Raw genomic sequence first — 70,580 nt, forward strand, 5'->3', positions numbered from 1 at the left:
CCCTGCCTTCCACACACTGTCTGACAGTAAGTACGCAAATGACTTTAAAAGCGTTTTCGATTCACAGCTGCAAAAATAGAGCCGCCAAGGTTTGAGTGAAAGTAGTAAAGATTGCGTTTAATGGCTTCGTTAAAGTCGGGCGATACGCATGAAAGGAAACAGGAAATGAGCCGTTCTTCTCAAAGTCAAACTGGTTTTGTTTTGTTTTTAATTTCTCACTAACTAAACCTTCATTTTCCACCAGGCAAAGTTTCAATTTGCAATTTCCTGTTAATCCGGTGTCGACTATCAAAGACCATGCCTGGGTAGAGGAAGGATGCTTAGGTTGGGGGGGGGGGGGGGGGGGGGGGCAGTGAGTGACAAGCTGGGTTTGATGATACGCTGGGATGTCACATGCAATGCTTCCGGGGCGATCCGAGATGATGCAGAAATCATTTAGTGAAGGCGGAGAGCATTTTTCTTCCTTACGTTCCAGTAGCCACCGTATTGGGGAGGGCGTCCTCCTCTGATCAGAGGCGGTGCCCCCCGCCAGTAACAAAATTAGTGGCCTAAAAGAAAATGGTGTAAAGCCCCTACCATCTGCGTCAGCATGAAGCACCCCCCCCCGGGGGACGAGTGAAGGGAAGCTGCAGGGTGAGCGTCGCTGCAGCGCATCCCATGATGCGACAATGGAAGCGCATGCATTCAGCGTTCCAATTTTATCTCGCAAACTCAAGTCAATGCCGAGGCGTTCAGTGCAAAAGTGCGTCATCAATGCAGCCGCCTTTCATAACTAATTTCAATTACTGGCAACCGCTTCAGCAGCTGTCAGTGAAACCAGTCGGATGGGGGGGGGGGGACCCCAGCAGATAGACAAGAGGTTAGGGTCGCCTTTGACACCCCGATCTGCCCCTCTCGTCATGACAGGAACCCCCCCAGCCCACTCTATCTTCATGTGCCCATATCAATTGGTAGATATGCAGAGGGAATGGAATGGGGGGGGGGGCAACAGCGATTTCGTCTCGCATCACAGCCCCAAAATTAATAGAGGGGCGGCTTATTATGGAGAAAAGGGGTGGGACAAGAGGTGGTGAAGGACGGAGGGCAGGAGAGGAAGATTCTTTTATCATGAGAGAGAAGCTTGAACGCTGCCCTCTGGGTCGCTCCTCTTTCCTTGTTTCTCATTTTGCAGGACTGAATCCAAGTCGAAAGAGAAACAGGAAATGAGTTGCCCCTTAATAGCAGTCCGGCTTTACCCCCCCCTTTTATTTGCTTCGCTCCATTCCACAGGGAGCCTGGGTGTAAGAGCCAATCTCATTGAAAGGCAGATCAATAAAGAGATATATTGTCAACTCGGTGCGCCACCCTCTTCATCAATTAATCTATAATAGAATTCATTCAATGCAGCCTCTTAAAGGGCCCGTCCTGCCATTAGCAGCTCTGGGTCAGAAGAGGTGCAGACATATAGGAGGGGGGGGGGGGCTACAGGTTGGAATGCTTGGCTATAGATGTGTTGATATGGATTTAATGGCATTTCTAGAAACTACCCGTGTGTTTCCATGACGGGTGAGTCAGCCTGCAGTCGCCCTGCTCTGCTGCATCGTGAATCTGTGACATCATCAGCCCCGAGTCCGTGAGACGATTTCCTCCTCGACTTTATCAGCTCTAATTTACGCAATTACCTTGTGAATACTCCCACCAGTATCAGAACGGCCATCGCTCCGTGCTGCATGTGTGTATATCCTCAGGAAGGAAGTGTTTCTGCAAAGGATCATGTTGGTCAAGCCATTTGTGGCCAGAGCCGTTTATAATCCGAAGCGGTCTGTCTGGGAACAAGTCAATCATCCATTTCATCCACATTCTTACTCCATAAATGAGCTTTAAGGACGCTCTGCTGTGTTGGGTGAGGGTTCTTTAGCTCCTTCTATCAACCCTTCATCTTTTTATTACTCAACCAGCTTTCGCACGTCTGCTGCACCATCATCTTTATGAGGACCGTGACCATTTATATCATTTGATCAGTGAGAAGTAATACATTTATGCCGGCTGTTAACTTCTGCTGGATCACAAAAAACGTACTCTGGTTTTTTTTTTGTGTGTGAGAAAATGAATTTATTGTGGAAAAACACCATTGATTATGTTGAAGTTGGTGTAAGAGGTTGTGTTTATTTCTATCACATATAAATGAACCGATGCTTTTATCAGTATTTATGATCATTGCTTCGAAATAAGAATTCTCAAAATGATAAATGAGCCATGTTGAACACAAAAGTGCAGGAAAAGCAGGGCGGTTCTTCATGATATGTGTATTTAAAGTGTGTGTGTGTGTGTGTGTGTGTGTGAAGTTGAGATGTGATTGGCATATTTCTCTTAGTGAACTTTTAAAACGGGTGCATCGATGCACTTCAGCCTTATGTGCACTATATAAAACATTTATGTCGCCCTGCTGTACGTCAACATGCTGTGGACGGACACACAATCTGGCAGGAAGAGCATTTGTTTGCAGCACTTTAAGGGCGTGCAATTATTTACAGGGATGCACCTTAATCCTAAATGCAAACAGGAGGGGATCAAAGGAAAAGCGTCCTGAACAGCTGCTCTGCTTCCCACAAGGCGTTTCGTCACTTATTGATGCAAGTCCAACTTTCATTCTCCTTCGAATTCTCAAAGCGCATTAAAAATAAAAAGAAGGCTTCATTTCATTGCTGCTTTAATATTTAAAAAAAAAAATATGAAAAGAAACTGCACAATTAAATTATCAGCTTTGTTCAACAACAACAACATTAAATAACAATGAAACCTTTTTGCAGTCTACATGTTGAAGTGTCTTTGGCTGAGAGATCGTGACACCAATACACGGACACGTATATTTACATTGCACTTAATAGACATGATACATAAATGGATGGTTATTGCTGCTGATGGAGAGGCGGCTCCTTGCATGGTCGCCTCTGCAGCAACAGGTGATGGGAGGCACTTTGGAGAGAGGCCGGTTTGACTGGAGAGGTTCTGCGTAATGAGCATCAGATACAGTCCATTTAGCTCTCAAACACAAAAAGATCAGTGTTTCAGCAAAACTGAATCTAATTCCATGCAAAAAATAGGCGAGTTTGATTAGTTCTTCAAATTCAAGCATCTTCATCAAGCATTGATGAAGATGTGAGACAGATCCCGAGCTAAGAAAAGAAAATTAAAAAAAAATCCCTGACCACCCAAATCTTCCAGTGGATTGATCGTCATCTGTGGTTTGAGCTGCCAGGAAATGCTTTCATGCTTTTCCCCCGAACGCCTACTCTGTCAGCCTCTACAAATGCGCTCGAACGCAAGGCCAAAAAAGAAAAATCGGGTCATAACGCCGAGCCTTTGTGTGCGGGGAGCGCATAATTCCATGATCCATGGCTCAGCTGCAAGTGTGCGGAGCAGCAGCAAAGCGCCCTGATGGGCTGTCGTTGTAATTCAGCACATAATGTGGATAATTAGCCTGAATTCACGGAGCGCTTGATTCCACTGACGGCTGCGCCAAATGTTTGACGGAGGCACCAAAGTAGCAGCATCAGTCACCGGCGGGCGGAAATGCATTTAGTGAAGGGCCTCGCCATGTTTTATTCAATCACAGAGCGATGCTCAATTAATCAGTTTTTGCAATTAAATTAAACACGTATACATGCATAAAACATGAAAGGGGGGGGGGGGGGGGGGGGGGGTTTAAACACTTTGTGCTCCCTTTTCCAATCAACCCCAAAAATAGAGCGTTTCTTCTCTGCAACTGCGGCTCTCTGATTCCAGAGATGTGGAATCGTGTCAGCTGATTATTTTAGTAACCCAGTGTGACAGAATGTGTAAAATCCTCTATTAGTATGCCGCGCGTGATGCGTTCCACCATCCCATGCATTTTTATAAATGTCAAGAGCTGTGTGTTTACGTCTGCCTGACCCTTAACATTTATTTAGTTCTTAGTATGTCAAATCTCATTGGCTGGAGTTTACCATATCTCCTGGCTTGTGTAATAATGGTTTTCGCTTTCCATCAAGTGCGGGCAAAGCCTCGGCTCAGATAAACAGTGACACGTTGGTGTTTGCATGTCTTAGTGCCTGATTTGTATACATAGCACCACAGTCAGTGCGATCAAAGCTCTTTCACATGTAAGGAGAAAAAACATTGCATTTGGATTCATACCACTGCCAACGCAATTTATGCCATTGCAGTCGGATAGCAGCTTTACAGATAAAATGTTGGCATTTGCACCGCATTGAATGGTGTGAAAGCAATTAAATAAAGGTGGATTTTTAAATGTTTTTAATCCGGGTAGAATTTGTAGCATCACAGAAAGCCTCAGATAGCCTCAGATGCCCTTAATATTTCTTGCAGACTTTATTTTCAAGCAAAAAGATTGAGGTCTACATGACATTATATAACAATCATGAAAATATTGTGTAGTTTTTCATGCTTTCAACCAAAACATAATACGAAACAACGGGAAACAGCATTTAACCGAGTTCTGATTGAATCCATCGCATGTATTTGAGCTAAACTGAATTCTAACCTTCTTTCATGTTAGAAAGCAAAACATGGTCGTTAAGCGTTAATCAATTTTCGTGTCGTCCCTCAGGTCCGCGCAAAGCGGTACTGTCCCTTTAAGGGAGCATCGCTGTAATAGTTAAGTCACACAGAGTTAACTACGACTAAACAGGAAGTTAGTGAATGTTTTTCCAAAATAAGGCTCATTAGGAAAACGGATCAGACGTTCCGTAGACCGTGTAAACCCATCAACCCTCGTACAGAACACAATTACTGCCGAAAGTCAGAAGTCTGTGTCAGAAATGGCTTCCATTCGGGGGTGTATTTTTCTGCATCGTGAGTTTATTCGCTGTCGCCACCCGTCGACGGATCGCAGCTTTATTCTGAAAGTTGAACGGGATGCTGCATCTCACTCCCTGGTTTAGTTTTTTTTTTTTTTTTTTAATAGCGGTGTGTTTTGAAACGGGGGACCGTGTAATTCATTCCTCGCTCGGCAGCGGGAGGGACGCAGACCCCGGAGCTGGAGACCGGAAGACCGGAGGACCGGAAGCACGGCTCCTTCTGACTCCGCAGTGAAGCGTCTTCCTCTCGAGATGATGAAGACTTTATGAAGTTTCGGACTTTTTTTTGAATTCAATGTGACGCGCTGTGCTGCCTGCCGCTCGGAGCCGCCTCTCATCGCATCACCTGCGGCTTCTTCTTCTCTTTTTTTATTTTTATTTTTAATCATCGAACCTCAGGATTAGACAGACTTTCGGATCGAGGGGGGATAAAAAAAAGTTTCTGAATGGGATGCTTGAATTCTACCTCGGCCGGGATGCTGCCGCTGATGTTTGATGCTGTTCGCCGGGATTTCATCCCATAAGACTGGAGATAACCGGAGCCCATTGTGGATCTATAGCTGCTGCTGGACAGCCCGTCTCCCGGCCCGTCTCCCGGCCTGTCTCCCTGTCCCCCGGCCCGTGTCCCGGCCCGTCTCCCGGCCTGTCTCCCTCCCTGTCTCCCGGCCCGTGTCCCGGCCCGTCTCCCTCCCTGTCTCCCGGCCCGTGTCCCGGCCCGTCTCCCTCCCTGTCTCCCCGTCTCCCGGCCTGTCTCCCGGCCCGTCCCCCGGCCCGTCCCCCGGCCCGTCTCTCGGCCCGTCTCCCGGCCTGTCTCCCTGTCTCCCGGCACGTCTCTCGGCCCGTCTCCCTGTCTCCCGGCCTGTCTCCCTCCCTGTCTCCCGGCCCGTCCCCCGGCCCGTCTCCCGGCCCGTCCCCCGGCCCGTCTCCCGGCCCGTCCCCCGGCCCGTCCCCCGGCCCGTCTCCCGGCCCGTCTCTCGGCCCGTCTCCCGGCCCGTCTCCCTGTCTCCCGGCCCGTGTCCCGGCCCGTGAAGACAGACCAGCCTCTCCTACCTATGAGAGACCTGCCTGCATGATGGAGTCCCGACTCACCTTGCTTCCCTTGTTGCTCTTGACTGCACTTCGAGCTTTGGCATACGGTAAGTTTGAGTTGGCTGCTTTGCTGCGGCTTGCCTTTGCACAGATGGAGCTCGCACGCCGGTGACCTTCCAGGGCTCTGAAGAAGGTTCCAGGAATAAATAATCTCTGGTAATTTAACTCCAAGCAAAGTCTCTGTTCCGTGCACGTTCCCTTCTATTGATAGATATATGGATCCTGCATCAAGTCGTGTGCAGAGATGAGTACCCCCCCCCCTGGATGATGTCATTTAAAGGCCACTTAGACCCCTAAGACTTCAGGGTCGCCCATGTGCAGCTTTCGCTGCGTGCCTTGCCCAGGGGGACATTGGATTCACGCCAGCATCTGCTCCCTCCAGAAGCCTGACTTTTGCTAGGACACTAGCCGGCTCGTTTGTCTCTGTTATTGAACCCATTTAACCTGCATGGCACGCGGTGAAGCAGAGCAGCGTGGCACCAGTGGGTTCCCCCCCGCTAGCGTGACAGGCCTGCGGGTTCTGGCTTCCGTCCCGGGGATGGAAGACGCACGATTTATTTTTCACTGTGATGTGATTTGGCTGAAACCAGTCGCCACGTTAAATTTTAAAGTGATGTTCCTTTCCTGTCTGATTGCGTCCTTGGGTCGGGGGGGGGGGGGGGGGGGCTTGCCACTGATGCCAGGAAACTTTAAAAGAACTCCGTGGGCGTTCTCCCACCTCCCAAAAACATGTAATTTAGGTCAATCGATTGCCAAATGATACGTTTTTGTTGTATGGTGACACAGAAGTGTGAAACCACCTCGCCTCACTTTGGCTCTCCAGTTCTATAAGCACTCTGATTGCAACCACAAGATGAGCCTTCGGAGCTCTCGAGATCATCGTGGGTCATCCCCTTTAGGAACCACAGAAACTTGAGGCAGATGCGCTTGAAATGTTAGTCCCTTGATCCATGCGGTCCAAAGGTGCCTCCTTTTATCCTGCGGTTTTATCCACTCGCCAAAAGTATAAAGCAAACAAAAGCAGGCCTTGGAGCATTCCTGATTCGTCGAGACCTCACTCAGTCACGTATTTCAGATACCGTTTTTAAACGTGTGCTGCCAAACCAGTTATTCTTTTTTTTTTTTTTTTTTTTTGTGTACCTGATCTGTTTCAATAGAAAGCAGACACCAATGAATGGAGAAAGAAGTCAAGGCCTCGTTTCTCCACAGTCGTGCAAAAAACACTTTCTGCAACGTAAATAGAGTCGATTCCACCATGATGGACGCAGCCAGACCTCGGCCTGTAAGAACCGCTTCATTCACTTTAACTGTCGTTTCGGGGACTAAAATAACATTTTATGGAGACGAGACTTTTTGCACTGAGCAGAAAAAGTTTATGACGTCACTGTGCAATACATTCAATGTATTGGGGTATTGTGAAAAAGGAAATCCATTGTGGTTTTTTTTTTTTGCTTTGCTCACATAATGTCATCTTCATAAAATAGGAATAAACTAGAAAAGCCCTCGGAGAGCGCAGACCTCCGCCAAGCAGCTCATTCCCCTCTTAACTGGATCTACACTGTCACCATGGTGATCTGGATCATCATCAAAAGGTTCTAGATTGTTCTTGGTGTCTTTATACACCAACCATGAAAAGTAAAAGTGAATTGGAGTTTTTGTGTATTTTTAACTGACTTTTGAATCCATAAATGGAGTTTTCAATGTTAAAAATGTATGTTTTTTCCTGACCTCATTCTGGATCAGAACCAGAAGACATTTTGCATTATAGTTCATAATGCAAAACAAATAGCATCAAAAACAACCTCTTTTATGGCGGTAATTATAAATTAAAGACCAGTACTATGCTCTAGACTAGAGAATCCATAGAGCATTGCAACATTCAAGAGCATTGCAAACCCGTTCAGATGAGTCTGGATCCACAGAGCCGCCCTTTGTAACGCGCGTGTTCCTACCCCTACCAGTAGGCTACAGGCTCTTTATCCTCATGCCTTTGTCTTTGTGCTCCGCTCAGAAAGCACCCCAGACCGTGACACGCAAACGGAATGTTTCCGGGCGCGAGTGCGATGTTCTAGTTTGTGACAGCGTGGTGCCTTTTAGCCCAGACCCACTGCTGAGGCTCTCCTTTACAAGGCTGTAAACATTGGCTCGGAACCCGCACCATACGAAGTCGGCATCTGTCAAAGTGCTCCTCCAGTGGCTCCAGATGCTCCTTTGGGACTACGAAGACTGGATTAAAGCTAGTGACTCTCGCTTCAGCATAAACAGACAGCGACTTTTAAAGAAGAGTCTGTTCTGCTTTTAGCCACCAGACCTTTTGTTTTGTTTTTTGTTAGAATTTACATTTGAAAATGTGACCCACTTGGATCACAGGGAGACTAAGCTTCAGATCAGCACCAGTGCCGATAAAGTTCTTGATAAAATAAGCTTTCTGATAAGGAGAACTTGAGAACTTGAGGATCGGGCTCTCGGTGGCCTTTTTCCTTTTGATGTGTGGCGGCCTCCCTTCATGTGGAGTCAGGTGTCGGACTGTTTGACCAGTAAGGTGACACTGGAGTCATCTCTGTCACCATCAGTCAGCACAGGGGATCTGGCAGTTCTCCCCAAAGGCTGTCAAGGGGCCCCCATGTGTGTGTGTCAGGTTTTGTCAAGTGACTGTGAGCAGTGCCGGAAAGCCGGTGCCTCGCTTTCTCGTGAATGTCGGCAAACAGACCAGCAACCGGATCAAGTAGCCTCGCTTTACCCAGACTGTGGTTACAGTCCGGGATGGAAGTGAAGCGGCATAAAATGGTCAAATTATCAAGGATGACGCACCTTGATAATTTTACCGGTCCTGCCTGGGAGTTGTGTGTTTTCACATGAGGTACTAAAGACACGCTGCCATCCCGGGGATTTACAGTGGAGGAGGTTGGACGGGTTTAAACGGATTAGCGTTGCTGGGATTGAACTGACTTGGTAGACGAGCACATGACTTGATTTTATTTTATTATATTTGAAACAATCAGCAACCGTTTCTTTTTCTAGATTGCAAAGATCTCGAACTGATTGAACGGTAAAGTGAGCTTTGTTCTTTTTTTCTTTTTTTTTTACAGAGATTTTTAACCAATAAGGTGGAGATGAATGGAATTTAGTTTTGGGAATCCAGTCATGAAAATCGGCAACATAATTTCTTTTCTGGAAACAATGTCTGTATTTGTCTGGATAATGAACCGGTTCAATACTGGATTGTGGAATAATTAATATGTTATTCTCAATGTAAAAAACAAACAACAACTTCTATAATCCAGTTTGATTGATAACATGTCACACTGTTCTTGTGAATCTTAAATTATATGGGTGTGCAGTCATAATTCATCTTGAGGCTCAGAAATATTTGAATATCTTCATGGACTTTGGTGGATGGTTGGTCATGAAGACATGCTGTTGTCTTTGAGTGTCTTATTCAATTCTGTAAACTGTAAAAGTAACCGGAAATCATAGTAATCCAGAAAAGTTAGGGAACCGGTTCCACTCCGGATTACGCTGTGTGAACGAGAATGACTTCTAATAGAGGTAGCGGGCAGGAGCTCAGGTCTGTGCCGTTGCCATACGGAAGCTTTACAGGCCTTGTTGAGAACAAACGTGCATTCACACATTGAGCCGTACCTACCCCCCCCCGACCTGCCCGCCCATCTGTTCCTTCCAGATCAAATCAATAAGCCTGTCAATAACTCCGAGCTCCGGTATGATCCACTGAAAGGAGCCGTGTATCTGCGTGAAAATCAAGGAACAAGCGAGTTCTAGTTTACTCTGAGTGAATATAACACTTAAAAGGAGGCAGGCAGACGTCCTCGTCCTGTCGTCTCGGAGTCAGCAGCGTTGCTCACGCACCGGGATGAATGCTTGAAGCTCGGATGCTTGCGTCTTGTCTTCTTTTTCACGCGGGTGTAAAAATAATTTGCCACGAAACTTGGGAGCTGCAGTGCTGTGTACTTAAAAACCCAGGGCGATGGCATTTACACCCCCCGCCCCCAAATATGCAGCAGTCTGTCAGTGTCCTCCATTAGTGCAGTAATTGCGCATTTGAGTACAGTAAAAGACAAATACACTGCCCTTCACTTTCTCTTCCCAAACGTACCCTTGGGTGTTTTTTGCAGCATACAACTCCATCTGCAAACTTCCACTTGCTCTCCTAATGGTGATCTTAAGCATCTCCGCGTCTTCCCCACCACAGAGGGACACAATTAATACAGTCACAACGGGGCACCGGAGACTCTATTTAGCCACGGTGTTGACAGGACCACTCAGCTATGCCCTCTCCTGAAAGGTCTCGAGAGCGACTGCCTGAGGGGGGGCTCCCAGACACGAAACCGCCTGAGCGCCGTACCTCGGGCTGTAGACAGATGGATGGGGCGCCCCGACATTAGTTCCAGTGTTTTAGGACGGCTAACCCCCTCCATTTCGTGGAGACGTGAAGCGAGGTCAATCGCTGAAGTGTCGGTCACTCAAGCTGAGTAACGGCTAGTAATTGTAATAGTCTGGATGGGTTCTCCTGAGTTCATGCAAAGTATGGAGATTATAATCACTACGAGGAGAGACATTTTACCTGCTGTGACTGGTGAAAGATTAAAGTGATTGGGGGGGTTGTCATGCATAAGACTTTGATGGTTTGGACATGTCCAGAGGAGAGACAGGGACTATATCGGTAGAAGGATGCTGAGGATGGAACTGCCAGGGAACAGGGCTAGAGGTCGACCCAGGAGAAGATACATGGATGTAGTGAGGCAGGACATGAGAGTGGCTGGTGTTGGGGAGGATGATGCAAAGGACAGGGTGAAGTGGAGAAGGCTGGGTTGCTGTGGCGACCCCTCACGGGACAAGCTGAAAGTAGAGTAGAACCGAACCAAAGCTGATCTGAACATCAATCTGAATTGAGCTGGGAGTTTTTTAATGCAGTTGTAGCCTTTGCTATCCCTCTTTCCACAAGTATCACATCCCTAAATATCTGCATTATGACACAGGCAAAGACCATCATGCCAGGGTTCCCCGATGAAGGCGCTCGGCTGCAAAGAGTCCAACTCGGCTGTGCGGTTTTCATCAAATTCCGAGTCCCCGCTTTATGTCTACTCACTTTAATGGTCCACAGACGTTTCCAGAGTGCAGCTCGTAGCACAACAACACAGACTCAAACGGAAAGCCCGTGGGTGCAGCCGCTGGTCGTCGCCATGACTTTGTCGGAGGGCTGGATGTGTTTTGTGAGAGTGAGTGTGGGAAAGAGGCAACTGAGAATGGATCATTTTCAGCCTCGCTGTACCAAGGTGATGCTGGCAGAGGGATCTTCACCGCCAATGATTTAATGGCTGGCTCGGAACAGATGGGGACATTTGCTTTTGAAAAGTGACAGTCACTGTGTAGCTGTTACTCTGCGGTGGGAGTGTTGATGCAAAAATTCAAAAGAGAACTCCGGGATTGCAGGCAGTCAGACTGTCTCTTTGGCTGTTGGGGCTTTGTAGAAGCTCTTTTTTTTAAAGCTCTTTTTGTGTATGATTGCTTGTAGGAAGAAATAAAGAAAGGACTTCAATGATGAGGCAATTGCAAAACTCAAAAGCATGTGTCTCAAAAACATCCCAGCCGATGTTTTTCTACATCTGTCTACATGTGGAAAGATTCACTCACTCAAAGTGATGCAATCCTGCCAAGGTCGGTAAATGCTCCAATGCGACTGGTAAGAAGGTAAATTAGTTCTTTTTTGGATTCAAGAATGGGAAAACAAGCCCGCAACACTTCAAATCAGGCACCTCTCATTACCATCAGTACGAATGAACGTTAGCAACCCCCCCCCCCCCCCCCGCGGTTTATTTTTTAACAGCGTCTCTCTTAAATGATTTCTTCTGAATTACGAGCCTGGGAGTTCAGGAAGTCGCCGCCGTCTCGGCCTCTTCCTCCCTCAGAGTGTCTTGTGCGATACACGCAGCCAGACAGATTGGAGCAGATAGGGGCGAGCCTGTGTGAGTTAGCGGATGCACATCTAATACTCTGCTGTGGGACAGGAAACCAATTTGACCGCAGCCACAACCAGTGGTGTGCCCAAACCGAAGCCCCTCGAGGACTTCCCCCATCACCCCAGAGAGTACGTACAGTGCTTATTGCTGAGCCCCATTGGACTTATTCTGATTAGATATCATGGAATAACCAACGTGTGGGTACAAACAATGTTTCTTTGTGTTCTTCTCAAGCCTCATGACGGCCATTATAAACTCTTACCTGGAGTATTTTCTGCTTTATTTTCACTTTCTATCCCCAGACATCAAAATCGAGTGAGATTCCACTCGCCAGCTGCTCTCTTCCTCTTTCAAAGCCAAACAAAAGCCCTTCAGAGGACTGAGAAGAGAATATCGATGCTTGATATTGACAAGCTGGTGGAACTACAACTGACATCTGTTGGCAAGATTTGCGATGACTTGAAGGGCATTTAAGTCCACAGGAGTGCCGTTGGTGATGTCTGTTACACGTCGCATCAGTGCCCTGAATATCAATAAGAGAATATGCTAATTTGAATCATCCAATCAATCTTGATATTATTTTTTAACTGCAGCATTAACTGGAAGTCAGCAAACAGAGCTACATGGATTTTTGCCTACCCCTCGGCATTTATTCAAGTGGACAAACTAAAGGATTCATTATGAGGTCGGGTTGTCGGTGGAAAATGGAAGTTTTCTAGAGCTGCTTTGGAATATTGTGTCTTTTTATTCCCAATTTCTATCGTGGCTCTTTCTAAAAGAAGAGCAACTTCAACTCCCCCCTTCTCATGAATCTATTCCTGACCCCAAGGAGACATGATGAAAACACCCAATTTCCTTTTGCATAGTTGATCCTGCCCATTTAGATGCATAGCATCAACACTGTCTCAATTAAGGAGGTTCTCTCTTTCGGCCTGGTTCTTTGTATTCTCATGCAAGTGCCTCATTTTGTTGTCCCCAGAGGGTCAAAGACTAGGAGGCTGCAGAGAAAGCACTCCGGCATGCCTCCCTCACTGCTGCCAATTTAACTTTGAATTCACATTTACAAATCAATTCCTGTGGCTTTGGTGAAAACCAGAGAGAATGAGGAGGAGGCAACAAACTCTGTAAGAGGGAAGCCGACCTGTTAAATTGCATTGCCTTATCTCGCCCTGCACCTCTCTCCTCTTGCCCTTCTTAAAAAAAAGATGATGAAACTCATTCAATTCACCAGTGGCAGGTATAAATCGGAATTTCAGTTAGAAAATAGTGTTTTTTGAGCCATTTAAAATCTGTCTTTTGGTGAAAAGAGCGGTTATCTTTAGTGCAGTGCAAGAGTTGACTCCTCTTAACTTGAGTTTTAGCTCCGAAGCCAAAGCTCGCCGTAATCTTTTTTATTTTTTTATTTTTACCAGGACTCACCACGGAGTGATAAGAAGAGCAGGTTTTTGATGTATACCATTATTCTGATTTAGTTTCAAGTCCTTTGCAGAGAAATGAAAGGCATTTCTCACCCTGTCAGGGTGGAGGACCGGATGGAGCCGGAGTGCCAACAGTGTTTTATGTCTTCCCCCCCCCCTGCAGGGCCGCGGCGAACAAGATATTTTGGATCATATGTGTGATGACACTTTCTATGAGCTGGCTTCTATGGCTCTGGGGGTGTGTGTAGCACATTGATGAAGAGATGCAAGGTTTTTTTTTGGTGGACCTCAGGAATCGCAAATTTCTGTTAGAATGAGCGCCAATGGATTTATTTCATGTCAACCATCTGTGTTGGGGGGCGGGATGGGCGGGGGGGGGGGGGGGGGGAGCATTTTTATATGCAGTGCTCTAGAGGGCCAGAAAATGCTGTCATCTCATCCAGAAAAAGAATGTCGAAGAGCTTTTCACAGAACTACTCGGCATTCTCCGCCTACCCCGTATCTTTTCCTTTAATTGCTCTGTTTCCTTGGCTCCCCTTTTTTAAGGATTAGCTGTCGAGGCCTTTTGTCAACAGCAGCAGAACGAGCACGTCTCTGATCGCACGCTCCAAACAAGTTGACAGTCACTCGTTTGACGTGTGACTTTTCAGCACAGCGTAGTACGGCTTATTATTTCTAGGTAATTGGGCTGGACCTATTTTCATTTGGATAAAGCTGCTGTTTCATCCGATTGCTGGGCAGATGGAATGTTAATGCCCTTTTTAATCTGGCATCCAAATAGAAACAGACAAACACATTTAAAGTTCCACTATTTTTGGTGCTTTTGGATGTTTAAAAGTCGGATCACCAGATTGGAAAGTGTTAATGTGAAGTCTGAACCCCACATGCAAATACTCCGTCAGCACGTACTTGTACCGTTTCAGTACTAGATAAGAGTAGCAGTGTTGCTACTTTTGTTGTTGTGTTTTAGAGGAAGTAAATCAGCTTGTGTTTGTGGTGAAATCAGGCAGGGGTTTGGGTGGCGGGTTGGTCCACTGGCATTCTTGTTTTATATGAGCAGGACACACTGAGCCGCTTGCTCTTGAACTATATGAGGAGAAAGTTCCCCCTCAGCATTTTTGCCATCCTCCATTACAGAAAATACAACAGGAGCAGGAGTTTTTGCTTCCCTTGGCTGTTTTGTTCCAATTTGTTTTGGTCTTTTTGCCACCCCGTAAGGCTTTATTCGCTGCATACACTTTTTCTTCTTCACTTAAAAACACTTTGAAGGTAGGAAATGTATTATTTTTATTCAATTGTTGAATTTATAGCATTTACGGAGTGCACCACATGAGTCTTTCTGATTTTAAACCCGTCAGTTCGGCCACATTGGATAGATTTGGAGAGTTTGCGCTGAGAGCAATTCATTTTAAATGTTCCTTTTTGTGTGTGATGGTTTCCTTTGTTTCAACAGATATCTGTTTACAAGTCTCTGGCAGATGGGCAACGTTGCCTCACAGGCATTCTGCCTTCTTTTTGTGGACTGTTTAATTTGCTATGGATTTGGCTTTTTATTAGCGTCGTTTTTATTTTTTTCATATGCAGATATCAGTCATAGAGATTTCTAATCAGACCGTGAACAATCACCTGCACACCAAGCAGGAAGTTGCGGTCCGGATATTTGTTCATCTGCAGGCTTCAACGGAATCATTGTGCCCAGAGGCTAAATCATTTGGTGAAACATGATAGGCGGATTGCTGCTGACGCAACTAACCATATTATTACAATACAACAATTTGTATCTGAATCTTATTGGCATCACTATTTGGTTTAATATATTCTAGAACAAAGGCATTTTCCAAACGGTGGTTGTCTTAGGCTCTGAATCCTAAAACTCCAAATCCACATGAGGATCTGGCTCACCACCAAAACTAACGGGTTATTTTCTGTCTCTGCTCTACCTCTCCAAAAAGGTCGTGACTGCTGGCAGACATCAGGAAGTCTTTGGCGGAGTAAGGAAGCAACATTCCAAAGAACATAGCCATACAAGCTATTAATGACTCCATGCTTTCACAGTGATTCCACCGCGTTAGCGCAATTTCACGGCTGCATCGTATCGCCATCCTCTTCATCGCCATCAAAGAGTGACACACGAATGGAACGTACGCGCCATCTCTAACAGCAAACACCTGGCTGAGCTTTGATTTTGCATTTTCATGACAAACAGTTTGTGTCTCTAAAGGGTGGTGAAACGTTTTCTTGACAGCTGATGACTGGCACGATATATATAGCCATCATTTCCATACCCATCACACGCATACCTCTGCGTTGGTTTTGTAATTTAGACGGTAATTAATCTTTTCTCGATTCTCCATTCCTGTCAAAAACTCCCTCTAGTCTCTTTCATGAGCTCACAAATGAGATGCCATGAGAGTTACTGCCATGCCACTGTGGCACACCATGGCAGAAGCTAATAGATCTGGGGGGGGGTCGCCAAAATGTCTAGCCTTCACTGTCCCTCTTATTGTCTCATTTCTAATCCTGTCCAACCTGGTCACTCCCAAGGAGAATCTCAGCGCTTCATCTCCGCCACTTCTAGCTCCACCTCCTGTCATTTCCTCACAGCCACTGTCTCTAAGCCGTCCATCATGGCTGTCTTGTAGACCTTTCCCTTCATCCTCGCCGACACTCTCCTATCACAGAACACACCTGATACTTTCCTCCACCCGTTCCAGCCCGCCTGCGATTCTTCACTTCCTTTCCACATTCTCCCAATCAGCTCTCTCTAATCTTTGTGACATCCCATAGTACCAGGCAGAGCATTTCTACAGCAGCTCCCGTTTCATCCGGTCTGACTGTCCTGCGATGATATCACGCTGAAGAGTCTGTGTTCAATGGTTTCCACTTGGACGTTCTCTTCACGATACCCAGCTCAGTCACACACGGTGGTCTCTTCCATTTACAAACCCTGCGCTTTACATTTCCACACGACTTGTTCCAACAAGCTTGGACTGTAAAGATTTATGAGTCAGCTCTTAAAGGCTCAGCGCTGCTGAGTTCTCACCACGGACAGTGGCCCCCTCCCAAAAACCCTGACCAGCCAGACTCGGCACAGCCGGGATTCAAATTCTACCTTAAAGCTACTAGAAGGACCGTCTCATCCACTGCTAAGAGGCTTTGAGAGAGGAGAGGCATGTTTGGAAATGGATATCTGTGTTGGAAGCCCATCTGTGGACAGGTGCTGCAAATTAGCTTCAGCTATAAGCGCTATAATGCAGGCATCAGATACTTGTGCTACATGTGTCTATGTTTTGTCTTTGTCCATATTCAAATAAACCAGAAATAAATAAATAAATATTCATGTTTTCTGTATCTTTTTACAGAATATTTCAAACAATTACTCGTCACTGGTTTTATTTTGATTGACTTTATGTGGTACCGCCTCTTTGGTATCAGAAACATTTCTGGGTTTTTTCTTTTTTTTCCATTCGGTGATAGCACCCCCTCAATCTTACTGGTTGTCATGGTGATGCAACAAAAAAAGTGCTGATATCTCTGTTAACACACAAAGTGTGCATGTATGTTCCAAGATGCCATAAAACAACAACTTGTTTTTTTTTATCAAAGCTGTGTGACTTTAAAGTTCATGAAATATCTTTTCACAGCTTTTAAGTTGCCTTTGGATATTGCTGTTACTGTTTTTAGTGACTATGAGTCTTAGGTTCTGTCCAAGGTTTCCGCCTGCTAAAGGGAGGTTTTTCCTGGCCGCCGTCGCCAAAGATGGGTTTTGTCTTTCCCTGCTACATCTGGAAAGTGCCTTGAGATATATTTCTGTTTTGTGAGGTGGTGCTATATAAATGAATTGAACAGTGGGAGGCTGATCATCAGGATGGTGTTCCAGTTTTGAACCGGCTTTTTGATACAGGACATCGGAGGAAGAACACAGGAACCAAGTTCTCTTTATCGCCACCTGAGAGAGCATATAGTGTTACCCTAGTCTTTCCATCAAGCCTTCCATACATCCAGATGTGACGAGGAATATTCTGTCCACTTTGTCTGGGGCCTAAATGTCTGTCCATTTCTGCAATTAGCTTATTTTTATGCACATCGGAATTTCACTGACTTTCATTTCATTCTGCTATCCTGTCAGATAAATTAAATTATGCTGAATCTAAAACTCTCATCAAGACTAAAAGTCAGTCGCATCAAGTTATGTTTAATTCCTATTGAATTATAACTCATTAGAAATGATCTGAGCGCAGCATCGTGGGAGTGGATCTTAAGAAAAACAATATTTTGTGACGCAGGAGCTATAAATCTCTAAAGCTCAGCAAATTGTCAAACCCAGTCCGACCAAGAGTCCTGCTTTGGATGCTCTAAAAACAGTGCATTTATATGCTGCTGTATACCGTGGCTAAATCTCGCAATGGTGAAATTGGTTTTAGATTAAGAACAGCGTAGCTCAAGGTGTCGAGTAAGAAATACGTTTAAGTCGGTTAGCCTGACAAACACTGGGAAGACGCGCCTCCTGTTGTCGCTCTTTCACGCGCTCTCCAGAGGGAAATTTGCCCTCATACCTCGTGGTGCTTGAGTTTGTGTTATTGCGTCTCATGCATAATTATCCTGCCAACATGCTCTCATTCAAATTGAAGGAGGAAGAGGAAAGATGGAGGGGAGAAAAAGCAATTTCAAAGCTGGAAAAAAAAAACCAACAACCTGTGGGAATTACCTTGCCTCAATCTCAGGGCGCTCCTGTCCCTGTTTTCATTTCTTTCTTTCAATCACACTTTAAAAAGGAAGGCATAAACACCGCCTGTGAACAGTACATTTCTATTAACAAGAAATTTGCAGCAACTCGCACCATGCTGAGTGATATAAATAATTCTGTCAGGTGGAAAACGCAAGTTTAAATGTCTTGACATTCCCATATTTATATGGGAAAGTTCGTTGGGGAGAATTCCGAAGTGAATATTTCATTAGTTCAGCCAGAACTCTGAGCGTCCGCCTTCGATAATCTAAATGTTTACTCTCTCTTCCTTGCATTGTCTTTTTTCTGCAGGATCCAGACCCAGGTTAGAGGACGCCCCTCCACGGGTCATAGAACACCCCTCTGATCTGATCGTGTCCAAAGGCGAGCCGGCCACCCTCAACTGTAAGGCGGAAGGGCGACCGACTCCGATGGTGGAATGGTACAAAGACGGGGAGCGTGTGGAGACGGATCGAGAGGATCCTCGATCCCACCGGATGCTCTTACCCAGCGGCTCCCTTTTCTTTCTGCGGATCGTGCACGGGAGGCGAAGTAAACCGGATGAAGGCGTGTATGTGTGTGTGGCGCGGAACTACCTGGGTGAGGCGGTCAGTCGCAACGCATCGCTGGAGGTGGCAAGTGAGTGTTCAATGTTATTGAGGCCAGTTTGTGTTGAACTAAAACGATTGCAGAGGCAGCCATGAGGCTCTTTGGTTTCTTATCCCGTCGCATGGCTGAGTTAACTTCGGACGCCACCTCTGACCCCGGTGCGAGATCTCCTGGCAGCTCGCGGCCAAAGAACCCCTTTAACGCTCCATCCCAGCTCTCATCACTTCCTATCTCCTCGTGGTCCAGAGGGCCCGGCCTCTGTCGCGGTACGACCAGCTCTGGACGCCCCGGCCCTGATGATGTAGACGGTTGACAGCTTGCTCCTGCAAAGAGATAATCGTCGTCACCACTGAACAGCAAAAGCTAAAAAACCGGGCTTTGCAGGGAGGAGAGGAAAGGCTCCCGTTCGCCGGCAGCTTCTCATTAGCAGATGTTACAGCTCCTTAAAATACAACAAACTCCTGTCAGACAAGTTCCTCACAGGCGCTTCGTCTTTTTTCTCTCCACAGCAGGACCGCTTAGGATCCGTCGCACTCTAATGAAACGCAGATAATTAAATCTCTGCTGTTAAATTGAGCAATTAACGCCATTAATGTACAACTTTGCTTTGACAGGCAAAGTAGGCGGCGTAGAAATTAGCCGGCGGTCGATGTTGACTGTGAGAATGGAGCTGAGGGCAGATTGTTCTGTTGCTGCTTCCAGGTTGTTGTGTGTTCTCGCATCATTGCACAGTGCCGTGATGGGTTTTGCCTGTCGATTCTTAAAAACACTGCATTTTAGATTTATTTTATTAAGTGGAAGTTTATTCACAGGTCCCAGAATTCGGATTCTATCTTTGTAGTGCAGGTTCTCTGTATTACACCCATGTATCACCCTCCGATTCAGCAGCATGGGTGCGATGCGAGGCGTGAAAACCAGTAGAACGTCGGAACTCCTCATAGGCTTTATGCTTTTTTAGATTTTTGCTGTTGGCACTGTACTATAGCGCTTCCCTTTTGCTTGTCTTAATTTCTAGCATTAGAATTTGCTTCTTTACAAACTGAGAACATGTTGGTGATATTTCTTGCAGTTTTAGGTAATATATGCATATATTAGTACATGATATATAATACTGGAAAAGCTCGCGGAGACGGCAAACCTATTTGGATTTACATCGTCCACATGGTGATCTGGATCATCATCAAAAGGTTCTAGATTGTTCTTGGTGTCTTTATTCACCAACCATGAAAAGGAAAATTGTTGATTTTTTTAACTGATTTTTGAATCCATAAATGGTTTTAATGTTAAAATGTAATAGTTTTTCATGACGTCATTCTGGATCAGATCCAGAAGATATTTTCCATGATAGTTCATATCGGACCCCTTAGTGACTGTGAATTCAATGCATTTTTTACAAGATGTGGACTTATGATGATCATTCCAGAGCTCGGGTGGGGGGGAGCCGCTGACAGCTCCTTTAGTTTGTAGGCTGGCTGACCTAAGAAGCCATTCAGTGGTTTAAGGCGTCAGCAGCTCAGACATGTAGGCAGAAGTTGAGCCGTGAAGTGGCTTATAAGTGATTAAAAGAATCTTAAATCCATTCTGAACTCGACAGGCAGCCAAAGCTGCGAGGCTAAAACGGGAGTGACGTGAGGCCTCGGACCGTTCCTCGTTAAAAGTCTAGCTGCTGCATTTTTAACAAGCTGAAGTCGTGCCAGGGGGAGTTTAACCGAGACCAGTTTAAAAAATAACATAAAATAAAATAGAACTACAGAGGTGGGGATGGGAAGAAAACAACGTATTCTCAGAACAGTGGTGCTGAAAGGGGTCACATTTTTGCTTCTCAGCTGAAAGGAACGGAGACCCGGCCTGACGGTTGGAAGAGGTGGTTTTTTGCAGTGTCTCATGTCGTATTTATCTGTTTTTGCCCGAGCCCTTCTTTTTAAATGTGCCCCTCGGTTTTGGACTTGCCCCTCAAAGCAGATTTCAGATGGGCAGTGGTTGAAATCTATTTCCAGATTGTGACTATGAATACTTTGAACATATCGTGCCTTGGCTTTGAAATAATGTATCGTAAACGCTCAGAACATTTTTCACTCTTTTCTTCCAAAGATATCCAATAATTGATGCTCATCGTTTCTCATATAGACAAACATTTATACTGAAAATTAGACATCTAATAGCCCATTAGGGCAGGTTCTGCCTAGTTACCTCTGTAACAGATCCCATTTATTATTGATGACATGTTTGATGAATAAATGTGATGCATGAGCTCTGAGAATGTTCAGAGGGAGATCTTAAAATAACGAGCGAGATAGTCTCCTCTATATTACAGAAGCCGTATGCCGATGACCTCATATTATTTATTAGACTTATAGAATATTTAATTCATATTAACTTGGCAAATTTGTTACAAAAAAGTCACTTTTCGTAGAAATATGACAGTTTCACATCCCACTGGCCCCTAATGTGGGCGTCCATCTGCCTCCATGCTAGCAGATGGACATGGGCTACATTAACAACTAAAAATAAACATTATTGTCTTTCTATATAAAGGTTTCTGGTGTCTGTCTTTATTATCTAATCTGGTTCATGTTCAAGGAAGTATTTTATTTTTATATTTTGCTCCGATAAGTTTACTTTTAATCCGCTCCTGTGATAGGTTCAGCCTGACTGCGTTGTGCTGGATGCTGAATGATCCATATGGCTTCAACGGTATTAGACGCTGTGACATATTTTAGCTTTGTTTGTTTTTGTTTTAACAGATTTGGAAAAGGAGGAAATTCTTAATTTTGGGAAGAATTAGAAGCAGAATCTAGACTGTTCTGTATCAATGCCAGTTATATCCAAACTGTATGTTCCACTGTCTTGCATTACAGGAACACTGCTGACCACCGAACTGATTATTTCCTTCCAGAATACGTATTTTTACACCTCAATCCTCTCAGATTTCACGCATTTAAAGTGATTCTTTGATCCTAAAAATGGGGTCTACAAAGCCGAGCACAGGCCGATTCATGTCAGACGCATAAAAGTCAGTGAATCACAATAGATCTAATGGGCCAGACCCCCCCTGGGTGGGGATTTGACATTCAGAGTGACTTGCCTCAGTTCCTAGCGGCGCTTCCTTTGAGTGTTTTATGCTGCCGCCGTTTTTTATTAGGGCTGCTTGGTCTCTGCTGCCTGGCTTTATGGCTCATCAATATTCACACAAAGAGAGGAGGGAAGATGCTGGGGTGGAGTCGTAGGAATGTCAAATAAAACTGAGTGGGCTAACGTGAGAGCCCCCCCCCACACACACACACACACACCAACCATCCTTATCTTAAAGGTTGTTTGAAGGTCGGACCCTCGAGCTGCAGCTGCTTTGGTGGAATTTGGGAATGAACAGGTGAAGATGTGCTGAAACGTATGTCTTCCTCTGCCTTTGTGCACGTTTGCTGTAGCGTATGTGTGTGTGTGTGTGTGTGTGCGCAGCCCAAGTCTTTGTAACGGAAGTGCGGGCCAGATTTCTCACTTGTCGTAATCCTAGACCCCAAGAGAGCGAGAGACAGCTGAAAATCACTGTCACCGCTTGAATCCTCCTTTCTCTTTCTGTGTCACACACACACACACGCGCACACACACACACTTGTCAGACTGAACACCAAGGTCCTGATCACCAAGACCCCCGTGAAGAAGAAGAGTGTATGGATTTGGAAGTTGTAACAATTTGAGTGGTTAGGAAAGAGTGGCAATCGAAAAGGTGGTTTAGGCTGGATGGCTCTGATAAAAGAGCTCGAGGTGACTCGAGGTGAGGTGATTTTTTTATTCAAGAATTGTACATAAACGTAATGCATTTCAAATGAGTTATCCTGTCTCCTAGAATAAATCACGTTCAACTCCTTTAATTTACAAAATAACAGCATGACTCTCCTTGATCTGATCAAATCGGATGGAAACTTAAAATGGAATTCAAAACATTCATTTGAATGTTTAAGACGTAATACATTTATGGTATGGATTATGGGTTGGAGGTCTCTCGACCTGTTCAGATGCGTGAGTTGATTATAGATTATAGATGCGTCCTTTCTATGGATGCAAACGATCAAATATAATCTTGACACAAAACAACCTCAGGATCAATGATTAATAAAAGAATGTTCACCCTCTCTTGACCCCGCGGGAGCGTGACGGCGGTATCCACCATCCTCATCCTCGCCTCCTTCCTGCGTCTCCACTGATCGGTCTGAAGGTAACGAGCCCCCCCCCCCCCCGGGCTTGTGTCTGTGGCAGCCTTGAGGTGTGTTTCATGCCTCACTAATGAGACTGCAGAGAAATGAGCCAGTGGCCATTCTGGTCTGAAAAGAGGAGGATCAGATGGTCAGAGTGAGGCCACGGGCCCCGGTCTGGCTTAACCCCTTCTGCCGGTCAATGAGCCAGACCCACCAGTCAACCCCCCCTCCCCCCTCCCCTCAGGAGGATAGCAATGAATTAATTAGACCGTGCTAAAGGCGAGTGCGACCAGCGATGAGCGTGTGTGTCTGTGTGTGTGTCATTAGGGGTTAGTGGGACAAAAGCAGGATAAGGGGATTGGGCTGGGGGGGGGGGGGGCGTTAACAACAGGTGGTGTGAAGAAGAGCTGTACCCCCCCCCCCCCCTCCCTAACGACAGCGGTGCACGGGGTCCATGCGGGCTGCGGGGGACAATAAAGCCCCCACGCTCCAACTGTTGTGTCCAATCATGTCCCATTGTCCGCCAGAGCTGCTGATCACAGGCGCTGTCCTGCCCCACGCAACCGTCCTCCTGTCGTCAGTGGCCCTTCTCTGGACCTTCATTGTGCATGTACCACACACGTGTGCACGCAATGTGCACACACTGAGAACAGCAACAACAAATGCAATTCAATAGAAAGCCTCCAAATGAGAGGAAGACATCATCGATTCAACTCGGTGGTTTCCATGAGCAGCTTTTAGGTGTTCCTCTCTACACTAATGTGGAAGGGATGAAGGCACATTCAGTCTAGTTGAAGCCATTGCATCGGATTTTTGTTGTTTAGAATTTGCTGCAAATAAATGTGTTTTATTGAGATACCGGTAAATGAGAAGCACTTTTAATGAGCCTTTTTTCAAATTTTAATATTAAAACAGGATGCCAGCTACCTTCTGTTTTGGCTCATTGAGGCCAACAATAGCCATCTGGCAAAACTACACCAGGGTCTGTCTCGTGTGTGTGTGTGTGTGTGTGTGTGTGTGTGTGTGTTGCTTCAGTGTGCAGATTAAAATCCAGAAAAGCCGGCTTCATTACACACAAAGACTCTGCACAGTAGTTTAAACTCTCTGAGGGAAGAAATGAAATTGGCCCCTTTGTCTCAGGCCCCGGTCACACGGCAACAGTTGGGCAGAAAATGGAAAATATTTAGCTTTTTTAAAAATGGCATGCCCTAGGAGGGGTGCTAATAACGTGCAGCACAAGCAAGATCACATGCTGCACGATAGCCGTTGATGGCCGTCAGGCTGCAAACTACACGCCCGTCGTTGCAGTGTGTAGCGGTCCTGCTTTGCCAGTTTACACTGCAGGTTTAAAGCTCAGTTTTATTTGTTTTAGTTAGCTGACTAGCCGCCGCAGTGTGATCTTTGCATTGTAGCGACGCAGGCACAGACCCAGACCCTCGCTGCACCACCCACGGCAGCAGCGTCATCCAATGCGGCAAGGAGCCTGCTACTGCCGTTGATAGGACAGAGTCCAAAGGAAGAGGCGGTTGGGAATGAGGAGGAGTACGCATCGCAGAGGGAATAGCGCAAAGCAAGCCAATCGATTCATCTCAAACGGCAGGAGCGGGATACATCTGGGGGGGGGTTGGGGCATCACTAATGACACGGCGAGCACGGGGGGGCAGCGCAATCAATATGCAGTTCAAATAAATCAATCAAGCACAATCGGGGCATCATTACGGGGCGGTTAAAAAGGGAAGACATGAAAGAATGGAGGCGGAGTCTTCTTTTCTAAGATGACATTTTAGGCAACATTTGCCGCACTAACTGTGCAGCAACTTCAAAGCACTCGGTGAGTAATTAATATTTGAATGACAGAAGATTTTGTTGGCGAAGGTTTAATAAGCGTTATGTCCGTGGCCTGCTTCCCTTCCTGCGTGTGAACACGGGGTTACGCTCTCACCTTGTTTATTGAGGAGCGTCATTAAAGGCGTCCTCCGGCATCAGATCGCTCGGTGTTTGATGGAGCTCATTTCCTGTTCCCTTTCTGCTCGGTCCAATCATACCTGTCCAGTTCCCTGACTGATAATGGCACAGGGACTGTTTCAAAAGCAGTTTCCTCTCTTAAATGTAATCTTCGGAACTTTTTCATCGACAGAAACATTCGCTCTTTAGGACTTGGAAATACTACCGGTGCACGTATTGTATATTCGACCTGTCGGAAACTAGTAAATGCGGCGGGGGGGGAGGGGGGCTAGAATAGCTGTGGAAAATGCCTATTGATTTCTACTCGTGTGTAGATTCATTTTCTCATTTCAAGATTCTCAACATGCTCCCACCTCGAGTTGGGAAAAGGTCAATGAACGGCGGCTTAAGTCAGCCAAGTGGCGCTAAATGGATTTCAGATCCAGATCCATCTGTTTTTGGAGTTCGTTGACAAGGTGGAAAATTGGAACTGTTGCTCTTCCCTCCCTTCGGTTGCCCCTCCGCCACCTCAGTGAAGGGGCACGCTAACAAGGTGAGAGTGTGCCGGGCATGAGGCAGGGTACAATGCATGGGCATCTGCTGGCTTGACAGGAAGGACTCATTTGGTCTTTTGCTTGAAGGGGGGGGGGGGGGTGTCATCTGATGAGGATAGACCACCAAGAAGGCGCTGATATCAGGGGAAAAGATTCTCCCCCTCGTCACCAGACAGTGTCAGAGTCAGTGACCTAACAGTGGAGCCTCACGACAACAAGGTGCCCCCCCCCCCCCCCCCCCCCGCTGAGGGAAATGACAGGACTGGGAAGACGTTCACAGACTTACAAGCAGCTGTCAGGATCCTCCTTCTCTGTGTTTAGCTTTTAGCTCTCCCAGCAGACGGGGGCTTGGTTTGGGTTGGTTGTGACAGAATTCCATGTCAAGCTGCCTCATGATAAACGGCTGTTCTCAACAACACTGGTGGAAGAAGCCTGTCATGGGGGGGGGGGCTATCTCGGATACATGCTGCTGTTTCACCAACACGATTATTATTGATTTATAGAAATACGCCGTGTTTTCCCAGCACTGTGAAGCCAGGTCAGGCTATCGGACTAGACTTTACGTTGGATTGCAGCTACTGCTCGACTGTCGTCGTCTCGCTGAGCTGAACGCAGACGCGCTGCTTTATGACGTATTCGATGAGAGTGCGGTCATGTTTGATGGGGGGGGTCCCCATTGTCTTTCAGCATCTCGGGTCACCCCGCTTCCCTTGAGGTCAAGCTAAAGACTGTTTCTAGTTTTCCGGACGGTTGAACGACAGTAGCCACGGGGTCAGCTTGGGGCAGGGGTGGGTGGGGGCGGTGGTGCCGTGAAGGGTTTCGGCTGCTTTACAATGACCCTTTTACCCCTCCGCTACAGGCCGCGCGACGTCGGCCATTACCAGATTAAAGTAATCCTCTTTTCATTAGCTGCCCGCACACATCGGGCTCCGACCACCTCTGTAATGTTGCATTGTTGTTGGAGCCCCTCAAGGATCCGGGGGCTTGTTACGGGTTTGGCTTGGATGGGTTGAAGACTGGTAAATCCACACACACTGCAGTCCTTGCCATAGTTTTCCAAATTTGCCTGCCAAGTAGTATAAAATACTAACGCCCCCCCCCCCATCTTAAAAAATGGTTATTTCATTTAAATGTGCTCAGCATGCCTCAGGCTTGTTCTGCTCTGTTTGAGACTGTGCACATGCATCTGTTAATGAAAGAGTGATGGAGGAATGAGAGGAGAGTAAACGTCTAGTGGGAGGGACGGAGGGACGGAGGGCCGGCCCAGAGCCTTTAGCACCCCGCTACACTCACACACAGTCGCGTCGGGGGCTCGCACGGGTGCAAAGACCAGTACATTTCTTCTACTGGGGGGGTCATGTCAGCGCTTTAGGTACCCGATGTTGATTTGGTGATGTTACGGGCCATGTGCCTCATTAACACACACACACACACACACACTTTCCCCCCTGCGCCGTGTGGGGCCCTCGGTGACATTGGCTGCAGCCTGCATCACAACTATTAGACCCCATTATTTATTTGGACGTTATCGGCGCCCACCGGCTTTGGATTCTTAATGTGTAAATTCCTAACTAGTCAAGTAAAGCTCAGCTCGTCCCCCCCCCCCCCCCCCCTCCTAATTGGAGGAAACGCTGGAGTCAAATGTTTGACAGAGCTGCCCAGAGATCATTTTTCATGCTCTTCCCATCGTGGCCAGTGGGACCAGCTGCTTTATAACCATCAGCGCTGGGCTGGTTGGCAGCACTTGCAGGAGGGTTCTGTCTGGAGGGGGGGGGTGTTGCTGCTAAATGGGCTCAGCTGACCTTAATGGCTACGTGATCTGATGCGCTAGGGGACAAAAGAAAATGGAAGGAGTAAATTTGAGGGTGAAAAGCACGCCCCTGACTTTGATGAACAGGTTGTGTGTGTGTGTGTGTGTGTGTGTGCTGGAGACGAAGGGCACGCGTTAAGGAGAAGGTGACCTTACCGGACCCGTGGAGGCAGTAATTGAAATGCCCATTCATTTAGCTTCAGCACCGGCTCAGCTCTGCTGTGGCTCCCGATGAGGACGAATCCGTCTTAAGTCATTTAGACGAGGACATAAAAGACTTTTAGTCCCAGTGACCCAAAGGACCACGGGAAAAATGAACCGCATTGTTTATTTGAAGGGGGGGGGGGAGTTTAACGTCAGCTGTCAGAACATATTGATGATAAGTAAATGGTAAGAGGTGTGTGTGTGTGTGTGTGTGCGTGTGTGTGTGTGCGTGTGTGTGTGTGTGTTTTACACCACAGGGGAGTTCAAATCTTGGACTGAGCCGGTCATATTGGATGCAGAGGGTGTTTCTCTGCTACAGCTGCCGTGCAGAGAATCTGTGTTTGTATTGGGTGGGGAGGGGGGGGGGGGGATCATGCGCTTAAAAGCAGTACAGACATCTGTCTCCAAATGTGACAACCCCCCCCCTCCCCATCTAACCTCCCGTCCATCCTCCCCAACCACCCCCTCATATCCACCAAAAACACACGCCAATATCCTGTATGGGCCATTTCATCATGTGTAATGGTTGATAGGGATCGGGGAGGGGAGGCGGGGTCCACTCTGGATAATGAGAGTGACTGATGGAAGATGGGTCCTCGTGGGGGCCCCTTTTAGGCCCAAGGACCTCCACTGATATTGCCTGAGGGAACAAGGGGAAGAGAGAAAATGCTGCTCGTGAAAGAGCCGATGTGTTACTGCGTGTTCTCGCCACAGCAGATTGCTTCATGTCAGGATGACAGGGGGATGAGTGATGGACCAATGGCCGGCTCAGTCCCCCCCCCCCCAGTCCCCCCCCCCAACACAGCCTAGACCTGAGGATGCCTTTCATGTTCCCACCCACCTCCCTCCATTTCTGACTCTTCTCTGATGGCTAAGGAACTATCTATCATTCTGTCTCTGGCATCTGAATATTTATTTGATGGGGGGGGGGGGGGGCATTAATGAGAGCAATGAAGCCATTTAATTAAAAGTCAGCTTGAGCTCAAGGTATTTTTCATGTCCAATTAAGTGGACAGTTGATGCCCTGATACACAGCAGGGTCCTGATATCTCAGTCAGTGACGAGCATCACTGTCCAGACGTGGTCGGGGGGGGGGCACAGAATGTTTTCCACCGCTTGTAGTGAATTTCCAATTCAGTGTACGCGCTAAACTGCAATGCTCCATGCAGATGGATGTCATTTGTTTTGTGTGATTGATGTGCTCGTCTTTGTGTAAAACGACGGCGGCCGATGGTCGGGCTGGGCTCGCTGCCATTTAGCGGGACAAAGCGTGCTTTAATTCTCCAGCAGACACTCAGGTTAAAAATCTAAATTAGGCCTGATGTTAATATCAGCTTGATAGTGATTATGCTTATTTTAAAAAAAAGAAATTTACTCAATTTAAATGTTTCACAATAAAAAAGAACTCAATTTGAAATACCAGAGGGCTTTTAATTTGAAACAAATGCAGTACAGGAAATGGTGCATTTGCGTTCGAAGCATATTAAGTGAACTAGCGCTGGATAAATAAAATTAAAGTGTTGCTGTGTTTGACAGCGTAGCCTAAAACTGTTTGGACAAATCTCACCTCTGCACAACAGCAAAATTCAAGGAGGCACTGCCCTGTTGCAATGAGTTGGCTGGTTATCCAGGGGCTCATGCTAATTATCCACATGCAGCTAGTTTCGTTCCTCAAATTAAAAATGCTCCAAGCAAATACAGCAGACGTGAAAGTACCAAACTCTAACAGTTGAACCGAAAGCCTCGGAGATCCGTCTCATGCACCGTTTATCTGTTAGGAAATTGGATTTGACTGCCTGACAAATCAAACAGCTCCACTGAACTGACTCCCAAACATGTTTACCCTCATGGCCACACCACAGCTCCTTAATAACAGCAAGATGTCTCAAATCTACACGGCGATGTTGTCTAGTCGCACACCGGACATGTTTATGATGCGCTGCTAGTTTGTAAGGGTTTCCTGGGTTTCATTTCCGATCAGACGTCGCTGTCTCGCATGCACTTATGAGCCTTATCTCGTCCCCTGTGTGTTTCTGCATGTCGGTGCGCTGATTGGAGCGCACTGCCTTATACCCACTGGTGGAGATTACTCTGGCTTTGGTGAAGGGCTTTAAAGAAAGGGTCAAAGTGCACCTACTTAAATTGGGTCCTAAAGGGCCTCGTGGGTAATTGCCAGTGCCTAATATACTTGTAGACACCCTGTTTCTGCTCACATCTGGAGATATGGAAAGGAACCAGCAGGTCTCCTTGAACGGTCTCCACGTCTCCCCCCACAATGAATGGTGGAGACGTGTGTTATCGCGGCAAAGCAAGCGTGTTCTCCGTTAGCTAATGATGAAATGAAAAATCTCCCTTCTCCTTAAACACTCTCTCCCGTGACCTTGATTCGAGGCACAACAGGCTGATTTATCTGCTCCAGCCACGCTCGCCCTCACCCAGAGAGCACGCCACGCTATCTTGACAACAAGAAATATGGGCTTTCGTCACACGCAATTTGACATTGAGCGTTTTCTATCGATGGCCAAGCATTTCAAATGCGTGTAAACGGGTTCGTGCGGATGGTTCGGTGGGTGGAAGAAGGCAGATTCATTGAAGGCAGAAGGCAGAAGGCAGTACTGTGTCCAGGTTCTGCAGCACCACGGACAGAAGGGCCTGCAGACTGAGAGACAAGACTCCAAGAAACTCACTGGACATTCAAAGTACTTCAATTGTTTCCCTAGAGCCGACATCCTCACAAGGTGAGTGACCGGTCAAGAATAAGCCTGGTGAAGGAGGGCACCTATGACCACTTTGAAATGGATAAAAGCTTCTGTCGCTCAGATGGGAGAGACTTCACGGAACTGTTGCTGGAGTTCTTCACCGGTCGAAACTGTATGGTAGAATGTTGTTTGTCCGAAGACGTGGGGGACACCAGCACCATTGTCTGGGGAGACCTCCCAGCAGCAGGCCTGAAAGGCTTGTCACGGTATCGGGTCAAATGTCTGCAGAAACCGATTGCCAAATCTTGGAGGACAATCTGATTCAGAACTGCGACTTTATTTTTCCAGCAAGACGATGACCCCAAGCATGCAATTCTTCAAAAGCTGCACAGCAATGGATCAAAGACAAAAAAGATGAATGTTCTGGAGCAGCCAAGTCAAATCCCAGATCTCAATACAATTGAGAATTTGTGGATGGATGAAGCTACAGATTGTTGTTTTCTTTCAACAATATTCTGGCTCTTTTCTGAATATCCTATCCACAGCTTTGGTCATACATCATCTCTTAGAGTGCTTTCTTAGTGGTGCACAATGATTCACTGGCTCAGAACAATACAGGTTCGTAGAAATGTTACTCAATCACCTTAAATTGTTCTGATAAGGTAACGCCCACTCCTGGCCTCGACAGAATAAATGCCACTATTATTAACACATTACAATCTGCACACATCAATTAATCACACACCAAGTTGTTGCCATCCAGGATTTCTCTATGGAACATATAAGGGTAGAAATGTAACCCCCCCCCCCCTGCTGCAATTTGAATAGAGCTGCTGTTTGGAACATTCTTAATAAATGCAGAGGAGCGGTCGTGGTGTTAAAATGATTTTGTGAGCATCTCGTTTTCAGACCACTAGGGTGGTTTTGTATCGTTGCTGGGGGTTCAGCCACACCGGGTCGCCGCTGTAACCATCGTATTGGTTTATTCTCTTTGTGGTCTGTGTGGCTGAGGCCAGACTCCTAGCCTGCAGGCCTGCATGGCTTTGGCCTCTCACTGACTGACTAGAATTATCATTCTAGACGGCAAAACCGTCCTTCAAAGTGTAATCGGAGAGGTCACGGAGCTCTAGAGACTGAAATGAGAAAGGAAAAAGTGAAAGCCTCAGGTAACAGGAACAAGAGGTTGAATAGGTAAGGGAGACGGCGACTCAAAGACGTGTCTATAATGTTTTATGAATAGACATGATGGCAAACAAAGGGTTAGCTTCTCCACATTCAGTAAAGTAGCCTCCGCAGAATACAAAAAAACCTCCCAACTTGGTTTATACATTGACATTTAACTGTTTTGTGCATCCTTCTTGTTTCAGTTTTGCTTGCTACGCTACACTATGCTACCGATAGCTTTGTGCGTCAAACTAGCACTGGTTGCATTGGATTCTTTTTGTTAAGCATGATGAGTCACAAAATCAAAATGGGGTGATAAATCCAAAAGCATAATAAATATACTGAGGGGGGGGGGCTTTATTCTATATTTTCTTGATGGTTAGCCCTTCAGAATCGACATTTTCACTGGAATGAAAAACCATTTCTCTTCAGCTTGCTTCCCACAAAGGAAAGCACACACCTGTGTTATTAACAGAGTAGTCTGGCAGCGAACCAACGGCATCAAAGATTATTATAGTTATATAACCACAATAACAAAAAAAAAAATCAATTTCTGTTAAGTCTTCAGACCAGCGTGGAGGATTTCTGTGTTCTTCAACTGCACAGTCAAATATTTCTCCTGGACTAACCCCGTTCACCTTTTCCAGCAGCTGGGAAACAACACAGGAGAAGCTGCGTACTTTATTTACTTTATTTATGTATTTACAGATTTATTGTACCGGTAATTCACTGACACTGCTGCCCCCTTTCTCTCACCACACATTACCTGCATTCTGTTCATGATTTAATGACTATTTAAGGCTTATTTCTTCAGGTGTTTTTTGTTCTAAGACTGTGAATGTTTCTATACAATCCTATCCTGTCTACTAAAGCAGGGTTCCTGCCCTAACCCGCCCTCTCTTCCCAAAATTGGTGATGAAGCCTTAAATTCGATACATTATGCTGTTACACGGCATGTAGTCAACCCGTCTAGGCGCGTTGTGCGTTTTCTGTGTGTGTTTGTGTTTGTGTTCGGGTGGGCAGTGGGCCACGCTGAATAATTCATCTGCTGCGTGTGTGTCGTTGCTAGCTCCAAGAGCCTACATTATTAATGCTCTGTGACACTTGACATGAGTGAATGAAGACCTTCAGGGAGAGTTGTTCAGCTGAGAATGATCCAAGATTCAATCTGCACATTGCTTTCTTTTTTTGGCCAGATGTCAAACAGAGCAGCGTGTGTCAAAGGGAAAATATCACCAACAGGCTAATGCTGACGGAAGTGCTCGTGTACTCATATAAAACGCAGCGTCATCAGCAAACTGTGCACGTACTATAAACATGACTTCTTCCTTTTCTCCAGTTCTGAGGGATGACTTCCGTCAAACGCCCAGTGATGTGGTGGTAGCAGCAGGTGAGCCGGCGGTCATGGAGTGCATACCCCCCCGGGGACACCCGGAACCCACCATCTCCTGGAAGAGAAACAACATCCGGGTGAACGACCGAGACGAGAGGATCACTGTGAGTTCCTGCTTCTTACGCCGGGAATATTTATTTGAACTAAGGTTCCACTAAATTAATTATAGGCCTACTTATTAAATTACCATAACCTCCATGATTTGTGCGTTTTAGTGTTTGATTAATTAAACAAAGTTTATATGGTCAAACATTTTGTCCTTTGTCGATATACACCTGCTATTTGGCAATCTGCATGCGTGTGAATGCCGTATACCACGATCAATCATTGCAGATACTTATTGCAAACTGAGCAGTGGAAGATGTCTCTGCGACGACTGGAGCGAGACCCGTTGTCAAACGGCGTCGGAAGAAGCAGCAGAGCCATCCGTCATGACACGCACTGAAAATGGCAGGATGGCTTTCCTCTTGACTAACATGCTTCAATATCCTGTTCCCAACCTCTTCCCATTTGTCTTCTTTCATTCCTCCTCCATCCTCTCCTTCCCTTCCTCTTCTTGTCATCCCCGTTTTCCCATATTTTTCAGATCCGGGGAGGCAAGTTGATGATTTCCAATACTAGGAAAAGTGACGCCGGCATGTATGTGTGTGTCGGAACCAACATGGTGGGAGAGAAGGACAGCGATCCGGCTGAACTGGTGGTGTTCGGTGAGTAGACTGCATCTCCCAGAATGCTAATGAACTGATAACGCTGCATGTGCACCATGTGACCGATGGTGCAGGCGGAGATGAATTTCTCCCAGTTGCTCTCCTGGCCTCCAGCTTTTTCACTTCTGTCTGATTCCCTGCTTTCATCTTCGCTGCAGAGCAGAAGCTTTAGCATTCCCAACGTGTGTATTGACCCCGGAAAACAGATTAAATATTGATATTTTCTTTTTAGTCATACCAAGCCCCCCCCCCCCCCTCCTGCTGACCACCACCTGCTGCTCCTTCTGTGCATTTGTGGTGAAAAAGTAAATCTGAACTCAGTAACACCCAATTTGCGGTTCCTAAAAATACACAACCTGTCCAGTTCAGCCATCTGGGAAACTTGATCATATTAGATAATATTGGAAAGAAAGGGATTTCTTTAAAAGTTTGTGATCTCCTCTCCGTCCTGTGTCTGATCCCAGAGAGGCCGGCGTTCACCAAACAGCCGGTGAACCAGGTGGTTCTGGCGGACGACACGGTGGACTTCTTCTGCGAGGTACACGGAGATCCAGCTCCGACTGTCCGCTGGCGGAGAGACGACGGGGAACTGCCTCGGGGCAGGTATGACAGAACAACACCCACTGTACTCTTTAATTGGACCAGCGCAACGAAGCGGAGCTATGTTGGTATCACAGAAGCCAACTGGGTGCAGGGCGTAACTTGGCAACGTGATATATATCCACTAACAAGTGGTGTTAGGATAACTAATTAGAGAACAAACGTCTGCGCGGATTCGCCTCGCTGAGGCTTTGTGCTTCACGGAGTGCGACTGAGTGGATTCTGAGTGCGTGATAATAATCACAGCACTATTACAGCGCACAACTGCTTCACTTCTCCTCTCACACGCCTTCGTTAATCTTTAACAAATGTGTTGAGAGATCCCTTCAAGATCTACAATGGTTTTTTTTTTATTACGTTGCTTAAAGCCGTATGAGATGCAAGTTCAAAACTTACTGCCTTAATTTCATCTATTCACACGTAGCAATATCCTGAGACGCCAAATCAAAATCTCATGTTGTCAACAGTCTTTGCGAAGACTAAGGAAGCAGATCACTTTGTATTAAGCATTTAAACGTGAATGTCTCTCTCCGCTGGGGCCTTCTCCTAGGAGCCCCGTTGATCCGGTGCTAAATATTGCACGTCCATGTCTTTGCAGGTTTGAGATCCGCAGTGACAACAGCCTGCGTCTGACGCAGGTGCGAGGCGAAGACGAGGGCACTTACACCTGCGTGTCAGAGAACAGCGTGGGCAAAGCGGAGGCATCGGGGACCCTGCAAGTACACGGTAAAGACACGGACACGCCCCTCCGAGACAAGCAGGCGACGCCTGCATCAGAGCTATCTTATACTTCAAGGGACTCGACTCTGGTTTATGACGCCGACTGGCTTCACAGTAAACATGTTGGTGTTTGGAATAAATTGAGGAGAATTGTCATGTCACAATGTATACATCTTGAATTTAATGCAGCATGGATTTTGTGAAAAAGTGCCTTTGCCTACATTCACACTGCAGGCAAAATCGGTTAAATCAGATTGATGGATTCATCTCATTTTTATTGTATTTTTTTACTCCGTCGTGGAGGATCATAGCAGAAAGCTGCAAATTACCTGACACAAAGGGAAGTTTCATTCGCAGACCTTTTTTTTTTTTGCGCTTTCTTGCCCTCTGCCTGAAACGCTGACAGGCTGTCATCGCGCTGCTGATTCCATGAAGCGAGTGCGTTATGAAACTCAACGGTCGTACCAGTGACATCTCCTGCACAGTGAGAACATGAAAAGAGCATCTCAATAAGAGAACTAAGAATAACTGGCTTAGTTCCAGCTGATCTGTGAATCTGATTTATTTCCAGTACGTTGGTTAAAATCATCAAATAAAGTACTTTTAATAATAGAAAGGTAGAAATCCGTCTCCATCCACTCTATTTCAGCAAATCTAGTTCAATGAGTAAAACCTGGCATGAAATTGGACCCCAGCACTGAATAAATGAGTAAATGACTTGCACAGATGGACAGTTTTACTATTCATTAAAAAAAAGATCTCACCCAGCACCGGTTTATTCCTCTTTGTTCAGACACACTCTTAGTTTTTAAGGGAAAGGTACCAGAAAGTCTGTTTCAGCTCTAACAAATGTTGAACGTTAGCGTCGGTGTCCAAATACGAGAATATTACTGCCAATGAGAAGTCAGCAAACGTGACAGACATCGAGGATCGTGGCTTAAACTCCGTATAATATGCACACTGTTAACTATGAGAGAGAAAATGTGAAAGCAATGGAATGTAAGTTCTTTTCGAGGTTCGATTCATCGACTGTCTGGGGAGGGGAGATAAAAAAAAAAAAAAAACAATCATTGGATTGCGTTCGGATGAAGTCAGTTCCTGGAAGGGAGGCGCTCGGATGAGACGTCTGTCATTTAGGATGATAAAAGAGAATGTAGAGTTTTACTCTCTGTCTCTGTCATCCATCAGCACGCTCATCTTCATGCGCTAAACACACACACACACACACACACACACGGATAAACACTCTTAATTGATTCTCAGAAGCAGATTTCAGCCAAATAGTGATTGATTTTTGTTTGGTGTAGCTGCATTATTCGGGATAATAGGGACTGACACGTATCCGAACGCACGCGCACACACACACACAGACATACTGCTCATCAATCAGAACCCAACCTCCAGTCACTCCCATCATCTTTTCCGTCCTTCCTTCATCAGCTCGCTCCATTTTCAGTTCAGTCCATTTACTTTCAGCGGATCCACGTGAATATTGATTGTGAACTGGCGTGTTTAGCGGCCCTTCAGAGCTTCACTGTCGGGTTCAAACGTTTTATGTCATCATTCATCACGAGCCCATGACATCATCTAATTCAAGGTTCTTTTCATCTTTTCTTTTTCACCCCCTTTCTCCATCCCTCCGTTGCAGTCGGCCCATCCAGTGAGTATTCCATTTCATCCCATATTTGTGTGTGTGTGTTTGTGTGTGTGTGTGTGTGAGAGAGAGAGCGTGCGTAACACACCGTCTGCCTCAGCGTGCGTTAGAGACAGCTGTCTGTCACATCAAGGTACCTCAGGAGCGCCTGCTGGGAGCGTGTGTGTGTGTGTGTGTGTGTGTGTTTGTTTCCTCCTGCAGTGCGTTGCTGCAGATCACACGTCGGCGTGCGAATGTGGGAAGCCGTGGCTGTCGGCTGTCTTCATTGACCAACACGCTGACTTCATTCATACACACAGCAGCCGGAGGATTCTTCCACGTCGGTGTGAGACGCTGAGCAAGCAGAAGCGTTCGGCTGCTCTGATTCTGAGCGCCGTGAGCGTCCGTCGGTGACGCGGCTCTGATTCTGAGCCGTCACATAGGAAGGAAGAGGCGGAGGAAAGGCGCACCGTTTCGACTTTAAACCGTTTTTTTATTTTCCTTTTTGAGCTGCTGCCCTAAAATATTTTATTTTGGATAGAACAAACGAATCCTTCGTGATCATTTTTATGTCGGGTTTTGGAATTATGATGCAATGGGGTTGAGCGAGAGACTAAATCTGAAGAATTAGCCATCATTACATCATCACTCGGGCGTAGCTCTCATCCGCTCTGGTGCTTCCCACCCGTTCCAGACGTTCCGCCTTCGGTCATCAGAACAGCCGTGGGAATTGAACTTGTGGCTCTTGTCTATTTTTGCCTCCCTCTTGGCACGTCAGCCCGGTCGGTCGTGTGCTCTCCTGCTCTTGTGGGTGTCCATCGTGTGAAAGACGACTCAAGTGGCTTAATCTTAATTTAGGCCCATTTCACTCTCGCGCCGCCTTCTGTGCTTATCTGCCATCATCTTTGCAGACTCGATTATAGTTTTCAAGTGTAAAATTAAAGTTCCATGCGTTTGATGAGCAGCTACCATTTCTGTCTTTTTTAAAGGCCACTTAAAACTACAGAAAGCTGTTAGACGTCGCATCGCGGAATACTAAATGACTGAACAGGGGACGTGCTGTGCAGAGCGCTCCCCTGACACTATTTGCTGGTTTTACCATGTGTATTTCGGCTCCCCTATTTAAATCTATCTCTCGATTTCCATCCCACGTGAGGATGCTAATGTTCGTCCCTGCCCTAAATCCAAAGCGCAGAGTCTCACCGAGTACCCCCATTATCGCTAATTATTTATTGCAGCCGCGGGGAATGTGCAAACTTGCCTCCTCAAATCAAACATTGTTATTCTGCACACAGAGCTGTGCAGCGTACCAAAGCCAGCTTTCTAAAACGCCGAACTTTTCCTAGCTGTCGGTGTAATTTGGGTCAGACTTACAGCGTTTTGTCAAATGTTCTAGTGTTGACAAGTTCAGGTTCGTTGTTGTTGTCGATTTGCCTCCTATCACCCTTTTCTGATGCGGGGTGTTCATCACATCAGCCTGGACTGGCATGACATGAGAATCGGGTATTACATTGCGTTTCTTTAATATTTCAGGCCTTGCATCAGTCTTAACAGAAAAGCCTCTCCTTGAGGTATAACAGGGAAGTGAACGCCTGGTTCGTCCCACTTTGGGCTCCGACTGCTGCTGGTTGTTGGCCGTGAATGATGTGACATGACATGACATGACATGACATTGCACACATTAGCAACTGTATTTAGGCCAAATCAACACGGCGGCGGTTGGTTTACGATTGCGTGTCAGGTTCGGAAGCATATGATCCCTCGATCCACAAGATTGGGGGTTTCCATGGCGGCACAATGACGTTTGAGACACTGAGCGACGTAGAAAGTTCCTTTCACTCTAATATGAAACATAAAACAACCAGCATTTCCATTGCCAGCTTTCTGTTGGCTATTCAGCATCATTTTTTCAGGCAGTCTCTAAAGCTGGGATGAACTTTTTGGCTTTTCTACAGCGTCCTGAATGCACCGGCCTCACTCGGCTGCATTCGAGTTGGCATCTCTGAAACATTGCTGCCCTCCTGCTGTGTGAAGTAGCCTGCCGTGCTAACGGTCTTTAGGATAGCAAAGACCTGGGTGATTCCCATGATGGGGGGGGGGTGGAGGGGGGGATGAATATGCAGCCCATGAAGTCAAGCTGTCGCATTCGTCTTTGTTGAGCGATTACACAGGGCAAGTAAAGCGCAAGAAGGGAGTCTAGAAATGTTCCAGGCAGTTCGTCCCGATCAGACCTTTTTACCGACGTTTTAACTCTGAGAAAATGTCTGTTCTGCCTTCGACCCTCCGACTCTTCTGCTTATCGTTCTTCCTTAGCTGTTTTCTCATTATTTAGGCACTCGGTTGAACTTTAACCCTCCCAACAAACGGAAAAAGAAATTGTCCCTCATTGATGTCAGGATGTCTATTCTAAAGTTTAATTGCTTTGCGATGACAAATGGAAGTAATTTCAAGTTGTTGTTAAAACGTGCAGCAGAACCAGAGCAGTGCGACAGACACGGTTTCTCGTTTCTTTTTTTCCGTCTCTCTGTCTCTGCGAGTTGATCTCGCTGTTTGTCTTTCTGTTCTCATAGAAGGCCCCTCCCTCAGTGCCCCCTTCTCTCTCTTCCCTTCGGGTTTCTCCCGATGCTAATTACACGTAGAATGAAAGAGAAGCTGGAGATCAGGTGGGAACATGAGAAATCCATTAGGACTGGTGGAGGGCATCATTATGCATTCACACCTCCCTCTGTGCAGAAAGACCTGCCACTTGCTACAGAATCAATAGGTGTGTGTGTGTGTGTGTGTGCTGTCCTCCATTTCTGTTCAAAGACATCTGACGCCTGCTGCCCTGGATCAGCAAGGTGACCCACAAACCTGGATTTCTCGGCGCTCCGACCTTTGTCCAAGCGTCGGATTGACTCTCACGGCCCGTAGCTTAATCGATGATCGTCTATAGCGGTTTACATCCCTCAAAGATAAACTAATCAAGGCTGGACCACTGGAAAATACAGCCTCTTCTTTGGCTTGCATCTGATTGGTGGTTCAGCAAAACACATGATTGCATTCTCTCCGCTGCAGTGCCACCTCAGATCGTGGTTCGCCCGCGGGACCAGATCACGGCTCCGGGCCGCACCGTGACCTTCCTCTGTGGCACCAAAGGAAACCCTCCGCCAGCCGTCTTTTGGCAAAAAGAAGGCAGCCAGGTAAGAAAGGTTCAGAGTCATATTTGTTAGAATTGGCCACGGAGCTCGTTCCGTTTCAAAGAGGGTGACGCAGCTTCTCCCCTCTGAGGCGTCCATCAGGGCTTCACGGGCAATTTGTGTCTCACAGCAGGTGGTTTGGACAAAAGGGTTTGAGCCGCTGGTTAACAAGACCTCAGCTGGCGACGAGGGTTTGTGGACTGTAATGTAAATACAAGTTGGAATCGTGAAGCCCTGATTTGGATCTACTTTACAGCTTTTAAATGTGCTTCTGAGTTTCCCAGAGAACAACTAAAGGAAAAACCTTATAGCATTGTGTGCAACAAAAAAAGAAATAAGCAGCTACAAATAGCATATATTCACGTACCTTTGTAAATGGCTGAATCTCCCATTGTGTGTTTCCTGTGTTGTGAAAATAGGCTGGAAAACCTGTCGAGTGATTTTACAAACATCTCAGAAAACGCAGCCCAGTTTTTTAACAATATATATTTTTTTGCTTTGCTTTGCTTTGCTTTATTTAATCGATATATATAGGTTCTCACACACACCTGCCTATGTGACGGATGAAGAGGGGAATCGACCTTGAAGTGTCAAAGCTGCAGCAACATTTGTTCTTAGTGTGGCACAATCTGGCATCCACCATTAGTCGAGGAACTGCTGTCATCTTGTTGTTCATCACATTTGACTCTCAAGATACATTTAGAAGTGCTCTCTCTTAAAATATGCTCACAATGCCACACATTTCAAAGATGAATTAGGGAGCGACAATGTAAAACAGGGAGGTATTTAAAAAAAAAAAAAGGATTGACCTAGCGGTTGATGCATTCACTGTCGTTTGAAGTCAGTAAAGTTAAATGAAACAAAGGCAAACGAATCTAAACTGGCCTCAGCCTCAAATGTAATAAAAGTAGATCAAATACGACCTTTTTTCCTCTTTTGGATAAATAAAAGCGTGAAGCTCGCCTCATGGTGGGAGCTCTTTACAGAGCCTCACATTCACACACACATTCACACACTTGTGGCCCGTGTGCCACGCCCACTGGGAGTGGTTTAGTTTTCAGTGTCTTCCCAAAGAACCCTTTGACACGTGGACAGTCAGAGAGCGAGACTCGAACCGCCGACCTTCTCGATTTCAGGCTGCATCTCTTCACACAGTCATATCTTTGGCTGCTTATTCCACGCCAGGGTGACACACACACACACATTCTGAAATGAGTGGGGGTTTGTCCGTGAATAAGTATGTGTGTTAGAAAGGGGCGCATATGATAAGTGATACAGCCGGCTGGAATGCGCTGAAAGGCCTGATGGGAGTGCGTGGGAGCCTGCAGCGCGGCTCCCAGGTACAGATTAAAAGGGTGTGAGTGAGATTGGAGGAGGTCTAGAGAATGTGCGTGGGAGAGGGAGAACAGGAGAGAGCATGAAGGCAGGGGAGGACGGGAGGAAGTGTGTGGGACGCGTGTTTTGTGCAGTGGTAACTTTTCCGGCCGATGCACAGGAAATCGAGTTCTTGTACACGGATAAATGAAAATGGAAAGTAGATTAGATTAGTGTGGAAAGCGTGTCACAGCTTGGTGTTGCATTGGAGATCGATGTACAACTGAATGAGCGTTTTCAAGGTCAGTGAGGTCGAGTTTAGAGAAGGTTCAAGTCCACCAGTGTGACCCTGAACGAAGCCTGAAAAGCGTCTCTCCCTCCGGATGGCATTCTGTGATGAGTCAATAAAAATGATCAGAATCAACCATAAAGTTAAAGTGCTGTTTTCCTCCTTCAGATGTTGCTGTTCCCCATCCAGGAGCCTTCACAGTCCGGCCGCTTCTCCGTGTCTCTGAGCGGCGAGCTGACCATAACGGACGCCCAGGTGGAAGACTCTGGCTTCTACATCTGTCAGGCCATCAGCGTGGCCGGCAGCATCCTCACCAAATCCCTGCTGGAGGTGGAGAGCGGTGCGCGTGAACACACACACACACACACACACACACACACACGCAGGCAGGCAGCGTGTGCATTGCACTGATGGCGAGCGTTTAAATCTCGAAGAAGACGTTTGACTAGCCGTCGCCGCTCACGCCGCAGTGCTTACAGATGCGCAGTAATGGCGTGCGACCATATATGTCCATGCGCTTGTTGGCGAGCTGAACGAGCTGCCAGCGAGGCTGAGGGCGCATGGGGGTCGAGGGTCGGACATTTATTTAGTGAATATATCTGACGCTTGGCGGCTGAATCTCGCAGGGTAATGCACGCCTAAGTAAAGCGGTTGCAGCTGATGTAAACACACCGTCCAACATCTGTTCCTCTATTTTTACCTTCCCTGTCAAAACATTGTGTCTCACTGCAGACAGTTGTTTAGCGAAGTCGAGTCCCAAATTCACGCTGTGCATTTTGGAAGTGCCTGCTGTCATTTGTCTTGGCTGCGGCGTTACCACACTGCAAACCCGTTTAAAACGAATGGATACAGCGTGTCAAAACCATGAGGATGATTAATAGTCGGGATCGACCGATAGGCGGCCGATTATATCGGCATTTTGACGCATATCGCAGCAGACTCTTAAAATAGTTTTTTATCTCTAAAATGGTTCTAAACATCCCAGTCCTGTACGTCTCACAACTATCATTAGCGTTAGCGCGCTAGCTCAGTGGAAAAGCCCAATAATGTTCTTGTGCTGTCCCTCCAGATGTGTCTGTAAATCACTTAAGACAAGATTGCTGATATTATTGATCGGGAAATAGTCGGTGATAATAGTAAAAAGTGTGCGTGAGTCAAATTCAGTTAGCTTTGTTGCAGGCTAGCACGTAGCACAAGGGGAAGGCTAGAGAGCAGAAGCTAACATCCAGCGTCCCTCGTCCTGCAGCACCTTCAGACCGCGTCCCACCCATCATCCGCCAGGGTCCAGCCAATCACACGTTAGTGCCCGGTTCCACGGCTCAGTTTCACTGCCACATCATGGGCAACCCCATCCCCAGCATCCAGTGGGAAAGAGACGGCCAAAGAATCCTGGGCAACGATGGTCGAACCAGCTTGATGGAAAACGGCACGCTCCAGATCACCAACCTGCAGGTTTGTTCCATTGTTTGTTTGTTTGAAGTAGGGCAGTGCGTATGAGTCAATGTGTCAGCGTACAGCTTCAACGTAAATACGCCGGCGTTAGCGCAAGAGCTACATTTGGTCTGTTGTCCGAAGGCAGGTAAACCATGAAGTTACACGCTTCCGGACTAATTCAACTTGAACACAGTTTTCTTCCACGTTTTTTTCTCTTCGTTGCACATTCATCAGCCTCCCCTTCCTTCACGCCGCACCTTCCAGTGAACTCGTTTAAACAGATTCATTGCGTTTATCACTATTTGCACATCAAACACGATGCAGTTGAAGCAACAAAAGCAGACGTGACTTGAGAAAACGCTGTTTTTAATTACGGGGAAAGTAGGAAGGCGCAGGGTGGATGTTTTCACAGCAGACTCGAATGCCGCGTTTATGAGACGGATGAAAGGTGGCGAATGGAGCAAAGCCGCATTTGTGAGGCGTGATCGCCATGGTAATTATCACGCCAGGCCATTAGCAGTCATTAGCGCCGCCTTACTCCGCGGTAATGAAATCCTTTCTGCACAGAATTCCCTCCTGGGTGCGACGCGGCACCTGAGGTCACGGCAGCTCCTGTAAGGCTCGGGGAGGCTCGCGCATTAATTGATTGTGGGTTTTCAGTGATTGACGATCACTGAGACTCGAAATTAAATCCTCGATACATCACTGCTAGTGAGGGCTCTCTCTTTCCTAGAGGGGAGGGCGAGGGTGCGAAAGATGGAGGGAGCCGTAAAGCTGACTTAGAGGTGAGTGTAGGACGAAAAATTTACACTGCATTCATGTCGAGCGGGAATAAAAGAGAGGAACTCGACAGCTGAGAGCACCCACTTGGAAGCGCTTGTTTTGGAGCCCACTTTAAGCCGTCAGTCACCGTGTGGAGGTTCTCCGCAGACGGCGGTTCTTTTTTGTGATCAGATTCCAAAGAGTATTTGATTTTATTGGTTTGCATTGGTTTGGTTTTCAGATATTATTTTTCTGTAACATTCTTTGTTTCTGGAACAAGCACTTTGTGAATTTTATTTCTAGAAAAGTGCTATAGAAATAAAGCATATTATTATTATTATTATTAACCAGAATTTCCCAAAGTTACATAAATAAAAATGTTTTGTTTCACTCGCATCCTTCTTATGGGAGCTCCGCTGTGGAATGCAGTGGGAAGGCCATTAAAGACCAAACACTTTTGCATCATAGTTAAAAAGTGAAACGCATTTAACCCAGAAATAATCCTTATAGATAAGTCGATTTCATCGGAGCCCCCGTTGGGAGGCAGATGGTGTGTTTGTTTCGTGTACCTTGGCATGGAGGGGATGCCATTACCCTCGGATCTCTGCCAGACACAAACACTATCCTTGTCCAAAACCGGTGCCGAGACGTCCCGGACAGACGGGAAGTGTGTGTCGGGGGGGGTTAAAGAGGTTTTCTGCTCAGCAGTCGATGACGACGAGGGGTTGGGCGGGGTCTGCGGGGTATGACAAGGTCGCCCAAGGATGGGAGGACAGCAGTTTGGAAACAGAGGAACCCAAATAAAGCCTGAGGTCAACATGAACTAAAGATAATCAGTTCAAAGCAGGAAACTTTGACTCCTGGTTTACACACGTTGTGGTCGGTTATCACGTTTCAAGGCTCTGATGTCATCATCATCATCATCATCATCATCAGCCTTCTGTGCCCCAGACTCACTCTGTCGGATGATTTCTGATCCCAAACGTCAAAAGGACGTCATCAAAATAAATGAATGTTCTCCGATTCCTTCTTTAGCGTTGGAGCTCCTCTCTTCCCCCCCCACACCCTCATCACATTTTTCAGCAATCTGTTTCTCATGCCGCCCAGAGCTTGCCTTGATTAATAGTCAGGTGTCTCGCCTGTTCACCCCCCCACCCGCCCTCCGTGCCAATTCCCCATCCACAGATCAAGCGCCACCATCTGGGGACCTGCTTTTTTTTGTACCCCCCCCCTCAGACAGACGCACCATCAGCTGGACCCCCGAAGGTCAGCTCAAGGTCAGGGCCTATAGAAAGAGAGGGAGCCACCGCCGCCGCGGCTGCCTCGCAGGCCGGAGAGTCACCTGCCCCCCCCCCCCCCCTCCCCCCCGGTTCCGCAGGGTGCCCTGACAGGCCACTTAGGCTTGAGTAATTTCTCCGTCGGTGTTACTGATGAGTTGGCCCGAACGCAGGAGAGGACTGTGTGCCCGACATTCGACGAGGCATTACTCACGACGGCCGCTGCCCTGCACATCCTCTGCATAATGTATCAGGTTTTCAATGAAAGTAACGCGGGCTGTGTTTGCAGAGTAAGCGACGAAAGGGAAGGCTGATTGTGTTTGCGGTGGATCGGGTCTGCAAGCAAATTGATGAACTGCAGAAGATTAAAGGTCTTGTAGCAAAACAGATAAAACTAAAAACTAAAACTAGAAACACAATTAAAGTTCTCCACACACACACACACACTCCCACACACACACACACACCTGTAGCACGGCATCCACGGACACACAGGACGCACAGATGCAGCTCGCATTAAAAGGAATGCAGGCCGACTGTAAATGCAGCTACAGTAGAATAATTGATCTGGTTTTAGCAGATAGTCCAGATTGATTTGTTACACAACCCGTTGCGGTATCTGTATAAGATCTTAACCGAACATTGAACACGTCTGCTTTGTATTGTCTGTTTTCTTCTGCTGCATTGCTAAATATCATTAAGGTCAAGTCCCAGTTCCGCTTTTTAACGCTACCTGGGGGGGACTCGGGTGGGGGGGGGGGTGGGATTGGACATGGGGTAAATCTGCACAGTAACCACCCAGTCCCGATTGGTGCCTCGTTGACTTTGTGGCGCGACAGGAAGCTGCACCAGGCAACACCCATTTCCTTTTAAGTCACGGCGCTCATCATCAAATTAAAAAAGGCTTGGTTTTGTCATTTAGGTCTGAACTCTAAAACTAGAAATGAGGCGCGGGGGGGGGGGGGACAGAAATAAAGAGAGACGAAAGAATGACTGGGATAAAAAAAAAGTTGTTGCTGCTTCGCTGTCACTACTTTGAGAGATTCACCAGAGCAGCAACTCCCAAAATCTCCCCCTGTTGTAAGCAATTTCACAGCCCATCTAGCTCCTGGCTCGCCTCCCCAAAAATTAAAATGTGCACACCCACACACACACAGGTGCATTTATCACACACCTCTTAATTGCGTATCCTCATAGCCCGTCCACAATGCTAAGTAGCTGTCAGGTAGAAAGACGGGCTCCTCGGACGCTTCTCGAGCTCGAGCTGCTCATTAAGATTCCGTCCTTTGATCCTCCTTTTTACTCTCGTCCTCCGCCGCGTAGCAATCAGACGAGGAACATAAAAGTCACCGTCTTGTCTTTAGCTTCCACTTCAAATGGCTCCGCTGGGAATGAGCCGTTTCTGAAGAACACTGTAATAACCACATGTGACATTTCTAAAGGGGTGGGGGGGGGGGGGGGGGGGCAGGTCATTAAAAGGTGTGCTATATTAATTATGCTTACTGAGAACTAACCCTAAACACAATCATCTCCAAACTTTGAAAGGAGCCTGATTAGATGACATTTAGATTTCTCCATCCGTTTTCTTCCGGAGGAACCTGGAGAACCCACGCAGACAGCGGTAGAACGTACAGACTCTGCACAGATCACGCCGAGCCGAGGGAGAATGAATTGTTTTAAGCACATCGGCGCCGTGGGGGCCACGAGACGCTTTACGCCGCTACTAAAAGGCCGATTGTACTTTAATGTAAAAATGGAAAGAGTTGTTCGGCCGGCTTTGTTGGAACAGCAGCTTCCTGTTCTGGCAGCTTCCTGTTCTGGCAGCACCTCCCCCCCCCCGCTCAGCATGCCAGGGACAAACATTCTGGGTTGAGAGATATGACATTTAGTCTCAATCGCCGCTAATGGGTGCATCAACGCGGCGCCGCCGACTCGCTAAACTGATGATGCACATTTCTCTGTTGCCAGGAAACGGACTCGGGGGTGTACACCTGCCTGGCCTCCAGCTCCAGCGGAGAGACGAGTTGGAGTGGAGTACTCACAGTCAAAGGTAGACTTAAATACATGCAAATGAACAGCCCGATGAAGCGGCAGCAAAACAGAGACGCGTACGCCGATCTGTCCAGCAGAAAGTCGAGACTATTTCTCCCCCCGTTTTATTCGTTGGAGAGTGTTAAACTTTTACTGTTTCAATTAACGGTATAAATGACCCGTTAGCGATTAAAGAGTGAGTGCAGGTAAGGAAATGTGCGCACTGAGAGGTAATTCTTCACGTTGGATCTACTGCCAAATAACAAGATAGCAGATTTTAATTAAGACTTTATGAAAAGTCCTTCATTAAGTCCCGCCTCCAAGTTAAACCATTTTGACGTGGGGGGAGGTAAGGAGGTGATTTCCTGACTGAATCCAGGCGATGTTTTCTCCTCTGCTGGTTCTGAGGCGGCGACCGACCAGATTGTCGGTCGGCCCGCGAAGTTGAGTTCGACAGACGCTTTTCTTTCGACGCGTAAACATTAAACAACGTTACCTCATTTTGGTTCTCCTGCGGCTCAGACCTTTTTATTTTCTCCGCATCCCATCAGGCTTTAGTGCGTGAGATGTCTGAAGCCGTAGAGACTTCATTAGTGGCTTAAATGGAAGAACGAGAAGTTAACAAGCTGCTCTGATGACATCGAAGTGTCTTATTTGGCTATTAGCTTCGGAATGGATCGTTAAGATCTTGCAGCTACGGCGGTGAAGAAACGGCGTTGAACCTCTACCAGTCTGTCTCAGTGTCCCTCTTCCTCCTCCTCCTCCTCTTCCTCCTCTCCATCCAGAGAGTGCAGACCCATCGGTAGCTCAAGCCACAGAACCCTTCCAGCTGCCGGGTCCGCCGCACAAACCCATCGTCACCGACGTATCCAAGAACAGCGTCTCTCTGACCTGGCAACCCAACGCCCACGAGGGAGGAGCTGCCGTCACCTCCTACATCATCGAGGCCTTCAGGTGAGGGGTTTTTGGGGGAGGGGGGGGACCCAGCTGGGTTGACTCTCATTGGTCAAGACGGTTTTTCCCAGTTGTTTTCCCTCCGTCCCGTCCGCAGCCAATCGGCAGGCAGCACGTGGCAGACTGTTGCCGACGCGGTCAGGGTGGAGACGCACACGATCGCAGGCCTTCACCCGAACACCATCTACCTCTTCATCGTGCGCGCCGTCAACACCTACGGCCTGAGCGACCCGAGCCCCATCTCCGAGCCCGTCAGAACTCAAGGTCGGTACCCGCTGTGAAGCCAAACGTGGCTGCTGGCGGCCCCCGGCGGCCCCCAGCCCCCATGCCGCTCTAAGGACGGGTGCGTTCCTTTCAGACGTGAGTCCTACCGGTCAGGGCGTGGACCACAGGCAGGTGCAGAGGGAGCTGGGGGAGGTGGCGGTCCAGCTGCAGGATCCAGTCACGCTAGCAGCGGCTTCTATTCGAGTGTCCTGGACCGTAAGTGGCTCCTTGAGGGGCCCGGTTCTATTAGGGAGAACCGTATTCTCGTATCTCTTCTCTAAATCCGCCCTCCTGGTTTCAAGGTCGACCGTCAGTCCCAGTTCGTCCAGGGCTACCGTCTCTTCTTCCGGCCCACGGGGGGGGCGTGGCACCTCCAGGACATCAACTCGCCCTCCGAACGCAGCACCGTGCTCTCCGGCCTTCTCAAAGGGGCGGACTACGAGATAAAGATCCGGCCTTATTTTGACGAATTCCAGGGCAAGGACAGCCGGACGTTGCTGGTTCGAACGCCGGAGGAAGGTATTCAATCCGGTGACTCGGAAAAAAAAAAAGGAGAGAGTCCGATTATTCTATTCCTGATGACGTCACAAGGCCTTGGAAATGGCTCGTCATTAGCGTGAATCAAAGTAACGTTATCTCCTCTTTGGCTTCATTTTATATCCATTAAAATTCCGGTTCATTAACTCCGGCCCCCCCCCATGCTAGGTTCGTAGCCCACGGACCACGACAGCTTGATAATGGTTGCCGGTAGATTCAAACTTTCCTCGCCACCGGCCCTCGAAGAGATCGGCCTGTCTGAGTTGCCTAATTGTGCACAGAGAGAGACGTCGTTAACTTTTAAAACGTGACCCCCCCCCCCCCCCCCTTCAGCTGTTTGTGTCTCTTGGTTGACCTTTTCTGGATGTCCTCCCTCCGCCTTCAGCTAATCTGTCTTAAATTGTGTTCCTCGCTTAGTTAGTAATTATTCAATTCATTGTGTTCAATAAAAGAGCGGCGGTGAAATGAACTGTCTGCCGTCCCCCCCCCCCCCCCCCCCCCCCTCCCTGTTGCAGTTCCCAGCGCCCCCCCCAGGTCTGTCGCAGTCGCGACCGTGAAGCTGGGCAACAGCTCCGGCGTCAGCGTCTCCTGGGAGCCGCCGCCCAGCCGCATGCACAACGGCGTCATCCAGGAGTACAGGGTAAGTACAGGGTACATGGGCGGGGCTGTCGGGGGGGGGGGGGGGGGGCAGACAGAAACACGCCGTCTAACAACCTCCGTGTGTCACGACAAGGTTTGGTGCGTTGGCGGCAGCGACAACCAGACGCGCTCCTACATCAACAGGACGGTGGACGGGAACACGCTGGCCGCCGTGTTGAAAGGCTTGATGCCCGGCGTGCTCTACCAGGTGGAGGTGGCGGCGGTGACGAGCGCCGGCGTAGGCTCGCGCAGCCGGCCGGTGGCGGTCCTCCTCGGTGAGTTTCCTGCAGTCGCCACGGACGCCCAGACGTTTACGTGTTTTAACCATCCCTGCGTTTGTTCCTCCGACATTTGTTCCTCCGACGTTTATTCCTCCGATGTTTATTCCTCCGACTTTTGTTCCTCCGACGTTTGTTCCTCCGACGTTTATTCCTCCGACGTTTATTCCTCCGACGTTTATTCCTCCGACGTTTGTTCCTCCGTCGTTTATTCCTCCGACGTTTATTCCTCCGACGTTTGTTCCTCCGACGTTTATTCCTCCGACGTTTGTTCCTCCAGAGTGGCCAGCCGAGCAGCCTGCCGTGACGGGCAGCAGCGGCGGCGGCGGCGGCGGCGAGGAGAGCAACGTGAGCCTGGCGGAGCAGATCACCGACGTGGTCAAGCAGCCGGCCTTCATCGCAGGCATCGGCGGGGCATGCTGGGTCATCCTCATGGGCTTCAGCGTCTGGATCTACTCCCGGCGCAAGAAGAGGAAGGAGCTGAGCCACTACGCCGCCTCCTTCGCGTACACGCCAGCAGGTTGGGGCCGTTTGTGTTTCACACAATATGAGCAAGACCTCCATCCAGTTTGCTCCTCGTCACTTCCTGTTTCCCTCCTCAGTTGGGTTCCCACGTGGCGAGGGATCGGGCCTCAACGGGAGGTAAGTCTCCGTACTCGCTGCTGTCCCGTCCTTCCGTCTGGACCGTCACATTCACGTCAGAACACCCCTGCAGGCCCGGCGTGCTGGGGGGGAACGTGGGAAACTACCCGTGGCTGGCAGACTCTTGGCCCGCCTCCCACTTGGTGCACGGCGGTAAAGAGGCGGTGAACTGCTGCACCGGCGGCCACGACACGGCCGAGAGATACTACAACGGTGGGACGCCGGCCGGCCTGATGATGTCATCGGCGTGCGTTTCTGTCTCCGGCATTAACCGGCTGTTTCATCGAACCCCGCCCAGACGCTGGAATCTCCAACTACCTGAATCAGACGGAGAAGTACGGCATGGGCGGCTCCACCGAGGGGCCCATCTACAGCACCATCGACGCCGCCGGCGAGGACCTCCGCGGCTTCGCCTACGCGCAGCACGCCTCCGCCGCGCCGTACGCCTCCGCCTCCATCACGCCTTTCACCACCCAGACGCAGGCGCCGGCCCACGCCGCCGGTGAGCAGCAGGACGACGGCCACTGGATCGCCCAGGCGGGGCCGTCTGGCGCTCAGTACGCCCAGCCGGAGCGCTGCAATGGTGAGGAGGAGGAGGAGGAGCCCCGGCCGCTGCTCCGTCCTCCCGTTAGAGCCCCCCCCCCGTGCTGCCGATCGATGATCAATGAGCCTGATTATCCCGTTTCCCAGGTAAACCCAAGCAGAAGGTGATGGGCAAGGCTGTCAAAACGCCGTCTCTGACCTGGATGGAGGCGTTGCCCCCGCCTCCCGCTGACGGAGAGCTGGAGCAGCGTGAGCAGCCCCCGGAGCACGAGGACCTGGACGCAGGGTGGGTGGAACGCCCTTCCTCGCCATTACCCGGCTGCTGTCACCGCTAACGCGGGCATTCGGCATGGAACCCAGCACGCCGCCCCCGCCTCGAGCCTGAACGAACGCCATCGATCCTCAAACAGCCTCGCGGCTCGCCGGACCTGAAGCCGCCTGCGAGATCACGCCGCTGCTTTTTAAGAACGCCTGAAAACGAATCTCATTTTTTCTGTTCCTTGCAGCTCCGACGAGGAGTGGTGCCCCCCCCTCCCGGAGCGGACCTATCTGATGGAAGGTTGTGAGGACGGGCCCTCGACCCCGCTGAGGAACCACGCCTCCTCTCCAGCCACCTCCTACAGCCACCAGTCCACCGCCACTCTCACGCCATCGCCTCACGAGGACCCCCGCCTCAACCAGCTGGACAGCCAGCAGCTGTCACGGTGTGTAAAATGGCGTCCTCCACACCAGAACGGCGGGCGGATGGATCAATAGGCGTCTCCTATTGATCAGCACCGATGGGAAGTGTTCTAATCTATCAGCATCACGACCTCCACCAATCAACGTCTCAGCAGCAATTAGCGACTCTGACAGAAAGCTCCCAATCGAATTCACTTCCATCTCGATCACCATGGAAACGGATCCGTCGTTGTTTTTGACCGTTAACTGCGAAGCGTCTACTTTTTTTTGCCGCTGCGCCGCTTTCTGAAAGACGGAACGAGAACGTCCCGACACAAATGAAGAATGGAATTCACCTAGCCGAAACCGATACCCTCTGATTGATTGATTGATTGATTGATCTGTGTTTTAAGACGAGAGTTAGCAAACTTTAAATAGCGGCTCTCCTCAATGACGCATCGTCCACTATTGATCTCTTTACTCAGGAAAGGCTCCATCATTGAGTGTCACTTATCGCTTTGACGGCGTGCATTGATCCGTAAGGCTAATCCCGTGGGCAGACGACGGATTATCCAGATTGAAACAACCTTGACCGTTTCTGCGTCGACTTTTTTGCGATCCAAGCGCTTCCTTTGCTCCGGTAACATCTCGCCTCTGCTTCCCGTAGCAGAAGGTTACCCTGCGGTCCGGTGCCAGTTCCCCAGGCGCCGAGCCCGCCGCCCGCCCGGTCCAACCCCAACCTCTCCGGCCAACAGCATCACAGCTCAGCAGAGGTTGGCCCGCTGCAGTGCCAGAGTCCCGCCCACCGCTGCCTGCACGCCCAGGCGCCCGCTCTCAGTGGCGACGACGCTAGCGCGACCGCGCACGGTAAAATGACGAGCGCTGCGTGTAACGATTCTCTGCCATGAAACGCTCCAGGTGAGCTCCAGAAAATGCTTCACGCTTCTCTCCCTCCATGCAGCGCCCGGTCGCTCGTCCCCGGCGGATTCAAACACCCCCCCCAGCCAAAAGCTACGAGTGAAAAAGAAGGTGTCCAAGAGTTCAGCGTACCGAAGAGACGTGCAGGGAGGTGAGCGGAGGACGTCGATACGCGGTGGCATGAAGGCTGTCAGACAAAAGCAGCCGAGTGCGGAACTGCTCTTTGTCAGCGAGGGAATAAATGCACCCCCCCCCCCCCCCCCCATGCTAATCCAGCCAGATGTTCACCGTCTCTCCGACTGAACGACCAGTGAAAACACGACCAGAAAGAAAGAACTTAAAACAGGAAACCAGCAAAAATACTCCAAATAGTCTTCATGCGGTTGTTGTTGTTGTTGTTTCTTCGTCCACTTCACTTCTCTCTAGACCTGCCTCCCCCTCCGGAGCCACCCCCAGAGGAGAGCAGGCCGCAGGGGCTCCAGGCAAGCGCGGAGGCCACCGACGTGACCTCCGGTGCGCCGTCCTCCCTGGAGAGGAGAGAACACAGTCATCAGCGGAAAGGCTCCGGACGAAGACACCCCGACAGTAAGGCGGCAGGAATGTTTCACTTCCTGTAGAAAAAGGGACGATGAGACATTTGTGAATTGATCATTCCTGATCAATGAGCGAGCTGCTTGGCAGAGGTCACCTTCTTCAAGAGTCGAAGATGATGCTGCAGTGCTGTTTTTAGAAACGTGCGATCGGTCCAGCAGCTGTTTCATCGGACTCTGACTCCGCCCTCCTTTTCCCTCCTCAGACGAGGAGGTCCTGGTCTGCAGCAGCAAAGCCAGTCACCTGTCCAGGAGTCAGGTGTCCAGTAGCTGCTCCACAACAGGAAGCTCCTCGTCCAGAGGCTCCACCAGAAAGCACAGCGAGGTAGGACTTTAGAATCCGTGTGAATGAACGTATGAAAGAAGAAACAACAAACGTTTTCACCTCAAATGGTTTTAAATTGATGCTTTTAGATATTTATGAGCGAGGAAAGAGCGTTCCCCTGTTGGAGAGGTTCAAACGCTTTGGTTTTATCTATATATCATTACTTATGTGCCATAAAACACACACAGGCTTGTATGAAGAGACATTCCCTCGCTGCCTTACACACACACACACACACACACACACTCTCTCTCAGATCCACCATTACCATTTATCAGCATAGCTGTGCAGTAGAATCGATGCTCGGCGCCGCGCTCCTTTTAAACGCACCCCGAAGACGGGGCGGCCCTGCGGGGATTTCCGTGTGAGCGCGCCGCTGCTCTCGTTGTTCGGTAAAGGTCTGTAGCGGCTCAGCGTTGGCGTCCAGCGCCCGAGTTGTCCCCTAAAGACGCCGTCGGGGGTCCACCTGACTGAGTCCGGGAACGCATCGCTGCTGTTCAGTCGCCACCAAAGGGGGGGGGGAACCGGGGGCGTGAGAAACCCAGCATGAGAGCGATTTTGAGAGCCGTCCGGGCGGGTGTCTGGATACAAAAAAAAAAAAAACCTGGATTTTCCCATTTACTTGTAAAATCTGCATTCAATTCATTCAGCAAAAATCACAGTCATGAAGGGGTCCGATATGAAGTACCATGAAAAGTGTCTTCTGGATCTGATCCAGAATGAGGTCAGGAGAACATATTAAATGTATCATCGTGTATTTATAATTTATGATTCACTGTAACTTTTCATGGTTGGTGTATAAAGACACCGAGTAGCGATCTAGAACCCTTTGATGTTGATCCCGATTCATTTGTCCAACAATCCCGGCAGACACGACGTTCCGAGTCAGAAAGGAATCTTTGGCTATTTACGCTCCTGGATAAACGTCCAAACCTGAATCTGCGTGAACAAATAGAGAACTTCTGAAACTCCTCGATGCAGACGGCGTACGAGTCTGAATGCGAGTACTGCCGTTGAGTAAATGAAGTACTGCCGTTGTGTACATGTACTTGCTTTTTACTGCAGTGCGAGCGCAGCAGGCGAGGAGTTGATGCGTTCTCCTTTACTCCAGGGAGGAGCGCATTTATTAGCGCCGGACCGGGCAGCGGCTTCGACGACTTCTTTTAGTGCCGAAGTTGTTAAGTTCAATTACAAAACCCGACGCGTCGCCATAAAGCGATGGAGACGGGACGGCCCCCCCACGGGGTCGCCCCCCCACGGGGTCGCTCCCCGCCGACCCAACACACATCTGGCATGAGAATGTAGCAAAGGAGCTTGTAAAAGTGACACACGCACACACTCGTTTTACTCTCTGTCGACGCACACACACACACACTCACACACGTTTTACTCTCTGTCGACGCACACACGCACACTCACACACGTTTTACTCTCTGCCGACGCACACACACGCACACACACACACTTGGCTCCCACCCCTGGCTGACCCACACCGGCCTTTTCACGCCTTTCTGCGGACATGAAAGGACGACCTCTTAGTCCGTAATAAAGTCCGGGGTGTTTCCACAGGAAGCCCGGGTTGGGTTACCCCGTCCTCCTGGGGTGCAGCTGGCTGCTATCTGTGCCCTTTCACCTCCAGGGGTCACTGTGTAATTTAAAGGGCGGTAGATTAGAGGCTGTCGGGACGTAGCCCACATCGGCACACATTCTGAGGAACAGCATTAAATACTTTAAATTTGAGCAGCACGCTGCATCCAATCGGATCAGGAAGAAAAGAAAACAGTTTTTTTTTAAACTATTACTTACCAATGTTCAAAATTCTGTAATCTCTCCCACCCTCTGCGTCTTCTCCGAGGCGATGGTTTCTTCCGGTTCGGGTCAGGCAGCAGGATCGTGCAGAATGAATCTGAGCTCAAACCGGCTTTGATTTATCGATATCAAGGCTTCGTGTTGGCGTTTTGGTAACGCTGACGTGTTTCCTCCTTTCCCAGGAAACGAGATAAGACTCCAGCTGATACCGTCAGCGCACCTTCGATGCCTCCGTCACCCGACAGCTTGGACACGACGTTGTTGGACGATAGCAAAACGTTTCAGGACCACAGACTCTGTCATTGAAAGAACATTTGGTATTACTCTGATTATTTATGAGCTGTAAAGTTCGCTGCTCCCCCTCCCCCCCCACACACACACACATGATTTGTAAATACCTGTCAGTACTGTTCTTCTGTGGGCTCTGGATACAGGCAAAGAGACGTATATTGTATTTATCAGGATTGAAGAAGAAAACCAATGTAAAAAAAAAACAGTCTGTTATTATAAAACATGTCTTCTTGAATGTGCCAGCATTTCAACAAAATGTATACTTTTATTTTGTATTTTTTTTGGAAGAGCATTTGTTGCACGCTCTTGTTGTGACGGGAAAGCAACAGAAATACGAAGCACAAAGTGTGTTAGCTGGTCTGAAAAGCCAAAACGCTCCCGGGGGGGCGGGGGGGGGGACACTTCTCTGCTGGGACCCCTGCTGCCGTGACGTCCGCTAAGAATGTCGTACTTTGTTTTTTTTATGCTCCTTTTTGGTTTCTCTGCAGTGAATGTGGCAGCAGACGGAAAGTTTGTTTGTAACCCCTATAGCTCCCCCCCCCCCCCCCCTTGTTTGTCTGAGGGACTGCAGTTGTGAGATAAACATTTGCATACACTCCTTCCAAAACGGGGGAGAAGAAAACATCTGTCTGTGGGCTGAATTTTGTACTCTTGTCGTTTTGTAAATGTACAATAAAATCCATTTGCTGATCCGAGCTTTTCCTTGTTTCCTTGGAACAGCTTTCAGGAAGTAAACCTGGCTGTAGACGCGAGACGTTACCGTAGCGATGCATCGGGACAACAAGAGTTACTACTGCCCCCTGCTTATAACGAGAGTTACTACTGCCCCCTGCTTATAACAAGAGTTACTACTGCTCCCTGCTAATAACAAGAGTTAGTACTGCCCCCTGCTTATTACAAGAGTTACTACTGCCCCCTGCTAATAACAAGAGTCACTACTGCCCCCTGCTAATAACAAGAGTTACTACTGCCCCCTGCTTATTACAAGAGTTACTACTGCCCCCTGCTAATAACAAGAGTTACTACTGCCCCCTGTTAATAACAAGAGTCACTACTGCCCCCTGCTTATTACAAGAGTCACTACTGCCCCCTGCTAATAACAAGAGTCACTACTGCCCCCTGCTAATAACAAGAGTTACTACTGCCCCCTGTTAATAACAAGAGTTACTACTGCTCCCTGCTTATAACAAGAGTTACTACTGCCCCCTGCTAATAACAAGAGTTACTACTGCCCCCTGTTAATAACAAGAGTTACTACTGCTCCCTGCTTATAACAAGAGTTACTACTGCCCCCTGCTAATTACAAGAGTTACTACTGCCCCCTGCTAATAACAAGAGTTACTACTGCCCCCTGTTAATAACAAGAGTCACTACTGCCCCCTGCTTATTACAAGAGTCACTACTGCCCCCTGCTGATAACAAGAGTCACTACTGCCCCCTGTTAATAACAAGAGTCACTACTGCCCCCTGCTTATTACAAGAGTCACTACTGCCCCCTGCTAATAACAAGAGTCACTACTGCCCCCTGCTAATAACAAGAGTTACTACTGCCCCCTGTTAATAACAAGAGTCACTACTGCCCCCTGCTAATAACAAGAGTTACTACTGCCCCCTGCTAATAACAAGAGTCACTACTGCCCCCTGCTTATTACAAGAGTTACTACTGCCCCCTGCTAATAACAAGAGTTACTACTGCCCCCTGCTAATAACAAGAGTCACTACTGCCCCCTGCTTATTACAAGAGTTACGACTGCCTAAACTTCTTTAACTTTCAGCTTCCTGACAACACGTCCGCTTCGGTTGAAATTAAATAAAGAAAACTTCTGAAGTTCTTTTCGTTTCTTGATCCCTTAATGCCTCTTTCTTCCCTCAGCGTCACCTGGGCGAGCGCCGTTCGCACTGACGAGCGTGAAATTGCAGGCGGTTTCATCTCGGGGTGCAACACACACTTCCCTCCTGCTGTTCACCTGAGACGATACGCCAGCGCTCGACAGATACGCCGCCATGTTGTGCTACACAAGTACATAAACAGCCGAGGGTGTGTTTCGTGCCTCAGCGCTCTCTGATCAGCCGAAAAGACGACAAGATGCTGCGGCGTCGGCCACGAAGGGAGACGACCCCGGTGGCTGCAGAGTGAAAACACGAAGACCACGGTTGGGGTTGGTCTGCAAGACCTTTCTTTTTTTTTTAATGCTCAGTATGCTAATGCTACACATGGGCTTTGTGGGGCACAGGATGCAGGTTGAATTTTAGAGCGGTAGTATCAGGTTGCATAATTGATAAGTCACAATTCAATGCCACTTTGTGACGGGAGGGCTCGCAGCCCATAATAATCAATAGCGCATAACTTGCATCACGATTGATATTAGTGTTTGATTTGGGCTATGGCCCCGCAGTATTGGGAAGGAAGTCACATGACCTTACATCATCATGATGGGAGACGTTTCTGGCACCAGATTTACGTCGCTGACCTTCTGCAGCGTGACCCCGCATCTTTTCCATGCCCTCTCAACTTCTCGCCATCCCTCCCTCCCCCCCTCGGATATAAATCATCTCGCGCATTCATCAGGCCGGGGTCAGGGCTGACACGCCCACCGTGTCAGGAGGAAGCGGACGGACGGCTGAAAGGAAGGGGAACGAGTCATTTAAAGCCTTGTTCCCTCGTTCCAAAATGCAAAACACCAATTTCCATGTTAATTTGTCCCGTGACAGCAGAGATGGATGTCTGTGACTCTTTTTGGCTAATGTGATGCAGATATAGAGAAGCTGAAATGAAGCCATTATGTAGGCAAGGCGGGGTCAACCGATGGCGGTCAGGGACTGTCACGAAGACAAGTTGCCGTTTGTGAGAAACACGCTTTTTAAGATGACGTCACGTTATCCACTGAGAAGAATGACCCTTTTAGAAGTTTCACGACGGAAACAGAATGAAATCCGTGATCCAGATGGAACTGGCTCTGGACCCCCCCGACCCTAAAACAAACCTACCGTAGTGAAAAGTCGTCTCTCTCTGCTTCGCCCATGCACACGCAGCGAACGGACCGAGCAACCGCGGGGGTGTCGGAGCAGCCAACTGTCCGTGTGACTGACAAGGTAATATTGAAACAGATCAGCCATGTGGGCTCCATTGATTTCCAGTTAATTGAATGATTACCAGTTTAGCATGCAGCACCACGGCTAACTGTGCAGCCGGCGGTGAACACGAAGCCAATCTGAAGCAGACAAGGACTCACAGTCAGGTCTAGTGGATCGGTGCTATGAGATCAAATCCCAGGCCCAGTCCCATTCTGCCCCAACCCAGTCCCATTCTGCCCCAGCCCAGTCCCATTCTGCCCCGGCCCAGTCCCATTCTGCCCCGGCCCAGTCCCATTCTGCCCCGGCCCAGTCCCATTCTGCCCCAACCCAGTCCCGTTCTGCCCCAACCGAGTCCCGTTCTGCCCCAACCGAGTCCCGTTCTGCCCCAACCCAGTCCCATTCTGCCCCAGCCCAGTCCCATTCTGCCCCAACCCAGTCCCATTCTGCCCCAACCCAGTCCCATTCTGCCCCAGCCCAGTCCCATTCTGCCCCGGCCCAGTCCCATTCTGCCCCAGCCCAGTCCCATTCTGCCCCGGCCCAGTCCCATTCTGCCCCAACCCAGTCCCATTCTGCCCCAACCCAGTCCCATTCTGCCCCAACCCAGTCCCATTCTGCCCCAACCCAGTCCCATCCTGCCCCGGCCCAGTCCCATTCTGCCCCAACCCAGTCCCATCCTGCCCCGGCCCAGTCCCATTCTGCCCCGGCCCAGTCCCATTCTGCCCCAACCCAGTCCCATTCTGCCCCAACCCAGTCCCATCCTGCCCCGGCCCAGTCCCATTCTGCCCCGGCCCAGTCCCATCCTGCCCCGGCCCAGTCCCATTCTGCCCCGGCCCAGTCCCATCCTGCCCCGGCCCAGTCCCATTCTGCCCCGGCCCAGTCCCATTCTGCCCCAACCCAGTCCCATTCTGCCCCAACCCAGTCCCATCCTGCCCCGACCCAGTCCCATCCTGCCCCGGCCCAGTCCCATCCTGCCACAACCCAGTCCCATTCTGCCCCAACCCAGTCCCATTCTGCCCCAACCCAGTCCCATTCTGCCCAGACTACTACTAATGATAATAATACAACAATAACTACGACTAATAATAATAACACAACAATAACTACGACTAATGATAATAACACAACAATAACTACTACTACAACTCAGATCGAGACATGATCTGTAACAGGATGAGGAAACCTTTTATTTTGTCTCGTGTTTGATTCTCAGTTCGACATTTCTTTTAAATTAACAAACCTCAAAGACGAAGCGTCCGCTGTCCTGACAGACATTTACTTGCTAGTACTCAGTGTCTTCTTACATCATGTTCTTTCTGTGCCGATCGAGTGGATGGATTAAGTATGTGTCTGAAGGAGGAAATGACGAACACCTCAGAATTAGATGATCGAACGCAGGAGGTCTTGGGTTTGTGACGACAGTTGTAGCTGTAGCTGTTGGAGTCGCTCCAGTAATCAACTAGTAATCAGCCCTTAACTAAAATGAACGATTTCAGAATCAGACATGCAGTAAATCTACAGTGTGTGTGTGCGTGTGTGTGTGCTGTATTATATTCTATATAAAGATTGTGTTTGGCATCAACCGAATTGTGTGATCATATGTGTTTCTCTGCATTTGGACTAAAAAGAGAAGAAAGCATGCACAAGTGTGTGTGTGTGTGTCTGTTTGTCTACCAAAGGGATTATCCTTCATCTGTCTCCTTCACTAAAGGCCATATGTTTCTACATGAAGCCTCCAGCTCCACTGAGCAGCACACACACACGCATTGAGTTAGATTTGTGTGCCAGTAATCCTTAATTATTTGACTTTATTCTTTTATCTGACAAACAGCCACAAATCCAACCAGCGGTTTAATCTGCAAAATCAAATTAACAAGCGAAAAGACATGGATTTTTTTTTGTCTTCTGACGCCTGCTCGAAGTAGGAAACTGAAAAATATATTAAATGTGTACCTCACATCTCTGCTTGTAGAACTTACGTACTTTTTATCGAATTAGATTTAGAGTGAGAACATCTACAGGGCCTCTCAGTTTACACAAATAATGTGCTTTGAGCAGGAGACAACATTTTAAATCGACTCTTGGGTGTTTCCTGGTGAATAAACATTTGTTACACACAGTTAAATATTACATTATTCATTTTTCTATATAAACGTAGGTTTCATTATTCTCTCCAGAGGTTTGTAATTAGAAGTCATGACCAGGTGAAGCAGCTTCAGTTAATCAAGTCGAAGAGACGAGTTCTAAACGGGTCTAAACCGGCTATTGAGAGCCCGCCAACAGGCCCCACGGGGTCACTGTGGAAAGATCCACGTCCACGGACAGTCCAGCGGCAAAGCCACTAACTCCGCTACAGTTTGAGAAAACCCTCAGGGAAAAATAGAAATTGTGTGCTGCTTGCTTCTGAATAAAACAACAAGAAAAACTCTCATGAAGCGCACGTGTGAAGTGGTTTTTATTCAAAGAGAATAAAATGTAAAATGTAGCGCGGCAGGAACATTCAAAAGTGTAAAATAAAAAAAAGTAGCAAATTTTCCTACTAAAATTAGTGAGTCAAAAACAATTATCAGCCATGAAAATTTGTTGAATAAAAAAAAAAAAGAAGTTATTTAAAGGTAAAAAAAAAAAAAAAAAAAAATCAAGTTAATTTAAATAAATGTAACTTTTTTTTTTTTTTATAAAGAAAAGCACTTTGCTATTATTGCTCTATTATATTTTGTATTAAAAAAAAATGGCGAAATCTTAAAATATAAGAATTCCCAGAATGAAAAAGAAAAAACACAGAAAAAGCCCTGGAATATGTAAAATACTTTTTACGTATATATATATATATATATGAGCTTAATATTTCTGCTGCCTGCAGTAATGATGACTGCTTCTCGCCGTCTCGCATCCTGTGTTTGTCCCTCTGGATTTTTCGACGCACGCTGGGCGAGTCCACCCCGAGGGAAGTATCTCATTATCGTTTCCTTTAATGAGCGGAGCGGAAGAGGAAAACAAACTTTAGAAACACAATGCATGCGAAGTTGCAGGACCGCCCTGAGGAAAGCTAAGAAAACTACAATCGATTCTACCAGCAGAGGTTTGTCTCAAACATCAAGGCGTTTGCTCCCATTACTGTAAAAGCTCAGGTGACGACATGTCGAAGCCTGAATTATTCACAACGCACGACTGTTTCTAGTAAAACATACATTTATTTATCTGTTCATAAATCAGTCGGTGCCGCTAAACGCCGCAGGAACTCGGCTTCCTGCCGGGATGGTGCGGTCTGTACTTTGCCTCCATTTCTTCCACCCAGGCCGCGTTCCAGTCCCACGCAGGAGCGCGTTCCAACTCCCCGAATGAGTCGCCTTCTGCGTGGTACGATGCGCTGAGCGGGGAGGCCGGCGGGGACAAGTCTGCACACAGCGGAAGACAGCATGTTGACACACATTTCAGTATTGGAGTATTGCAGTATTGCGGTACACGGCTTGAGGAAAAGCTTTCTGGAGAAGCTGTCTGCCACTGAAAGGAAAACACAAACTCCACATATGGGACTCGAACCCGGTGCCTCCTTGTTGTGAGGCGACAGCGCTACCCACTACGCCACCGTGCCTGATTCCTTTTTATTTATTTATTCTCTTCCAGCAGCTTTTCCATAATCCTGTTTAAAAACAGACAAACACAACTTAAATCTGATGTTGGGCTCCGGATTAAATGACTGAGCATCGTCCACTGCAGACGAAACGCTTTTCTAGGAGTGTTGAGAGGTGCAGAGTGAGCAGAGTGGGCAGAGTGAGCAGAGTGAGCAGAGTGAGCAGAGTGAGCAGAGTGTCTGATGATTGATGAGGCCACGGGAGGAAAGATGACTCATCGAAAGGGGGGGGGGGGGGGTCAGACGCTCACTATTCATATGTTTCTGCTTTTTTTCCTTCCATGGATGCTTGTCGCCCTCTAGTGGAAGAAAGTAGCAAACACAACCGCCGCTCCGTTTTTTCCACAGTTCTCTTTATTCAAGATTCAAGATTCTTTATTGTCATTATGCTAAAATAAGAAAAGTGTGTGAAGGCCCACGGAGGAACTTTAAACGAAAAACAAAATGTTTTAAAACAACGAGATATATACACATCAATGGAATCAAAGTGAGCTAGAAGATACTTAGATAATTCTACCCTGCAGTAATTACACCGACGCAGAGCCAGGATGTGTCTAAAACCGTTCCTGGAAGTGTTGCGTTTAGTGAATAACGTCTAAACTAATGAACTTCCTCTCACCTGATGAAGACGCTCCACTCGCGGTTTCTGCCGCCACCAATCGGGCCAAGTTGGCGCCGTCCACCGAGCTGATGAGGCTGGTGCGTGTGCTGGACATGGCGGAGCTCCAGGTGTTCCACAGGGAGCCGTCCCATTCGCTGAAGCAGGAGGACGGCGTGCTCGGGAGGCGGGCGTGTCGCAGGCCGAGCGGCGGGGCCTCGGGCTCGCCGGCGGTGGAGTCGGATCGGATTGACCCGGAGATGTAGCCCAGGGCGGAGGAGAGGGGCTGCAGCAGGGAGGCACGCTGCTCGGGCAGGGCGCTGCTGACAGCGAGGGAGGACCCCATCAGTAAGCCACACCCCTTTGTGGCGTGCAGGCGGATCTCCGTGTTTTACCTGCATCTCTCGGGTTGAGGGCGGAGCTCTAGATATTGCGCGGCTTCTTCTGCTGTCAGGGTGCCATCGTGTTCGTCATCCAGCGACATGTAATGAGGCCCGTTAAAGGCGTGGCGGTCATCGGCCGGCTCCGGCGCCCCCCACTGGTCTGATGCGGCGTTCACCGACTGGAGGGAGCCCAGGTCCAGCGTTAGCTTCGTAGAGCGACTGGAGCTGAGCACAGAGAGCGACATTAGCGACACGGAGAACGGCTGCGGGGGGGGGTCCAGAGGGGGTTCATGTAATACTAACAGTAACAAATATCACATCAAAGGAATTCGTCACTCTCGGGGAAAAAAAATCAAAATCATTTAAAAGAAATGTAAATAGATGGCTCGACGGGACTGCAAAGTGAAATCCGTCTGAGTCGGGATTTTGACATCTCTGGAAATGTTTCAAACTCCTCCAAACAATAAAGTTGTTGTTCCTCCCCTCACATTCCTGCCGCTCTGCTATTTCCTGTGATGTTTTTATAGCATCAGATGAGCCTGAAGGTTTCTCTGTAGCATCAGAGCTGAACTGTGAGACGCCGGCGGCGGCGGCTGCTGCTCTTACCCTTCATCAGAGGAGACGCCGACGTCCTCTACGGCCGCTGGTGGGGGGCGGGGCAGCACGTCCACCAGGTGCAGCGACGCAGAGTAATGAAGCAGGCGGGGGCAGCCAGGAACTTCACTGCAGTCCGGATGTCCGGCTGGATAAAACACACAATGATTACCACATTTATATATTTATATTTCAAAAATATGTGCTCAAATTCTAACCCAACTATTCTAACTCATCAGGCTTGTTTAGACAGCGCCACCCCGGGGGGGGGGCTGTCAGAACGATGACTCGGTCCTACCGCGCTGATGTCGTCTCTGTGTTGTTGGACACGTCTTCCTGGTTGACACGACGGGGACGCTGTTCGCCGCACGCAGCTCTGATGGGAAACGCAGCGCCGCGTGAGAAGCAGGAACGCCGGGTCCAGCGGCGGCGGCGGCGGCGTCGCACTCACCCGCTTTGCCGTGGTTCTTCTCCCAGGACTCCCTCAGCACCCCCATCTTGGGCTGGGGCCGTATGACCCGTTTCCACGGCAGCGCCGCCTCCTGGCCGCCGGGGGCCGATGCCTTTCCGAGGGGCCGAGTGAAAATCTGGATGGTCTCCGTTCCTCGCTGGTGACGCAGACCACGAGGCATTCTGGGACACGGCCCAGGACTGTTGAACGTCTTGAGGCCGCTGCCTGTGAGGTCCACGTAAAAAGTGCCGTAGACGCCACAGCCGTCGGTCTCAACGGGGACGGACGAGTCCAAACGGCTGGACTCGTTAGAGGTCGAGACCGGAAGACCTGGAGAAACACAGACCGACGTGCAAAGACGCTAAAAAAGCATGTGAACGGCTAATAATGATGTTAGATATGCATTTAATCCACTCGCTAGTTGGTGTATAAAGACACCAAGAACAACCTAGAACCTTTTGGTGCTAATCCAGATCACCGTGTGGACGGTGTGGATCCAGTTGGAAGGGGAACGAGCTGCTTGGCGGAGGTCTGTGTTTCCCGAGTGTTTTCTATCTTATAGACTTGTGTCTGGACACAAGTCTAAACAGGACTCGAGTCTGTGCCGGCGTCTGGCGCCGGACTCACCGGCGCTTCTCACTCCGGGACGATTCTGACCTTGGACCCACAGATCCTGATACTTTTGGTGGAGGGCGGGTCTCCAGCCTCCATGGATCCAAGGCGAGTCTGGAGCAGCCATCCTGCAGACGACGTGATTTTTTTTGTTCCACTGTGGAATAGCATCCGGCTCACATTGCTACAAGTTCATTTCAGAACACGAGGCGCCGGTTCTGACGGCGTTCTCCGCCGGTACCTGTGTTTTATGATGAGATCCTCACTGGCTAGTCCGCGCAACCCTGAGAGAAAGACAGAAGCCAGTGGAAGACCGTTACGCGGCGGATTCCTTCACTCGTCGTTTGGGTTTCTGCAGATGCGGGCGTGGTTCTGCTTGAATCTTTAAACTGGCGCTGATTAACCCTGAATTTGTCTGGAGGGAGGGGGGGGGGGGCACCTTTGCTCCTGCCATGTCGCGGCATCAGGTGGCCGGCGCTCCTGCGGCGTCTGATGAGGCAGACAGCTGCGACCATCAAAGCGCACCACAGGAGGGCGCCAAAGCTCCCGATCAGCACCGGGTCCCGCAGCAGGACCAGAACCCGAGACAGATCCGATCGGCCAGGCTCCGGTTTACCACCGATTTCAGGGTCTGAAAAGGGAAATATAAATATGAGGTCAGACGAAAAGCGACATTTTTGTCCGTGAACTGTCTTGATTCAGAAAATGGCGCTCACCGATGACAAACCCGCGGGGGTCACTCAGCATCCCGACCCCAGCGCCGTTGACAGCCGCTACGGCGATCCAATATCGCTTTCCTGGTTTGACGGGAGAGATGTCAAGGTTGTGCTGGCCGCTATTCACGGTCCAGTTTTGGTACTGCTGCTCCTCCGACTCCACACACCACACCTGGGAAAAGAGCGCATCCCTGAGCCGCCGGCGTTAGCATCCGGTGGAACGCGGGGTAACCGGCGCCGGCGTTAGTATCCGGTGGAACGCGGGGTAACCGGCGCCGGCGTTAGCATCCGGTGGAACGCAGGGTAACCGCCGGCGTTAGCATCCGGTGGAACGCAGGGTAACCGCCGGCGTTAGCATCCGGTGGAACGCAGGGTAACCGCCGCCGGCGTTAGCATCCGGTGGAACGCGGGGTAACCGCCGGCGTTAGCATCCGGTGGAACGCAGGGTAACCGCCGGCGTTAGCATCCGGTGATTACCTGGTAGCCCTGTATGATGCCGTTGTGGGTGTCATGAGGTGGCGGCGCCCAGCTCAACAGGAGGGTGTCATTCTGCTCGAGGCTCGCCGTTATGGACACGGTCATTGGGGGGGCGCCGGGCACTGAACACAGAGGGTTAACATCATCACCATGATCTCAACATGACGGTAGAATACATCCGACTCCGAGGACATCATCCTTGCTCACCCGTCTCAGGGACTCTGAGGCGGCGGGTGTTGCTCTCCCTCCCGTACAGGTTGTTGCCATAGGGACGAACTTTGAACTCGTACTTGTAGCCTCTCTTTAAGGGGCCCACCTGGGTCTGGAAGCCAGGCGGCGTCACCTTCTCCGCTGCCCAGTCCGAGCTGGCAGGCAGCAGAGAGCGGTACAGAACCTCGAACCCGTCCAGGAAATGGGGCTGGGCCGGGGGGGACTGGAGCTGGAACGCCGGGAGACGAGGGTGACCCGGCTGAAAGGCAAGACTTCAATGCGGCGCCGTCTGAAATGTCTTTTATCATACCTTCCACTCTACGCGGGATGTGTTCGAGCCCGGGGTCATGATGGTGACGTTCTCCAGAACGACTCGCAGCGCTGAGAGTTCTTTGTGGAGGTCTTTCTGCCTGTCGCTGGCGGCTTCTGGAAACACAAGCGTTTTATTCTTCTACGTCTGCGTTCCTTAGAGAGTTTTATTCTACGTCTGCGTTCCTTAGAGCGTTTTATTCTTCTACGTCTGCGTTCCTGGGAGCGTTTTATTCTTCTACGTCTGCGTTCCTTAGAGCGTTTTATTCTTCTACGTCTGCGTTCCTTAGAGCGTTTTATTCTACGTCTGCGTTCCTTAGAGCGTTTTATTCTTCTACGTCTGCGTTCCTTAGAGCGTTTTATTCTACGTCTGCGTTCCTTAGAGCGTTTTATTCTTCTACGTCTGCGTTCCTTAGAGCGTTTTATTCTTCTACGTCTGCGTTCCTTGGAGCGTTTTATTCTTCTACGTCTGCGTTCCTTAGAGCGTTTTATTCTTCTACGTCTGCGTTACTTAGGGCGTTTTATTCTACGTCTGCGTTCCTTAGAGCGTTTTATTCTTCTACGTCTGCGTTCCTTAGAGCGTTTTATTCTTCTACGTCTGTGTTCCTTGGAGCGTTTATTCTACGTCTGCGTTCCTTAGAGCGTTTTATTCTACGTCTGCGTTCCTGGGAGCGTTTTTATTCTACGTCTGCGTTCCTTGGAGCGTTTTATTCTTCTACGTCTTGATGCTTTGCGTTTTCATCTCGATCGACGGACACCCAGACCACGGATCAAAAGTTACCAAAACCGATTGACTTAAAATAAAGTACAAAAATAATCCTCTGAAAGTTTAATAGTTCAATAGTTATAACAATTTATGAACTAAAAGGAAGTTAGTATGAATCGCGTTTATACAACCTTGACTTAAGATGCTCAAACATATGGACACAACCAGTAACGGTCCTGGACCAATAGGAATCCTCTCACCTTCAACCAGTAGCTGCGCGCTGGCAGTGGCCACGCCCACATCGTTGACAGCCGTGCAGGTGTATTTCCCAGCGTCTCGGCGTCACATAATGGATCTGGAGCGTCTGGTCCGGTTTTACGAGATACCTGCACGCACACGCAGAGCAGCCGTTTCTCATTGGTTCTCGGCTGGCCCTCAATCAGAAGCGTCGACCAATCAGACTCTGCCATTTGGACAGATTATGCTGTTTACACTATTTACAGTTTGACCGCTTCCTCTTCTTTCGCAGCAACATCTGCCAAACTCTGCACTGCCTTCCTCTCTGAATCCTTGTGGCGTGCTTGCCTGTGAATTTTCAGTGAAATGCTACGACCGTTCTCATTGGTCGAAATGATTTCATAGTCATCCATCGACAAACCAGCTAAAAGGTTCATCCGTTTTCCTGATGTTCGCGGGAAACGCCCCGCGAACGCCCCCCTCCCAAAAAAAAGGTTTTGTTAGAACAGCTTCCACCTCAAACGAACCAGAAACATCTCAAGATAAAGGTTTAGCAACGCTAATCTAAATATGCAAATGAGCCGGGGTGTCCATGTACCTGCCATTGGGGCAGAGGCCCCTGCTCCCTGCTCCAAAGCACAGATGGAAGCGGGTCACCTTTAGCCTGGCAGTAGAACTGGGCCGACCCCCCACGCTCACGGATACGTTCTCTGGCTTCAGCTCCAGCACGGGTTTGGCTGCAGAAGAGGAAGAGAAGCTCAGTGCTGATGCTACTGTGTGTGTGTGTGGGGGGGGGGGGTCTCTCCCATGTCTGCGCTTAGCACGGTGAGCTAAAGGAAGCTAACGCGGCCTCTCACCCAGCACCGACAGCCGAGCCGCTCTGCTCTCCCTCACTTCCACCGTGTTGCTGGCCACACACACGTAAGAGCCGGCGTGCCTCCTCAGCGCAGGAGCGATGATCAGCTTCCCACTCAGCTCCTGCAGCAGGAGCAGACGGGGAGGTCGGCACACACGCCGAATGAGAAGAGTGGAGCGTGAGGTGTGTGTGTGTGTGTGTGTGTGCGTGTGTGAGCTCGTTGCATAAGACCAGGAGAATTACTAATGAATTCTGCAGAAATAACGAGTGTTAATAACAGAAATCTCAAAAAATTAAGCTTCAGATTCTTCTTCATCAAGAGCCACCCAGCAGTTTTTCTGTAGTGCTGCTAACAAACAAACAAACAAACAAACAACCTCCTTGTAAACAAAGCTACAAGTTCTCTGTCTTCAGAATCATTTGAATTCATCGCATGAGTTTGAGATCTTATTAACGATATTGGAAGACAAACATCAAACACGCAGGACGAGGCCGAGACAAAAGTTATCGAGCGTTCCCGGGTCTGAGCTCCAAACGTTGGGACGGGCGGCGTACGGTGTAGTGCTGGTCGGTCCTGTTGATGGGCGAGCCGTCGTTCCTCCAGACGACGTTAGGCTTAGGGCGTCCTATCGGGGGGACACAGTTCAAGACAGCCACGTCCCCCTCTGCCACGTCCACGTCGCTGGGCTGCACGACGAACGCCTCCTGCAGCGCTGCAACGACAGAGCGAGCGCCGAGCGTCAGAGACGTCCGGTAGCCGGCGTCCCGGCGGCCGCGTCCCGGCGGCCTCGTCCCGGCGGCCTCGTCCCGGCGGCCTCGTCCCGGCGGCCTTACCTGCGACATGCAGCGAGGCGTTCCGGCTGGTGGCCTGGCCCGCGGCGTTCCGGGCCACGCAGGCGTAGACCCCCTCCTGCGACTGGCTCCGCCGGCCCGCTCCGACGCTCAGGAAGAAGAGACTCCCGTCCAGCAGGAACAGGGTCTGCATCGGACCGTCTCCCTTCCAGATTGTCCACGGGCCGACCGTTTCCGCAGCCACTCGATGGTCACCGGCGGCTCCCGTCCGCCCGGCAGGACAGCCTGGCGGGACTTCCGAGCTTCCACCACCACATCGGACGGCTGGTGGACGATGCGGGGGGGGACGTCCTCTGTGCGGACCCCGACCCTGAGGAGGACAACAACAACACAATTGTAGTGTAACCGATTCACCTCGTCTGCGTGTTTTTGGTGGGATCTGAGTCCTCGGCGGCGGTAAGCAGCCGAATGAGGCCTAAACGATAGTTCAAAGAGCAACCTGTGATTTATGACCAGACCTTTAAGGTATCTCCAAATATACGAGCAGCGACGCCCAACTGCTACTCGCTATGTCGGTTCCTGTACTTCTTCCCCTTGTTGCTATAGTTACCGTCGGCTTGGTGACTCGGTCAACGGAGGATTTCTCTTTTTACCCCGTCAGAGGTGGGAGAGGGCAGACTAAACACCTTTGGGCGTTTTGTATCTCCTTTGACGGCGTAGGTAAGAATGTTTACTCATTTGCTCGCACTGCTTTGTGGATCTCTGTAAACCGACCAATCACACGCTCAACAGCAACAAAGGCTGAAGCCCCGCTAGCAACAAACGACGTCCGTTTGCCTCCAGCGGCAGCGGAGCGCCATTGTTTGGACTTCCTGTGGAATAGGACGATCGCTCTGAAGGAAACGGGGAGATCAGCTTCCTGACGGGGAGGAAGCGGAAACGTCTCAAGCCTCACAAAAGCATGCTGGAGGACCCCCCCCCAGCAGCAGAACAAAAGAAAGAGTTTTAAGGTTGACGATTTTTGACTTGCAAACTAAAAGCATTAAAATGAAGGGAGGGGGAGGGGGGGGGGGGGGGGGGCACAGCCCGATGCCGCTTCCTGCCGAAACACAAAATAAAATGTTACAGGAACACAACAGCAGAATGGATGAATATTTAGTGGCTTTCATACAGATTAAAAGCTACATTAATTCCCACTCTGGGGCCCGTGGGGCAAATACGTGGCTAATTTGCATCAGCATCAGATTTCATGGTATTAAAGTTACAAAATAAAGCGGATGCCACCGTTTTGCAAAAACAATTTTTGGGAAAAACTGAAAATGGTAAAGAGAACCAATCTGCCCCAAATAAATTTGGTCCGCCTTTAAACGGGGCAGCGAACACGAAACAAAAGGTTGTTTGTTCGTGCACGAGAGCAGGAAATACCTGAAATACCTCCGACCGGAGCAAACAATAGTCTGATCGAACCTGAGGATGCAGCCGAAGAGATCGATGCGTCACATCAATTATTGATTGTGCCTTGTGTTTTACATCAAGATACTAAATAAGCAAACGTGTATAAAACACACACACACACACACACACACACACATAGGCATTAGCCTTTGACGTGTTGCAGATGTTTAATCAATAATAACATTATGTTGTGGGAGCTCAGTGAAATATTAATTAACCGGACATTTAGGAGAAATATAGGTCAAATATTTCTGTATTTTATATCTGTTGTAAACTTGTCTCAAGGCCTCTGTTTTAATATTCATCCTCGATAATGTGCTGCAGGCATGTTTACTATTTATTTTTAAAGTGAGTCTTGCTCGCATCTAAAATAAATAAACACAAATAAACACAGATGTAACTTATCAGCGGTTAGATCGTTCAGCTTTGTTAATATATAATAACAACAACCACAATAATAATA

General features: G+C 48.7%; 3 protein-coding genes across 3 annotated transcripts in view; 2 read left to right on the forward strand and 1 right to left on the reverse strand.

Moving 5' to 3' along the window:
* The first annotated feature begins 5,333 nt into the window (after positions 1-5,333).
* Positions 5,334-56,918, forward strand: robo3 (roundabout, axon guidance receptor, homolog 3 (Drosophila)). Its single transcript, XM_068744399.1, is given in 29 exon segments — positions 5,334-5,360; positions 5,362-5,447; positions 5,898-5,974; positions 18,362-18,688; positions 32,566-32,723; positions 33,206-33,326; positions 33,791-33,929; positions 34,525-34,652; positions 39,337-39,461; positions 41,230-41,401; positions 42,308-42,513; positions 46,503-46,584; positions 47,351-47,519; positions 47,617-47,783; positions 47,878-47,999; positions 48,086-48,302; positions 48,836-48,960; positions 49,054-49,234; positions 49,518-49,757; positions 49,840-49,879; positions 49,953-50,092; positions 50,178-50,462; positions 50,570-50,708; positions 50,929-51,126; positions 51,750-51,949; positions 52,044-52,151; positions 52,427-52,585; positions 52,797-52,915; positions 56,889-56,918. Coding segments are annotated over 29 exon segments (4,287 nt in total).
* Positions 56,919-58,272: 1,354 nt separating this feature from the next.
* LOC137900337 (DNA-directed RNA polymerase II subunit RPB1-like) lies at positions 58,273-59,160 on the forward strand. Its single transcript, XM_068744400.1, has one exon. It carries the CDS (start codon positions 58,273-58,275, stop codon positions 59,158-59,160), a length of 888 nt encoding a protein of 295 aa, XP_068600501.1.
* Positions 59,161-61,310: 2,150 nt separating this feature from the next.
* The window catches only part of robo4 (roundabout, axon guidance receptor, homolog 4 (Drosophila)), a 10,420-nt gene continuing 1,150 nt past the window's right edge, over positions 61,311-70,580 (reverse strand). The window contains 26 exon segments of the mRNA XM_068744402.1: positions 61,311-61,485; positions 62,341-62,642; positions 62,715-62,927; positions 63,309-63,444; positions 63,595-63,672; positions 63,748-64,077; positions 64,375-64,487; positions 64,601-64,643; positions 64,799-64,990; positions 65,076-65,247; positions 65,553-65,674; positions 65,760-65,991; positions 66,073-66,188; positions 67,038-67,117; positions 67,119-67,163; positions 67,613-67,623; positions 67,625-67,701; positions 67,704-67,751; positions 67,872-67,992; positions 68,426-68,583; positions 68,705-68,872; positions 68,875-68,925; positions 68,928-68,961; positions 68,963-69,032; positions 69,077-69,137; positions 69,500-69,581. Of these exon segments, the coding sequence (XP_068600503.1) occupies positions 61,313-61,485; positions 62,341-62,642; positions 62,715-62,927; positions 63,309-63,444; positions 63,595-63,672; positions 63,748-64,077; positions 64,375-64,487; positions 64,601-64,643; positions 64,799-64,990; positions 65,076-65,247; positions 65,553-65,674; positions 65,760-65,991; positions 66,073-66,188; positions 67,038-67,117; positions 67,119-67,163; positions 67,613-67,623; positions 67,625-67,701; positions 67,704-67,751; positions 67,872-67,992; positions 68,426-68,583; positions 68,705-68,872; positions 68,875-68,925; positions 68,928-68,961; positions 68,963-69,032; positions 69,077-69,137; positions 69,500-69,581 (3,228 nt within the window). The 3' untranslated portion in view covers positions 61,311-61,312.

Source organism: Brachionichthys hirsutus, chromosome 10 (genome assembly GCF_040956055.1).
Source record: "Brachionichthys hirsutus isolate HB-005 chromosome 10, CSIRO-AGI_Bhir_v1, whole genome shotgun sequence".
In the NCBI taxonomy this organism is placed as follows: Eukaryota; Metazoa; Chordata; class Actinopteri; order Lophiiformes; family Brachionichthyidae; genus Brachionichthys; species Brachionichthys hirsutus.

Coding starts and splice junctions, on each gene's coding strand:
- LOC137900337 (XM_068744400.1), top strand. CDS start 58,273: ATGAGATCAAATCCCAGGCCCAGTCCCATTCTGCCCCAACCCAGTCCC.